The sequence below is a fragment of the Cenococcum geophilum genome (assembly GCF_001692895.1).
Source record: "Cenococcum geophilum 1.58 unplaced genomic scaffold K441scaffold_67, whole genome shotgun sequence".
In the NCBI taxonomy this organism is placed as follows: Eukaryota; Fungi; Ascomycota; class Dothideomycetes; order Gloniales; family Gloniaceae; genus Cenococcum; species Cenococcum geophilum.
The window spans coordinates 796,443-868,531 of NW_027137625.1; the positions used below are offsets into that span (position 1 = coordinate 796,443).

At 38.8% G+C, this 72,089-nt stretch overlaps 7 protein-coding genes across 7 annotated transcripts; 3 read left to right on the forward strand and 4 right to left on the reverse strand.

Annotated features, from left to right (window-relative positions):
* Nucleotides 1-1,984: 1,984 nt before the first annotated feature.
* K441DRAFT_311543 (uncharacterized protein) lies at nucleotides 1,985-3,603 on the reverse strand. Its single transcript, XM_067641103.1, has one exon. The coding sequence runs from the start codon at nucleotides 3,253-3,255 to the stop codon at nucleotides 2,116-2,118; it is 1,140 nt and encodes a 379-aa protein (XP_067497999.1). The 5' UTR covers nucleotides 3,256-3,603; the 3' UTR covers nucleotides 1,985-2,115.
* Nucleotides 3,604-9,123: 5,520 nt separating this feature from the next.
* K441DRAFT_311604 (Pro-kumamolisin) lies at nucleotides 9,124-11,265 on the reverse strand. The gene is made up of 2 exons (XM_067641104.1): nucleotides 10,022-11,265; nucleotides 9,124-9,931 (listed from the first exon to the last, which is right to left on the reverse strand). Exons 1-2 carry the CDS (start codon nucleotides 11,178-11,180, stop codon nucleotides 9,330-9,332), a joined length of 1,761 nt encoding a protein of 586 aa, XP_067498000.1. The 5' UTR covers nucleotides 11,181-11,265; the 3' UTR covers nucleotides 9,124-9,329.
* Nucleotides 11,266-14,414: 3,149 nt separating this feature from the next.
* Nucleotides 14,415-15,784, reverse strand: K441DRAFT_311623 (uncharacterized protein). Its single transcript, XM_067641105.1, has 2 exons — nucleotides 15,165-15,784; nucleotides 14,415-15,095 (listed from the first exon to the last, which is right to left on the reverse strand). Exons 1-2 carry the CDS (start codon nucleotides 15,667-15,669, stop codon nucleotides 14,554-14,556), a joined length of 1,047 nt encoding a protein of 348 aa, XP_067498001.1. The 5' UTR covers nucleotides 15,670-15,784; the 3' UTR covers nucleotides 14,415-14,553.
* Nucleotides 15,785-16,093: 309 nt separating this feature from the next.
* Nucleotides 16,094-17,588, forward strand: K441DRAFT_708822 (uncharacterized protein; the record flags this gene model as incomplete). Its single annotated transcript, XM_067653807.1, has 3 exons — nucleotides 16,094-16,193; nucleotides 16,420-16,733; nucleotides 16,783-17,588. 3 exons carry the CDS (start codon nucleotides 16,094-16,096, stop codon nucleotides 17,155-17,157), a joined length of 789 nt encoding a protein of 262 aa, XP_067498002.1. The 3' UTR covers nucleotides 17,158-17,588.
* Nucleotides 17,589-18,692: 1,104 nt separating this feature from the next.
* On the forward strand, nucleotides 18,693-21,580 carry K441DRAFT_588563 (uncharacterized protein; the record flags this gene model as incomplete). The annotated part of the gene is made up of 6 exons (XM_067644718.1): nucleotides 18,693-18,817; nucleotides 18,886-19,300; nucleotides 19,351-19,573; nucleotides 19,624-19,655; nucleotides 19,709-21,289; nucleotides 21,353-21,580. 6 exons carry the CDS (start codon nucleotides 18,693-18,695, stop codon nucleotides 21,578-21,580), a joined length of 2,604 nt encoding a protein of 867 aa, XP_067498003.1.
* Nucleotides 21,581-22,498: 918 nt separating this feature from the next.
* Nucleotides 22,499-23,223, forward strand: K441DRAFT_588314 (uncharacterized protein; the record flags this gene model as incomplete). The annotated part of the gene is made up of 2 exons (XM_067644709.1): nucleotides 22,499-22,855; nucleotides 23,041-23,223. 2 exons carry the CDS (start codon nucleotides 22,499-22,501, stop codon nucleotides 23,221-23,223), a joined length of 540 nt encoding a protein of 179 aa, XP_067498004.1.
* A 20,414-nt stretch (nucleotides 23,224-43,637) lies between these two features.
* Nucleotides 43,638-44,521, reverse strand: K441DRAFT_669114 (uncharacterized protein). Its single transcript, XM_067650101.1, has one exon. The coding sequence runs from the start codon at nucleotides 44,510-44,512 to the stop codon at nucleotides 43,811-43,813; it is 702 nt and encodes a 233-aa protein (XP_067498005.1). The 5' UTR covers nucleotides 44,513-44,521; the 3' UTR covers nucleotides 43,638-43,810.
* Between the last annotated feature and the right edge of the window lie 27,568 nt (nucleotides 44,522-72,089).

Below are 72,089 nucleotides of genomic sequence, written 5' to 3' on the forward strand. Positions count from 1 at the left end.
GTCCTATAGTCCTATAGTCCTATATATATAAATCCCTTAGGGCAGCTTAATATGTACTAGTAACTACGTCCTAGTAGTTTATAAATCCCTAAGCTAGGGTTTTATAGTTTCTTAGTAAAATACTAAGTTATAAGTAACTACTAGGGAATGAGAAAACGGTAGAAAAGAAAACGAATCCTAACGCCTATCCCTGTCCATTTGTAATTTATTTCTATCCTTTTGCTTACTAATATCTCTCTACTAGGATCCTAGTGTTCTAGAGAAGTGTCTGGGAAGATACGCTTGATCAACCTTGTCCCTTTCGATCAAGCTACCTCTACTCCAAGCCTGATCTGCACTCCAATCATCTGAGTCTTACTCATCTCGTTCGTGCTCTGATAGGTGCAAATATTGCGATTCATGACGTTTGGATATATAGAAAATGCGGTGCTGGGAGAGGGAATTAACAAGTCTAAGTGATCAAGGACAGGAGCGGAAGAGCACGATGGCGTCTTCGTCAGGCCGAGATTCTGTATATCATTGCCTCACTTCTAGACGAGACTCTAAGAAAACGTGCTTTTCGCTTCTGGATAGCTTTCATCACAATGGCATCAGGCCGACATCAGCATGCAAGTACATGCGTAATCGACCTGACGCATGCCCACTTTAAAATTTCAGAGTCAGCCTAAATTCTCATTCCTAGTGGAGTGGCCTTGCTATTTAGTCTCCACCGGCTCCATGGTTGATCCATCACAATGCGTTAACTCTCTTCTAACTTCACGAAACATTTACAGCCAATGACGTGCTAGCCCAGCGATATAACCGACAGAGCCAATCATGATAACAACTGAAAGCAGCTCAGGTCCATCTAGCCAAGACCCCGCTTCGGCTACTTTCTCAAAGGCGGATTGCTGGGTCTGGCTTGGCGAGCAAAAAGGGCAGGGTCACTCAAGGGCTCCTGCGAAACCCCAAGTTGCATAAGTAGGGGCGGAGTAATGTTATTGAATAGGATTGAGTTGATTGTCTGAACATCCAAGGAATCATTCTGTTGCTGAGATTGTGAGCTTGAAGGCAGTTGACATAGACCATAATGGCGTTTGAGGGAGGCTCAGAAAGCGACTGACAGACGTGTTAAACTTGCCAACGGTGATAACTGGTAAAGCAAAGTCTAGATTGCTCGAAGCAGCCATCGAAACAGGATTCGAAATGCTAATACGCTCATGCAAAGACCGACCGCAGAAGCACATTTAACGACAGAACTTGAGGACATGCCAGTAACCGCCTGTCACCAAGAAGGGATGTGCAGTGACATGACAGGGGATGCAATTGACTATAATACAGACGGCCTCCCTCGCACAGAACGCACAGTACAAGAAGACGCATCAGCAATCCATCTGTCCCCACTCGGGCAAAGTGTAAAACTCCTCGCTGAATGTCCAGCAGCCCGCGCTAGAAGGAAGAAATGAGCTCCGCGGTATCACCCTCTGAACAACAACATGAAACTCCATTCCCATCCTCCATCCGAACCAGCGCAATGCAGAAAAAAGTTGAGGACGGGATATCAGTCTGTGTATAAAAGAAAGTATGGTATGGTAACGAGTGAATATGATCCGGACCTTATCCTAAGTCCAAAGATTCCACAGTTTCCATTTTAGTTCCGGTGACGGAGCGCCTTCTAGTGTTTCACCTACCCTCCTAATCCACCCCAAGGGAGTCGGTGATGTGTGTGTATGCCCTGAGACAGGAAAGGAGATTCGTAACGTCAGCCAAGCGAGTGGTGGTCGCAAAAGATAAGAGAATAGAGGTGGACATAGATGGAGAGATGAATAGAGGATGATTTCACCAACATCCAATGCTGCCCGTCGAAACTCCATGAAGGTATCCCAGTCCGACCCAAAAAAGATTTGTATACCTCCCAACCAGATCGCTGATAGCAATGTGCAAATGTCAGTCTGTTGTAAAAATCAAAACATCAAAGTAACAAGGGTGAACTATGTCCAAAAAAAAAACCAAAAACCAGTATGTCGCTTGCTATCGTAACTCATGAGGAGAAAAGAAGCCCAAGTCGGGATTAAAGAGACACCACTTCGAAAGGTCAAAAATTGTTTGACACGCCGTTCCGCAAGCAGCACGCGCTCATCCATCATCATCCGCATCATCCTCATCATCATCCTCGCTGTCTTCACTTGTACTAGGCCTCTGGACTGGGAGCACGGTGGTCTTAGGCTTCTTTGTCGAAGGAGTTCCTTTCGCTTGGGTCATAGCGGGAGCTTTCCTCTTGGACCCGGAGCTCGCTTGAGCCTGGGTGGCTTTGGCAGGAGTATGGGCGTTTTCCTTATCACCGCCATCGTCGGCATCCCCACCGGTAGCCTTGGCAGCAGCGTCCATGNCTGCAACTTCATCAGCAGTCAAGAAGCGTCCACCAGGGCCGCGCGGTCGCCTCATCGCGTGATTATGTCGGGATTCGTGCAGATATGGCTTTCGTCCTTTCGAGGTGAGGCGAAGCGCGTCCTCGAGTTTCTGACGCGCCATGCGTCTCTTCAGAATCCGATGAAACTGCTTCGCGTTGACGTACAACGGAGACTCTTCCGCCGCCCCGGCCGCGAGCTCAGGTGACTGTTGATGCTGCTGAACGGGAGGCGCCTGTTGAGGCATCTGAGGAGGTACGGAGGGTCTTGCGGCGGCGTGGTTCATGACCGGCTGAGGGTGCTGCATCGCAGGGCTGCTGATCTGGCTCATCCGCCTCTGCGTCATGGCTTGCCCCGTAGGCATCTGACCTTGAGATGCGAGAGCTGCTGCGCTCATCGCCCCAGATACCGATGTTGGGGATCGTGGTGCCACGCGTCCATCGGTCTTGATCTGCTGTCCGGCCATCCTGGGAGATGCTCGCGGATCCTGTGTGAGTTGACCTTGCAGAGCTTGGTCGTAATAACCCGGACCCGCAGCAGCAGCTGTAGCCATCGCCGCCGCTTGTGTCGGTGATATTCCGTACTGCTGATGCATTCCTGGAGGAACTCCATAGGCCTGCGGATAAGCCATTTGCTGGTGGACCTGATGCTGCTGCGGGTTCGGAGCGCCGGGTTGTGAGTATTGATGTCCTTGGGACGGGAGTATCGGTGATGTTTGTTGATAGGATGGATGCATCTGAGCTTGTTGATTTGGCGATGTTATCGAAGGGTTGCCTGGGCCGGCGTTTTGCGGAGCCCCGCCGTAGCTCTGCAAATGGGCGGGCGCATGCCCGTGATGAGGTTGCTGGTACTGGGCGTATTCCGTCATGTTTGCGATCCCCTCGAGGTAGAAGGTACCTGGGGTACAGAGGCGGGCTTGATGTACGCGATGCTTGAGCGTCGCCTCCAATCCTACCCTGGAAACGCCACTATAGGGCACAGACCTTGACTGCTATCTCGGTATATGGGGCAAGCCACCGGAAATGACAGGTCGACGAGTCACGGCGAAGGGTCTGGCTTCGTACAGGCGATTGGGGAAGCGTTGTATAGGAGAGAAATCGCGAACGGGACGGTTTGTGGATACTGGGAAGCGCGACGTGAATCGCAGAGTCGTAGCTAGTGGCGGAAAACTGCAGCCTGAAGGGAAGGTAAGATCAGCAATGGCCCAATGGCTGTCTCGGGTCGAAACTCTGGGGAACCAATACGAACCTTGGAGCGTACGAGCTGGAAAAAAAATCTCGCGTGAAAGTCGATACGGTGATGCTCGTAGGCCTGCTCGGTTCTTCGGCGGATTATGAAGCTTCCTTCGATGTTCCTTCTTTGTTTGCTGGCCGGGTGTCAAATGTCGGGCCTCCCGGGATATCAGGGACTTTGCTGGGCTGAGCTTGGTGGTCACGTCACGGCAACCTGATGCTTGATGCGTTGTCAATGGCCACGCTGATGAGGCGGAATCGATAGATGCGCACGGAGACAGCCTCAGCGCGGTCGTCTGAGGCGCTAGGTGGTCCCGATGCTATTGGGCGCGTCGTCGACGTGAGGCGGTGCGCTGGTGCTTAAGCAGTTATGACAGGATCGGTACAAAAGTGGCCGGTGATGAGGCCCGCACCGTGTGGGGTATGGGACCGTTGCAGAAGTTTGCCAGTAAGAGGGTTGAAATTGGATACGATCTGGGGGGAAGACGGTGGTTTGTTAGCTTGGTCCGCGCAAAGTCGAAGCAATTGGAGGATGTCGAGGGTGGGCATGTGCTGGCGGGGAGGTCGATTGGAGATGATGCGTTGGCAATGCAGGTTCATGCACGCCCAACAAGAACCTTACCGTCTTAATCAGAGCGATGCGCATCCACGTCGCAATGGCGACTTCGTTATTTCTGTGCCGTCGCAAGGTGACGTTGGATGTTTCTATTCTGTCCTTCCGGCTGATCAATCTATCCGCGGCTGGCTGGGGGAAGGCTCGGAAGTGCGAAGATATAAATTGTCGCAACGCGCAGACGACGCCAGCTGACTCCAGAGCGAAGTAGCCGGGCGCTGGACAGAGTTCTGGGCCTGGAATTGGGGATGAAGCGCAACACACACACACAGGCTATGTATCGCGAGAGGGTCCGGCGAGGTACCGTGCTGCTTTCGGGAGCTGGCTGGGGCAATGTTAGAGATGACAACCCTTTTCGGGCTCTGGGGAGGACGCTTGGCTGCGCCGTGCGGTCGGCGCCGTCCTCTTAACAGCTGCCAAACCGTGCTATGGGCGTTGAGTGGACGAGAATGAATTCCAGCAGGAACTTACCGAGTTTAGGACCGCAGACGATGTCAGTCACGAGATTTTATGGAGGTGAGGGTTCTTTGGGTTTTCGTTCGCTGGTGGGCGATTGTCTTACCCGTGCGGCCAACAGGAGGAGAGGCGAGGGGCGTTTTGGGTTGAGGGAGCGAGGGTTGCTGCTTGTCCGGGGCCTGACGTGCATCCACGAGCCTCTATCGTCGTGCAGGAACTCGTGATGGCGGGCTGATAGGTAGCCGTTGGTGGTGCGCGGGTGATTGGTGTTCGAAGAGAAGCTGCGCGGAAGACGAGTGGTTGGATTGGGTCTGGGAGCGAGGCGACTAGGGATTTTATTCGATGGTCGGCGGCTGGGCTGGAAAGCAAAGGCCCCCAAGACACGCTGGACGGCCCTATGGCGTGGCCGTGCCTGGGGCAAGTATTTCAGGGAACACGGGAGCAATAGCAACGCAATCTCTTTCGTTCGCAGCAACAAAGCAGGAGTTGTAGTTGTAGCAGCAGCAGCAGGCAGGCGGCAGCAGTTGCAGCAGTTGCAGTAGTTGCAGCAGTTGCAGCAGTGGCCGGCGGCAGGGAAGAGGGCGAAGTGCTGGTCAGTCGAGGGAGAAGATGCGCTGCAGGGTGCCCGGTCGGGACCTGCAAACTGAGGGGCGCAGTACTCTGCTGGCGGGTGTTGGCGGTGAGAATCGACACGTCAGGCCTCCTAACACGAGCTCCTGAGCTGCTCGACGCTTTTGCGCAAGAACAAAACGGGCTGGCCCGGCGGGAAAGCAAAAGAATAATCAGGACACTGCAAGCCCAGTTCTCAGGGCCAGTACAGAGCCAGCTGGAGCCGCCTTTTTCAAAAATTTCAGCGGCCTGAGCAATCACAGAAATGCAGTCGCTTCTTTTCGCGCCGGGGACCAACTGTGGGCCAACTTTGAAGCAGTCACTTCTCGCCATTTCTGCCCTACGCAATTTCTGCGCGGCCATTGGGCGATTAATGGAAATTGACTCGGCCCTCAGCCCATGGTGTGCATGCATTCGCTCGCCTGCCTGCCTGCTGCTGGGGGTGGCAGGGAGGCTGGTCCTGCGCGGGGGAAGACAGCGAGAAAGTGAGAGCGTCGCTCCACGCTAGGCGGTTTTCGCCCTCTTTCCCCCCCTCCCGCCCGGTGCACGCCCGTTACCTTGCAAGGTTTTACTTCGCGGCTTGTTCAACGGGCTCTGCGGGCTCTGATGGCTTCTCACGGGCTCTGGACAGGCATCATCGGACGAGACTTGCCCGGTTGGGGGCCGCCAAAGCGGCCGGAGATTTAGAATTTGTAACCAAGAACAACTAGGAACAACTCAGAACAAGTCCCACGCCCCGCCCAGACCGTTCCCATCAGCCCGTCACACAGTCACGCTGCGGGAAATGGACACCACGAGGTACAGTACAGACCAGTGCACCCAGTTGCAGGCCCGGCGCTGCAGTTCGCTCGCTGCCCAAGTGGCCAGAGCGGCGAGGAACTTTCCATCATTTTTTGCGGCGCCCTATGACAAACGAGAGCTGCTGGCGCGCGGCATCATTGGCTGACGGAGTCGTCGCGGCTTCGTTTCAGGACCAGTCCCAACGTCAGCGTGTCGCCCTGGTGCTTGTCGATCATGCATCGCCCGTCTTCCAACCTGAAAAAAGTCAAAGCTCGCGATCTTGCTTATGCAAAGAATCTTCGCGCCGTCGAGCGGAGAGGATGTGTGAGGCGTTTATCCGAGCTTGGTCGCAGATCATAGCAGCACGGCAGCAGTGAAGGGAAAGGCAAGTGAGCCCCTGTGAAAAGGCTTTTGCGGGGCTGAGTCGACTCCCCTTGGTCTCAAGTTCATGGGGGTGCTTTTCTGATATCGCACCGAAAAAGGGCCATAATTCCAGCGGCGCAAAAGGGCTTTATTCCCAGCCGTATTTCCTAGATTCCCTATTTCGCTACTTCCCAGATTCCCAGGTTCCCCAACCATAATTACTCCCCCGGCCGTTAGCCATGACCGTTAGTCGTCCGCCGCCCGAGATGATGATTATAAAAACACCATGCCTCTTTTGTCAGATGCTAAGGCCATAAACTTTCGATCCGCAGCTGCGGTTCCGCCGTGCATTCGCTCGTTGCACGGCGTCTGTAGCATGATGTGTGCTTTTCGGTCTTGTTCTCCCAATCGGTCCATCCCCGGACGCCCCAAAAGCAAAGAACGAGGTGGAAATGATAGCACAGACCGCACGAAACTGCACCGTCGCCATCGTCATGGCCATGGCCAAGAGTAGAAGCCCAGAGCCGCCTCGTCCGGAACTAAGCGTGACTTCACCTTCTGTCTTTGCACCCGGTGGTCGATCGCACCCGCGGGCTCTAATGACTCCAATGACTCCATGCGGTTGAGGCTGAAATAGGTTGACACCTGATCAGAAACTTTTCGAGCCTTGGGCTGTTGGACATGGGACGCCGTACCGGCACCGCATCGCACGACATTTTGCTTTATCGGAGCTCGTATTATCATCTCGGTTGCGGCCTTCTGACTTGCACCCCGACTTCAACTGTCGTGGCCGGGTTTCGTCATCTCATCTCATCAAAAAGTCTGATATTATGATATTACCCGAAACGCGCAGGCAGACCAAGGTCCTAAGTACCGACAGGACCGGCCCTGCGAACTTGGAAACAGGCAGAGGGTGCATGGGGGTGGCTTTGAAGCGGTTCAAAAAGTATGGATGATCCGCCGGACTCGCCGAAGCCCTGGCCAGCCTCCAAGGACTCCCCTATCGCCACGGCGTCCGGGGCGTGGTCTCGATTCAATGTTTTGCAGCGTAACCGGAATTCCCAAATACCTCTTTTCGCAGCAGGTGGCTGGTTGCTTGCATCACATGACTGGATCTACCACGATCACAAACCATCCTAACCACCCTTACCACCCTTACCACCTCTACCACCTTCTCCCCGAGAACCGGAGGCCGTAGCCACAACGGCTGAATCGGGACGGGACAGCCCTATATCGCTGCTTGACCTATCGTCTTACCAATCAAAAGCAGTTAATCAAAACAAGGTTACATCTCCCGCTGACCTGCAGCACGCTGGCCGCATTCCGCTGCTCTCCCCGGATGCACCGTCATCATCGTCCGCGGACCGCTGCTGCACCGGGTACAGGGAAAGTGATCAAAGCAAGCCGCTTACTCGCATCTCGCAAATTATACTTTTTATTTTATTTTTATTGGTAAGTCAAAATGCTTGTTTTTAATTTTTAATTTTTTTCGCCTTTTCCCTCCTTCTCGCTCGCGTTTAATCGCTTTTGCGGCTTAGCCTGGACCCCGCCCCACTGGGGTTCTCCACATTTGCTTTTTGCGGCCACTCTCGCTTTCTCTCTCTCGATACGGAGGCTAACTGACTAACCAACCAACCAACCAACCAACCAACCAACTCCCAGCCGCCCGTGCTCTCTAAAAGTCCTGGATTGTCAAAGGCGTCAGGCCCGTCACAACTCTAAAAAACCCATCGTGGCTCTTTCTTAATGCTGATCTCTATATACGGCACATCGCGCATCCGGGCAAAGCCGACAACCCGCAGCGCGCCGTACCGAGGGTAGTTATTTTAAATAGTAGCAGCTCCCAGCTCCCCCGCCCAGCACATGAAGGCAGCCGTTCCCGGCACGTGAGGTAGCACGTCAAAGGTAGCAGTTTTACTTTTCGCGCCGGCTCGGCGCGCCGGTTCAATGATAAGGATCGCCAGGCCAAATGCACGGGCGAGGCAGCCTGGGCAATCGTCGACTGCCTAATCTAGCATGTATGGTGTGAGAAGCAAAAGCGGATATGAGAAAGGTCTGGGGTCCGGGGTGGGGCGCGGGGAAATTCTCGAGGCTAAATTGCGCGTCCCCCAGTGAGCGTGAGGGTGTTTCTGCACCAAGGCAAGGCAAAGGCAAGGCAAGGCGAGGCATGCAAGAAAAAAAAACCAGGCATGGCTTGCCCCGGTTGTTGCATCAGGCAATTCGCGTGTCCGCCCGTTGTCGCCTAATTTCCCTTCTCTTCTTCTTCTTTCTCTCTCTCTAGCGTGTGTGCGCCGCGAGATGGATTGGGCGCTGGGAGATGGGAAAGGTTTAATTGAACGGCGATGTAGATCGCTTCTGTTGCGCCGGGACGCGCTGCCCGGACTCTGCTGCGATGCGTCGTTCACGTGGCCGCCAGCCCTCGTGATAAGCAGCGCCCCGGTTTCAGTTGCGCCGGACGGCTTACATGTTGCCCGCATTGGGGATCTTCACCGGTAAGTCAAAGTGATGCTAGGTGTGATGGCTATGTTTAAAATTATTTCGATGCTGCTGTGGAACGGTGATGAAGCTTGGATCACCATTTGGAAGTCGGCGATGGAGCTGGAATGAATTCCGCTGTGCTACTCCGCTCTGTGCCTCCGCTACTCCAGATGCCTACCAAGATGATACCCCAAGCTCTGAAGCAATGCAAACCTCAGATCCTCTCCATCTCTACTCCACCAACCGCACCCAAAAACAGCTCTAGGTAATTAGGTAATTAGGTAATCTCTGATCCAGTCATGAACACCCATCTAAATCCCCAATTCCCAAAGGAAAAAAAAAGACGCCAGCGAATGCACCCACCCAAACCCCTAATGCCCCCTCTATCTCTCAACCCCCCCTCAAACCCACCTACAAGTCCTTAAACACCTCCATCATCTTCCCAAAATCCGGCGTCCCCAGCCCCGTCACCGGATCCCACCCTTCCACCGCCTCAAACCCATCCGTCCCGCAACCCGGATTGCTCCCCTCGACGACATCCCTCACGAACTTGCCAGCATACTTGTAAACCGCGGGGTTCAAGAACCCCAAACTGGGCTTCCCGGCCGCAAGCCGCGCCTCGTTGACCATGACGACCATGGCAGCGAACACGGGCGTCGACGCGCTCGTCCCGTAAATCGAGGTCGCCACCCCGCCCATCACGACCTGGTAGTTGGCGCCGTTGACGCTGAGGTCCGGCACCGCGCGCGCCTTGCCCGTGTCGTTGAACCGGTCCGCGCCGTACGGCGGCGGGGAGTTGCTGAACCACGAGGACACGGCCGCCTGCTGGTAGCTGGGGAGCGCGAAGAGGTTGCTGAAGCCGCCGCCGGAGCGGATGGTTTGGTAGATGGCGACTTCGGGCTGGTCGCCCGCGGCGAGGGCGGCCGTGAGGTTGGTGGTGGAGCGGTCGATTTGGGTCGCGCCGATGGCAGTTACGTAGGGGCATGTGGCGGGGAAGTCGGGTTGGAATTGCCCTGGGGGGGTTGTTAGCTTTGGGGGTGCTTGGGTTGGGTGTTTGTTTTAGTTGCTTGGGAAGGGTGGGGATGGGATAGGGAGTGGCATACCATCGTCGGTGCAGTTGTCGGTGTTGCCGGCGACGCCGTGGTCAGCGGTCGAAAAGAGGACGGACACGCCCTGCAGCCCGAGCTTCATGTACTCGTTGCACATCATCTCCGCGTAGGCTGCGCTGATGTCGTTCTCGTTTTGTCCCCACGACGTCGAGACGACCTTGGTTTTGATGAAATCGGCATCTGACGCGTCGTTGTTCGTCGCGCCCACTTGGTACAGCGTCACCTTCTGCGGGTACACGAGGTCCATGCCGAACTGCAAGTCCAAGTTCGACTCGATGTTGTTGTCGAAGTCGGTCGGGTTGTCGACGTCGATGCTGCCACTGTTGATTGACTTGAAGATTGGGCGCTGGCCAACGGCTGCGGGGGTATAGTTGGCGAAGAAAGCGTCGAGGTCAGCTTCATTGTAGGTGTTGGGGCTGTACTCGACAATGCCGAAGCTGTTATCGGGGGAGGGCTTGGAGGTTGCCTTTGGGATGTTGTAGAGAGCGCGTAAACAGTCAGGCGTGATCCGATCAACGCAGCCCTGCATATCATTGCTTCCATTGCTGGTGGGCGTACTTGCGGCATCACTCTCCCCGTTCGGTACGTGGTTTGGCACGTCACGCTTCTTCATATGCGGCTTGACGTCGAAGTGCAAGGTAGGGGTAATGATGTTGATGTGCTCGGTGATATGGGCAGGGACGCTGTACTCCTCGCATGCGACATAGCCCTTACCGGATTCGCTGTGTTCGTAGACGTAGTACTCGGTCTTGAGCAGGCGCTCGATTTCCGCAACCGAAGCCTCAAACTCGAGAGTGTGAAGGGCACCCGAGGTTCTAATGTTGACGAAACCATGCTCGGACAGCCACTGCAGGACTGCCTTGCTGCTCTCGTCGCTAGGAGCAAAGGTCTTGGTGATCTCTTTAACCGACCAATGCTTGCCGTACTTGGAGGAGGCCGGATTTGATACCTCGTCCAGATACTCATGTGCACGCTCAAGGTTCCGTTGTTTCAAGCTAACACGCACAGGGAGGACAGCCCGGGCATCCATCTTGGCCCTCTTGGCCCATTTTGCGGGCAGGCGGTCACGCTTCTCACGAACGACATGTTTGTAAGTAGGAAAGGCTGAAGTAGTAGCAATGAATGCAACGAACGCAGGTAGCAAAAAATGCATATTGGAGACTACGAAAGAAAGAAACAAGTCGAGGAAGCAGGAGAGGAGAGATGTCTGGATGAGTGGTCTTGTAATGAGACATACGAGAAGAATTGGAAAGACTCTTTATACTGTCTTCACGGAATCCACCAAGGCTATACATTTCGGTCATTCTGAAATTCCATTCGGCTCTACAGGTCTGAGCCCGTTAGCCCCAGCGTTGTTTCATGCTCCTTCGACGGCGTGCATGGAGGCCGTCTTCTAAGCTGGTAAGCGGCACCTCGCCTTATTCCGCTGCGCCGCTCTCTATGCCGGGAAATCCTCCTCGGTTGCGGAGTTGATGCAAACATCTGGTGCCCGGGTGGAGTTACTAGCCACTGATTTGATAAGATGGTTTGCGACTCAGTCGAGTAAGAACTACGTGCACAGCCTTTGCGGGTTGAAGGAACGCACTCACAGGTGAGCACCATGGCCGATTTTGCAGCGAGTCTCACTTAAAAGAGATAATTATTACTTTTATGAGTGCATCAAATAGAGAATTTAAAGTGGTAATTAGAGAAACTCGCCAGAAGAGCAGAGAATATCGAAAAAAGCCTCACGTATCTGTACTTTGGTTGTTCGATATGCTACATTTCCTCTCGAAAGATCGAAGCGGAGCGGAGGAGAAGTAAGCTTTGCTAGCGGAGAGGTACAGACTGGGAGAAAGTAACCCGACGCGAAGGAAGAGGGCGTAGCTAAGCATGGATGTTATGCCTCTGTCGCTTAGTGGCACAGTTCAAGGGGGTTGTGACGGCAAAGCGGTTGGACTTCTGACAACCTGAAAAAACTCCGGTCCTATTAGTCTGAACATTGTGGCTATTGTTAGATACTGATCTGCGCCTCTGAACCACTCACATCGCTCCAATTACTCTCACTATCTTCAGCACCAAGCAGTTCGCTGATCGCCACACCCTTTTGGGGGCCCAAGACCACGCAAGCTTTACTGAAGGGCCCAAGACCACGCAAGCTTTACGGAAGGCCCCACTTGCCAAAGGTAACCCCACACGAGAGAGGGGTACCGGATACTAAAACCAACATCTATCCCACTCTGGTCGAAGTATTAGAGAACGCATAGTAATGCGCCTCCACCATTTTCTAAATCTCGTCCCGTAATTCTAGCTCTCTCTTCCCAGTTTCCCCAAGAAAGGTGTTTCTCCGAGAAAGTGGAGGCACCCGGTCTTACACCCGATTTATTCGGAACCCCATCGTGAATGGACAACTACGTAATGAACCCTCAACCATACGACCGATTTTAGAGTTGTTGAAAACCGATTCGAAGACGCATGTGGTGGCAGCCATGATACAGCCAGAAGGTCATCTAATATGACGTACGCCTTAATTACGAATTATGTCAGGCGGATAGATTACATGTGTTTTACCACTCACCGTCTTCGTTAATGCCCTCCAAAATACGATCTACAAAGACGTTTGCCTTCTCCACTGCAGATTCAGCGAATCGAGAAAGGTAAAGGTCGAAGGACGTTCCATCAGCCCTTCCCCCCATAACTCTAAGAGCAAGACGGCTAGCAGGGTCACCATCCCGTGTTTGTGTTGCGTAGACGTGGACATGCCTTTGCCCAACTTCTGAGAACTCGGGGTAAAGCGTTAAATAATAGTCGCCAAAGTTAATATCCTTTGGGAATTCAAGCTGCATGTAACAGAAATCAAGAACGTAGAGCCCTTGATGATGTGTCTGTGTTGGGGCTCGGACCTGTAGCCTTCATATTTGTGCTGTGTCCCGCGTGTACTTTGAGCCTTTCCTGACTTCCAACGATACTGCGTTCCCGCGGCCTTGGCGTTTGTTCGGCGGGACCTGGGAAGAACGGTCTATGTTCCCCCTGTAATAATGTTAAGATGCAAGTGCCCTGTTTGCGATTCGTGTCCTATTCTGTGATGAGGAATATGAAGCTCTGACAAAGGCTCGAAGGCAGCTGCCAAGGCTCCGGAGATAATTCTTTTGCTACGAGTTGGAAGAACGACGTATTTGGTAGGTTGGACGGTATTAGGATTAAGAAAGGCAGATTAAAGGCATGGTTGATTAATTCATGATTAAATTAATCTATATTATCTGCGAAGTTTTCTAATTCTGGTGTTCCGCACGGACCACCTGCCGTAGGACATGGGATATCGCTATCGGCTAGCTTCTCTAACAACTCCGTTTCAGCGACTTCATAATGGGCGCTATTGTTAGCCAGGATATCGGCCACCACTTCCAAAATATATATAAAATCCGCATTTCTGACTCCCAGCAATCTCAACAACCAGTAATTATTTTTACTTTTAGTTGATAATGGCAAATTTCTAAGTATTATAGATACTCTATACTAAATTATAGGTACTTGGTAATAAGGGAAGGTATTAAACTAAAGGTTTCGGTCTTCAAAGGTATGCTAAATCTTTATCTATATATAACTGGGAATTAGAACAGCCTATAAGTTAAATATAAGAATTTTATAGATCTAAAGTATAAAATTTTTTAAAGCTTAAATTAATTTATAAATTGACTGTTAAAATTACTAGGAGTTAGAAATGCTGATTTTACATATATTTTGGAGGTAGGCTAGTAAGTGAGGTGGGCCGGTGAGTGCTAAAACACGTTATATAGAACCTAATCCTATCCGGCGGGTTTCTAATAAGGGCACACACACCTCAGGGGCCATTTTAATAGGTCCTTGTAAAGACGTGTGGGTTTTGGATAAGCGGCCGAAGTACTTCGTGGCTACCTAAAGGAACTTGTGTAGTTCTCCCATGTGTCTGAAGCCGTTCGCGAAATCACATCTGGGAAACTGAATTGAGCGTACGGCTTAGTGACGCATATGATGTGAACAACGTCGACCTAAAAGTAGTAGCCGCTGTCCGCACCCCATTCGTAAACTGCCGCACCAGTAGTGTATGTCCAACCCTTATTCGCAAGGGACAGAAGAAAGTTTAGTGGCACGTAACTTAAGCGTCAAAGGACTTCCTATCGGCTTTTTACTTCGGAATAGGGCTTTGGGAATGCGTGCATGCTTGTTAGTTAGAAGGCTAATGAATTTGTTTTGCTGGGATACCGATGAGTATTTTCAAATAATGATATAGTGAACTAGACACTCTTACAAAAGTGTCTTGCAAGGAGTTTTAGTCGAGAATTCAACAAGAACTGAAAGAAGGAGGGACTATGTACAAAGTTGATTAATGCCAGGTGTCCGGGTGCTGGTCCGTGTGAAGGGAAGATGTGTTGATCATCTGGGGTGACCAGATTTATGCAAGGGTATCAAATAGGTTCACCGGAAGTATGCGATAGAACAAACCTTTAATGCAGAAAAAACAAGGAAACAAGCTACCCAGTTCTACTACTTTCGCTGTCGTTGGCTCTTCAACCGGTTTTCTCTTCGGGCTTGTCTTCATTCTGCTGGGAGCTGACCATATTGCTCCATACACCCAGAGACATGTCTGGGCCTGCATGGGGACGGGACAATCTAGCGGCGGAGGTGCGGCTTCTTGGATCTTCATACGCAGTCCAGCTCATGGCATGCGGCGCATCATCTGTGTTCAAATTGGTCTTTGGGGCAGTCGCTGCTCCTTTACTATGTTGAGTGATAGGATTGTCTCCCGCGGACACCTTGGCAGACTGTTCTGCGGATTCCGAGTTTGAGTTGTCGTCGAGTGGCGCAGTGTCGGGCGAAGGATCCTTCGAAGTCGAAAGTTCTGGGATACGGCCAAGAGGATTCGGCAACGAGCCCATCATCTCTAGGGTTGGCCGTATCGGGGTACCGTCAAGATGCGGTACGGGATCCTCTTCGACATTGCTGAATCGTGCCTTCTCCTCGTCATGCAAACCCACCGCTGTCGCTTCGGAATCAGCTACTGATGCCCGAATTTGCGCTGATGGACTGTGATTGGCTGATTGCGACTGATCTGTGTTGCGGTTAGCGGCGGAGCTATGAATGCAACGCATGAAGATATGCAGGTGCTTGTGTGGCGTACCTTTAAGTTTTCCAATGGCTTCGGCTCCACCATGCGCAGAAATGTCTTCCTCGTGGGGCAAGTAACTAGGCGCTGAGACTGTCGCTGCACGTCTCTGCTTCTCCCGACCTCTCCGGCGAAGGAAAAATAGCAGAAGGCATACTAGTACCACAGCCGCAGAGCCGCCCACTACTCCTCCAGCAATCGCCGCTTTAGATACTGGCTCTGACGTCGTGCCCGAGGCCGGTAGAACTGTTGATGAAGGAGACGATGAAGATGTGGCTGGGGCTTGCTTGACAAGGGAGGTCGAGGCTGTAGATTCAGACCTGGGAGGTGAAACTGATACTCCGCTCGAAAGAGTAGTTGCTGCCGCAGCGTTCACAGAAGAGGGTCCGGACGAAGACGATGCTGAAGATGCGTGCAGTACGGATTGGGCTGGCGTTGACGATGTCTCGGGAAAGACAGTTGATTGTAGAAAAGAGGTAACGAAGCCTGGTACTAGACTTAGATCTATTGCCAAAAGCATTCATGAAAATCATCAACATGAGAGTGCCGTAGACCCGATATTTGAGGCTCGAGGAAAGAGTCGCCACGATATCATTGGAGACTACGACTGCTATGAATGAGAATCCGCAGCGGATACGTACTTGATGTCGCCGAGTTGTCTGGGCATGCAGGCAAGTCACACGGGTCTACTGAACAGCATCCTCTGAAGCCGTTTGTAGAACAAACATACAACTGAGTTCCGGTGTCGCAAGACTGCTGCCGAAGGACATGTGATATGCCCATGTTTCTTTTTGATGAACCGAATCAGGGATGCGCTATGGCATATTGAAACAGTTGCGGTATGGGAATGCGAGCAAGCCTGGGGATTTTATTTTAATAGGTTCACTCAAAGATAAACGTGGCCGTGTTTGTGGGCGGAGTCCTGCAGACCGTATTCGCCTTGCATGCGGCACAGCACGATAGTGCCGCATCGAGGCACAGATCGGCGAAGAACAAATCGCTGTGGCGACTTGTGGCTGCATGACTTCTGCCTGGCTTGGACTGGTGGGTTTTTCTTGGTATTGAGTGATTCGCTTCTTCAGCGCCTGAGCCTGTCTCGGAAGATCATGTCGGGAGCTTCTCATGTGGCCTACGTCATAGATTTTTGGCACAAACGCGTTCTAGCGTCTAGGCAACGCGTGAAGAGTAGAATTGCTTCTCAGCCATGCATCAAGTTTCACATCTTCAACTCAGCAGATATGTCGAACAAACGAACACTTGACGGCTCCAGCAACTGAAGCAAAAGTCATTAACGATCAACCTGACCTTGATCTATTGTGTTTCCAGCCGTATATTCCGAAGGACGCCCAAAATGGCCTTTTCAAGCTCCCCGGACGCGAACTATTCTTCTACCGCGTGCAGTATATGATCAAGTGTGGATCCGCCGAAACACAAATCAGTACTCCTCGATATACCACTGTGTTTGGTGTGAATGAGGCTTCCTACTTTGAAGTAGACGGATACCTTTTGGACAGTAAAACGAAACAATCTATCCCAAAAGATCGACACACATGCAGGCCACGACCACTACCACAGTGCCTCGACGTCTTACGCCAGTGGTGATGACAGTATACCCTATCACAGCGACGATGAGCAATTTCTTGGATCGAGCTCAGCAATCACGTCCTTTTCCCTTGGAGGGAAAAGAGATTTCGTCTTGAAGCGCAAACCGGTGCCTTCGTCGACGTCTGAGCCTGTAATACCAGAAACAAAGCCCCTCGAACTGCCATTGGCGTCTGGCGACATGATACTGACGTGGGTACCACTTAGGCCAATTGGCTGCACAGCGTCCCTAAGCGGAAAGGTGGGGGGCGGGGCAGGTCGTATTAACATAACACTGAGGAAGGCTCTCGTCAGGGGAGGAATGGAAAACTATTACCAACATAACGTCGGCTCAGGAGGCGTCTTTCGATGGGATGATAAGAAGCAGGAGATGGTGTCGTGGGAGGCCGTGAAGGGAGCTGCTTAACCCCGTTGTCTGGACACCGCAAAGTTAGATGACTTGACCGGGGTTAGTTGCTGCCATGGCCAGGTTAACCATCTACGCCTGGAGGACTTGTCTATGAATACAACACCTCCGAGTTACGGTAGGATGATAGAGTAGATTCTAAGAGATTGTAGGAGGATTATAGGGCCTGTAGCAGAAGTCTCGAGTCTTGGAAGCTACGAGGCTGTAAGGTAATGGTTTTTGGAACCTTTTCTCTCCCAGCCCTTAGTTAGACCAAGCGACGGTGGAATTTCACGAGGCATCGATGCATATGTATTTTATAGGTCTGGTGGCTTGGGTAACAAAGAAGTATCAGTTGAAACAAAGAGAATCTTCATAAGCTGTCGATAGGCTATGCGGGAGTAAAGCCGGACCAAGTTGTCGTGAGGGTGACGGATGAAGTGTGGCCCAATCAAGCCAGAGCATACTTGAGCGTTTAGTGTATGCTCGCAACCGGGCACCTTTGCAGTCGCAGAGTCGGATTAATACCTTCTCTAAGCAGAGCGAGATGCAGGTATGAGTCAGAGAAGCTAGAAGGGCTGGTTAGTAGGGCTGAAATAGGGAGATTGCTAAGTAATACTCAGATGACGAGGGGAGCCTTGGCACTGCTCAGACGATTTCCGTCGATGGAGCGGAGTTAAAGAAGGGCTTTGCCGTTCAACACCCTTCGAGAGAACGAAGGCTCCTTCGTCCTCCAGCCCCACTCCTGTCGCCCACTGAGTAGACTGTCAGCTGTCTGCACACGCCTGCCACCGAGTGTGACGCTTGATACTCAATCGCTCCGAGCGCCTTCCTACTTATCGCTACTAGATAAGTCCATCACAGAAGGCATCGTCGTCGAGACAGGATTCGCACCAGGTACCTGATCTTATAACTTACTGTGCTTGCCACCAGCTAATTCGCTTCGTCTTCAGTTGATTGAAATCTTCCTCGCGTCGCTTGCGCCGGTGTTCATCCTTTCATACCACTCGAATTAGTATTTGGAAAGACAAGCTCAGCCATCCGTCAAACCTGCCAAAGTCCATGCGCTGAAATATTACTAACAAAAGTGTTGGTTGCTTGACCTCTGGCTTGCGCATAACCTTGATCTTAGCTCCGACACGGAGTTGCGAAATTCGGAAAAAATATTTCGAGGACTTTCTGAAAAATTCGAACGTTGCAGAGGAAGACGAACCATATCAGGACGCAGACGATCTGAGGCCCTGCGCTCTATCAAGGGAGTTTCCGTCTTAAAGATCTGGCCAGTTCTCTTGGCGCTGGAGATACGGGCCTTCTCCGATTGATTTAAGACCGCCGTGTCAGCGCTGCCAGCTAACACGAACAACTACAACAACCCCTCTTTAGGCCTCATAGCGGGTCCATACACATTCCCTAAGCCGGATTCGTCGGCCTTTTCCCACTCCGATTCAACATCCGGATCACCTGCCTCCGCTTATATCCTCTTGTCCCCTTTACGGACTTTGCGATCGTAAAGTCCGGTCCCTCTGCTGCAGATACTAGTCATACCATATCCCACAATGACGCCAACACCCCCTTCTACCACGTCTTCCAGTGCCGGGCAGTCGCCTCCGGATACTCAGTTCCGCGTTGTGCGGAAAAGAAACCGGGTCCCGTTATCATGCGGACCATGTAGGCACCGAAAGTATGCACATATGATCCCCTAGCTAAAACGAGGGTCGCGAAATGCAATTATCTAATGTAAATTTCCAGGCTGAAATGTAATCGAGGTCATCCATGTGACAATTGCACTAAGAGAGGCGACACGGGCTCATGTACGTATGCCACACCGGGTAGTCGCAAGAAGAGCTCTTCCAGCACTGGCTCCAACAATTCGCCTGATGATATGCAAAATCGCATTGACCGTCTAGAAGGACTTGTTCTTTCCTTGATGACCAATGGCGCACAAAGCGCAGGACCAACAGCCGCCGCCGCCGCAATCGCGGGGAGCATGAGTGGCAGTTCTGCTGATCATCCTCACGACCTTAACGGAACCGAGTCGATTAAAGAGGAGGAAGATGAAGATAGCGAGGTTGAACAGGTTGCAAAGTCTATTGGTGTCATGAAGGTTGATAACAATAGGGCTATATTTGCATCTGAAGCCCATTGGTATGCTATTTTAGGCGAGGTGTGCACAACAAGCTTCTATCTCGTATTCGACACTGACACCTTGCGCAGATATCTGAAGTAAAAAACTACTTTCACGATCATAAAAAGCAGTATGAAGAGCAGCTGCGTAAATATAAAGCGACGCACACCGATGAATACAGCCCGGGTACTGCATTTCTCTTTGGAGCTCAGAAACCTACGACTCATGCGGAGATCCTTTCATCATTCCCGCAGAAATCTACTGCTGATATACTCGTTTCTCGCTATTTTAATACGTGTGACCCTGGACTTCGTGAGTTATCCCGAGACCATTGGTAAAATCACAGGATTAACACATCATAGATATCATTCACGGCCCTACATTTCAGAAGCAGGTAAGTTTGACCTAAAATTATATATATGAATCAAAATACTAATTTCTTTTCAGTATGACCAGCATTGGCAAGATCCCAGTGAATCACCAGTCATATGGCTTGGCATGGTCTTCGCAATGATGTGTACTGCTTTGCAATCTTATAGTAGAGCTGGAGACGAACCGCCTGAGTATCGTGGGGAGTCCTGGGATAAGTCGAGCGAGTACCGAAGGTTGACGGCTCAATGTCTCGTTATGGCAGATATCACTCAGCCTATAACATACATGCTGGAAACCCTAATTCTACACGTATACGCCGATTATGCTCGAAGTAGAGATGCAGAGATTGGCGTTCTCATCAGTATCGGTATTATTGTGCGACTCGCAATGCGAATGGGCTATCATCGTGACCCAGCACCATACGCAGGAATTACCACTTTCCAAGGCGAGCTGCGTCGCCGAGTTTGGTCAGTGGTTCGATTCTCGGACGTTTTATTCTCAGCACAAGCAGGGCTACCTCCTACAATTCATGCTCGCGATACTAATACTGAGATTCCACGGAATGTGTACGATGATGAGATATATGAAGACATGAAAACACTTCCACAGTCGAGGCCCAATACGGAGGCTACGCCTGTATCTTATCTAATCAGCAAAACTCAGCTCGTCAATACATTAGGCGATGTTGTGGAGTTGGCGCAATCATTCACGTGTTCGTCGTACGAAGACGTGATGAAGCTAGATCAGCGATTACGAGAGCGGCAAGCCACAATGGCACCCCATCTTAAACTTAAATCCATGGAAGAATCTGCGAGAGACCCATCGTCATTGATCATGCAGCGATTTACTCTGGATCTTTTGTATCTGAAGAGCTTGTGCGTCCTTCACCGGAAGTTCCTTGCGGCGTCTCGGGAGAACTCGCGGTTAGCATACTCTCGGAGAACTTGCATCGATGCATCAATGACTATGCTCCAGCACCAAGCCACACTTCACAATGAGTGTCGACAAGGAGGGCGACTACGGAGTGTAAAGTGGTTCATATCATCGCTTACAACAGTGGATTTCCTCCTCGCTGCAATGATTGTTTCCTTGGATCTTTATCACACAGCCGAGTCCGAGCGATCTGGACGGTCTCCTCCTGGCGATATGTATGTGTGGTCGCATGACCGGAGAGATGAAATGATGGCAGCCATCGAAAGAGCTGTTGGGATCTGGGAGGGCCTACGGGATCACTCCATGGAGGCTTACAAGGCGCACGGGACGCTTAGCGTAATGCTCACCCAATTGAAACAACATCAAGCTATACGACAGGCACAGCAAACATTCGCTGTCGCGGCTGCTACTTTCCCAAGCAACGGGGTAATGGAGGATTCGGATGTAGCACCGGAGCATTCGGCTGCGATGACATTGGGTATGCTCAGCACAGGAGCACTAACACCCAACCCGGCGAGCTTATTTGATACCCGGCCTTATCCAAGTTCCATGGGAAACATTCTCAACGATGTTCCACAGCAGCAATCGTCGGGTTTGACACCGCAGTATTCCGGTGGAGTAGCGAGTGGTCCTGAAAATGCCCCAAGCCCATTCTCGTCTTTATTCGGTCCAAGCGTAGGATTCCAGAATATGGACTTACCGGCAACAAACAGTATTGACTGGGTTAGTGCATTAAATGTTCCTGCTTCTTCATTCAGGAGCTTCTTTGCTGACAATTCATGTTAGGATGCTTGGGATTCATATATCCAGGGTCCAAATATGGACTCGACAACCCAAATGTGGTCAATGGACGTTCCAAATATGCCAACACCGATGCCTATGGCGACTGATCCACCAAGTGGCCTAGGGACGCACCAGGGCCAGCAGCAGCAAGGGGCTCAGAATAATGCTTTCTCGGGCAACGGCGGGGTTTTTATGGGTGTAAGCACGCCTCCGCGCGGCACGCTAATGTGATGATGGATGATAACGGCGGCCTGTCCATTTAGGAGCCCTTCAAATACACTATGATGTAAAGTGGGATTTGGCTGTGTTTTGCGATACCAAAAAAGGTGATAGGGCCGGGTTTTGTATGGTTATGGTTTGGAGCTCGGAGGAATGATACGCCTCGTGACGGAAGAATCGATTTCAGTGATGACAAGGCTTTATGTCGGGATGAAGGCACTCGCTGGTGAGAATGACGGTGATGCGGGGATGCTGAGTTAGTTTGACTTAGCAAAGGCTATATTATTTAAAGGTCTGTGTTTGGGAGTGGGATATGTATGTAGACATGGCTCTATCGAATCTCGGGACGTTTGCCCTTGCAACCTCGAAGCTCCACAAACGCCCATACGTCACATGGTCCGGGCGCATTCTGGCTTGCACTGCCCCGCCAATCTGGGCGACACCACACCAATGTACCTAGCCGCGGAGAGAGCAGAAAAGATGAAGCTGTCCTCTCTCAACACCAGGCGCCAATGCTCGCTTCTATCAAGCACTGATCTTAGGGTAAGGCAACGACACGGCCTGCTTCAGCTGCAAATATTGCACTCAGCTCGCGCTGCAGCCTCGTTCTTATCCATCGCCAAAAAGCTCCCCCGTCTTACTGGCTCTCAGCCCCGCCGACTGAACATACCCGTCTTCCAGGTAACCCCCAGCTGAAAGAGTGGAGTATCCAGACTTCTCGCCTCCTTTTTTTTTTTTACTGCTGGGACTATTTGAAGTACGGCGCCTTTTCCAATCCTTCAAACCCTACGTCGACCACCAAGCTTATCCGAGGCTGCGACGTATACTGTGCCTCCCTACTCACCCTTCTAGGCCTATTCAGCATAAAACTACTCCAGCTCTTCCCTAGACTTTCCAGCATACAGCGCACTTGCAAGCATAGTACCCAGCATGGCTGACACGAACCCCGCCGCCCCGACCCCCATTAACACCAGCACCAGCTCCACAACCACCACCAACACCGATATCTCACACCCGATCTCCCCCGTCGCGGTTACGCACACAACCAACTTCCCACACCACACATCACCATCGGTGGCGTCTAAGAAGCCGTTCATCGAGACGTCGACGCCGTCGATCAATGCACAGCCCGTGGAGCTGGAGGGCACGCCGACGAGCCCGGAGACGCTGGGCCGGCGCAGCACGGACGGCCGCAAGAGCGAGGAGCGCATGTTCAGCCCGGACATGGACGACGAGGTCATGGAGGAGTTGAGCGGGGTCACGGGCGAGGGGACGAGGGAGCGGGAGGTATTTCCCCCAATTTCCTAATTCCTTGGTTGGGCATAGAGTTCGTTGGGGGGGCCGGGTAGGGGGGCTAGGGAGCTTGGGACTGGGCGTGCCTCCTTGGCTGTAGCCCCTAGCCGCTTTGTCTGGAGGTTCTTGGTGCGGTTTGGTGCGACGATGTGCTGATTGTATGTGTGTGGGCTTTGCAGAAACGCGCCGCGATGCTCGCCTCCCGCAGCCGCGACCCTGCCGTGCTCGTTGATATCCCGCAGGACCCCAATGCGGATGAAGTCGCGGCTGCGAATACGATAGCGGGCCAGGTCACTCCCGCGCTACCGTCGGGAGAGATGGATGGCGTGGTGGAGTCGGTGGAGGGGAAAGATAAAGCCTGAGGTGGGAGAAATGTGCAGTTCGATGAATGGGATATATGGCTTCCGTAGTGGACGTGCTATAGTTCTCTGTGAGATCTCGATACTAGCACGATGACGTGCGGAAGCTACGGATTGAGAAGGTTGGTGTAGTGGAGGGATTGGAATGCCTGCTGGCATGGTTTTGGTGGGGACATGTATGTTTTGAGGAAGCCTTGGGATGGGTTTAGTCCAGTATCAAAACTTGTTCTCTTGCTTTCACGTCTATTGGAACATTACCGTTTTCTTGGTTCAGCCGCTTCGCAACGTGGTTATTCATCCCCAACAAAGCTCTCCTACCCGCCTCCAACCTTTCTCATATCCTCCGTTTGTCTACAGTCTCAATTGTAGAAACCCCCGTCGCCGAGCCTAGTCCGTCCAGTTACACCTCGACTAGATATCCAAATACGGTGTCAAGCCGCCGAGCCTAACTAGATATCTCTAAAGTGACAGGTTAAACCCCTAAAAGAGAGGCTGTGTAACGTGTCTCGCTCCACGTCGCCATACGGCCAAAAAGGCAGAGACAGGCAGGCACAAACAGGTAGGCACAGGCAGGGAGGTAGAACGTTACGCAGTTAAAATCGTTTCTAGGGTTTTATAACTACTATAGGAGGTTTATTACGTTGTAGTTAAAATATATTAAGCTATTTACTTAATTAATAAAGAAAGAAGAACTATAGATATAGGGCAATAAATAAAAGAAGCTATTTAAAGAACTTAAGGAGTTATTTACCTAGGATCTAATCCTAAAGATCTACGGGCCGAAATTAGAGACGGTAGTAGAAAGGGATATATTAGACTTTATACTAGGAGTATACTTACTATAAAAGTACCAGGGTATATCGTACCTAGTAGTATATTATAGTTAAAAGATAATGTTGGTAGGGGGGGGTACGTGGACATCCACAGGAGCTTCTTGAGATCACGTGATTGCTTTCGTCTGTTGTATATATTCTCATCCTTCGTGACTGCTCCACCTTATAGAGTCCTTACACCACCATATACCTGCATTCCCGTGTAATAGGTTATGAGCCCTTTTTCGCAGCTTTAAGATTTAGCTTTATCACAGCTATTAACTCCATTGCTGCACTAGATACGTTAGATCGATTAATTAGATGCGCACAATTAACGCGGCTGAATGCGTACGTATAATATTAACAATCGACCCCTAACACCAGATTTGTTAAATTCGGCCGCGACAAAGTCGACCTTTTTAATACTACGACGTTAGATCTTAACACTAGATTATTAGCTACTTGGGTTCTTTAACTACTAGAGGTTAGGAGGAAAGACTATACCTAGGGGAAGGATAATACTTAGGGGTTAAAGACTAGCGGAGGGATTCTATACGAAAGCTTAATTAATCGGCCAGCTCCTATATAATAGACCTATAGCCGAACACTAGAACTACTACCGATATACTAGACGTCGCTACTATAATAGCGGCTTAGTAAAACGGAAGGTTCCGATTTTATAAGATATTGGGGACTTTCTTGTATGGAAGTTAGAAGTTATAGTATATCTAGACCTTTAAGAGCTTCTATTAGATTAAGAAGTTATCTTTATAAATATATGCCTAATATAAGATATCAAAGAGAAGCTACCTAAAGGGGAAATATTAAGTACTTAGGAGCTTATGGTTAAGATTAAGGTACTGCATAAAAGGACTTTAAGCATTAAGATATCGATACTAGATGCACCTAGAGGACCCACTAAGGGGGGTGCCGCTTAATATACTTCCTTACCAGATACGCCTATATTAGCACTAGTTATAACGACTATAACGCTACTAGAGTTATTAAATACAGCGCAGCTAGTAGCCCGTGCAAAGAAGACAACCTATTAAAGATATAAGAGATAACTCAAATTAGGAAATAAGCTTTATAAGTATTTAAGAGAGAGCTGTAGATATACCCAGTAGTAACGAGAGACTTAACTAAATACGACGGCTTTATCTAGAGCGTTATTAGAAGCACTACGTGCGACACAATCGATGGCTATATCCAAAGCCTTACCATATTAAAAGATGTCACTGTCGCTTAACGAGATCCAATTTGATCTATAAGAGAATCTATGGGCAAACGACTACGGCAGCAACGACGCACCAGCTTTAAATTGAAGCACTAGATCAATCGATCGATTCGACGACGCGAGCACACGATTGAGCTTTGAGATTTGAGCTTCCTGTATCACCAATTTGATTTTCTTATTCCCTACTATTTGTATACTATACCACGGCCTTGCTTAGAAGGACGATATACCCACTAGCGCTTGTTTTTGATAGGGCTTGGAGAGCTCCTGTGTCTGGGGGGGTGTGTTNGNNNNGGGGGGGGGTACGTGGACATCCACAGGAGCTTCCTGAGATCACGTGATTGCTTTCGTCTGTTGTATATATTCTTACCCTTCGTGACTGCTCCACCTTATGGAGTCCTCACACCACTATACACCTGCATTCCCGTGTGACAGATAATACTGTGGTGGCGTGATTTGGCCCCCTGGATTTAACATCTAGATTGGGCATAGCTTTGGGAGAGCTTAGGCCTTCTATAGTAATATATATCGGTCTAGAGCCCTAGAGTCTGTAACAACTTATATAGAACCGAGAGACCGACAGTTTTCCTTCTTACTGATTGCTTTTCTACTGGCTGATTACGACTGACCGACTGACTGACCACACCGTGACTTCGTGTCTGAGAGAGGTCGTACCCTCTCACAACACTACTGGAACTAAACTATATTATCTATAATAAGGAGATTTTAGGTATAGTTATAGTACTTAAGGAATAAAGAGTATTCTTATAAGATATAGAGAAACTATTTATAGTTAAAATAGATTATAAAAACCTAACAGGGTTTCTAATAACAAAAGAACTTAATTATAGATAAGTTAGGTAGGTAGAGATGCTTATAAAATACTATTTTAAAATTTAGTATACTAAGGGTACTGAAAATATAAGACTAGACACGCTTAGTAGAAAGGCTAAATTATAAAATAATAAAAAACTATTAAAAGCAATACTATAGAAAGATAAAAATAGGAAAATTAGGTATAACTACTTAAAAATTATAGTAACTTCAGATAAGGAACTATAATAGGCCTATGAGATACTAGAAAGCTTTTAGTTATAAAGAATTTTAAGAGTATAGCTAAAAGACCTAAATATAGAATACTATAAGAATAAGAAAGCAACCTATATTTTAAGAAGTATAGTAAAAAAAATCATTAAAGAATTCTATAAGAAGATAATATATATTACGGACTTTATATTAGCAGTAGTACAACTACTAAAAAGAGACATAAATAAGTTAGTTAAAATAGTATGAAAGGCACTAGAACCGATCGAGCTATAAGATAAAGGATAGCCGAGTTATATGGCCCGTTACGTTATAAGTTTAGAATATAGAAATGTAGGAATATAGAAACGTAGGACGTAACTATATACTAATATACTAATGTATTTAGTATATTTCTTAGGCGTAGTATTATATATTTAAAGGACGACAGTCCCTACCTAAATAGTTTTCTTCTTTATAGTAAATCTTAAAATATAATTAAAGTTAATCTATTAGGTAACCTGCTCTACTATTTATATTTATATTATTAACTTCTTATTTACCTATATACCTAGTCTATTAATAAGTCTACCATAGTATCTCCTATAAGACTTTATTATATATTTACTACCTAGTTATAGTATTAATAAAGTTAAATAATATACTATCTAAAATAGTACCTATAATAACGCTAGGGTTAAGCTTAAGAACCTATAATAATATAAGTATAGGAGAGCTAGGAGACTTATAAATAGTTATAATAGATAGACTTAGGGAAGTAATATATCGTATTAATACTAAGTAGGGTTTAAAAGGAAGCTTAATAACTTTAGTATAACTAAGATTAAGATACTATCTATTAAACAATTCTTAGAAAAAAAGTTAAAGCTAAAAGGGTTTCTTATATAAATAAGACCTAAGATATAATGTAAAGGGGCTAAGTTGCCTATATTATTGGACCAAGTTGCGTATATAGGATTATTTTTATTAGGTTAGGCGTTAAAATAGTTTAAACCCTACCTAATAAAGGTATAAGTAAATGGAGTAGCCAGAACTAATAACTTAGAAGTATAGTATATATTCTTGTTATAGGAAAGGTTTATAAATAGACTTATATAAATATACGGAGGTTTAGAATTAGTAGTAACCATTAAGAGAAAATTATCTAAACTTATATAGAGATCGTTAGTAATAGACTATATAACGTAATTCTAGATATTAGTAGTATAGACTAAATAGAATAAAGGAGCATTAATGGTATAATACTAAAGAGGATTAAAACTAAGGATTAAATATAATAACTATAAGGGAGTTAATTAAGCAATTAAGATTAATAATATACTTTAGTGGTCTAAGAGAGGCGGTAAAAGTATAGTTAAACTAGTATGGACAAATTAAGCGTTATAGTAGGTATTAAAACTATAGTATAGCGTAAAGCTAATAGATCTAAGTAGTACTAAAGAGTTAAAATAATAAAATAGAAAACTATGAAAACCTAAAGGTTAAGAATTAAATAATTAAAGGACTAAGGAGTAGAGGCTAAACTAGGGATCTTAATAGCAGAAGACGTTTAGGCGGACTTTATAGTAAGAAAAGTAGTTTAAAGATAAAGCTTATATAAACTATAAAAAATAAGATTATTTTACTAGAGACTATAGAGGTAGTTGGAGTAACTATATAATAAAGGGAACTAGGCTAGTAGACGATATATATATATAGAGGGATAATAATATACTATAAGAAATAAAAGAATATTTAATTAGAAGCCTTGCGTTTTATTATAATAATATATACTAAGTTTATAAAGATGCTAAGTATAGCGTAAGCTATTAGCTATAAGAGCCTAAGTTAAGAGGACTTTAAGGTATATAAGAGTTAGATAAAAAATAGGATTAGCTCTATAAACTAGATAAAGGCCCTAAGGGCATATTTAGCTAAAGGTTGGCGGAAAAAGTTTTCGTATATTAGTTTTACTAAAGGGTAATAGCATCTAAGGATTACGATAATTAGACTATTAGTAGCGATAATAAGAAAATAAAGGCGGCTTACTAGGAGTACGTAAACCTTAAAAATGTAATAATAGAGGTAAAGGCTGGGACGGCTTTGGAAACTGGGACGGTAATAAGAAATAAAACTCCATTAGATATAATTTTTATTACTTTATAAGACGTAAAAGAAGTAAGATAAATGTTACGGACGCTTTAAGTACAATATTACAACTACTTGGAGAAGAGTTGGAAGAAGCTAGTTGGTTAATTAGAGCACAGTCTAGGATAGATCCCGTAGAACCATATAACAAGAAATAGTAAGTAAGATTACATAATATAATCTATATAATCTATATAATCTATAACAGAGTAGATAAAGTAGATAGAGCAGACAAAGTAACGGCTTTCTTAGGAGTACAGTTATGTATTTAAGGACCCGCAGTCCCTACCTAGATAGTTCCTTCCTTATAGTAATTCTTAGAATACAATTAGAGTTAATCTATTAGGCAACCACTCTACCCGTTATTATTACGTTATTAACTTCCTATATTACCTATATACCTAGCCTATTAATAAGTCTACCGTAGTTCTTACTACAAGGCTCCGTTACACAATTACTACCTAGTTATAGTATTAGAAGCCAAACAATATGCCACTAAAAGCAGCCACAATAATGCCATTAACGGCAGCAACGACCTTAGGGTTAGGTAACGATACTAGTATAGCAGATACTAACTTATAACTAGTTATAGTCGGATAGTTATAGGTAATAGTTAATTAGTTAATAGATAATAATAAGGCACTTAAAAATAGGGTTAATAGAATAGGAGTAGATAAGGTTAAGTTACCTTTAATTAAATAATTCTTAGGAGAGAGATTAAAGCTTAAAGGATTCCTTACGCAAATGTACTTTAAAGTTATACAGGAAGAAGTAAAGCTAGTAATACCTATAGATTAAGTAGCGTACGCAGGATTATTCCTAATGGGAAGGGCGTTTAAATAGTTTAAACCCTACCTTACGGAGATATAAGACAATAGTATAACGACCACTAATTAGAAAGTACGATATATATTTATAAGCTAAACTAGATTTGTGAGACAATTAATATAAATATTTAGGGACCTAGAAGCAACAACTATAGTAAAAAAAAAGCTTTAGAACCTAATATAGCGAACCTTAGCAATTAAGTATATAACGTAGTTTTAGACATTAGCTACGTAAGTTAAATGGAATAATAAGGCGCTTATAGTATAGTATAAACAGGGACTTAAGGTAAAAGTCTAGGACGTAATTATTCTAATAGAAGATACGGACACCCTTAGGGATTTAATAGATTAAGTAATTAAGATTAATAATAGGATCTTCTAAAGGGAATAGGCTAAGAAAGGCTAGGATAGAGTTTTATAGTTATATAAGGCGTAGAGCACGTAATAACTAAAGCTAAATTTAAAACTATGTATAGCGTAGAGCTAATAGACCTAAGTAGTACTAAAGAAACCTATAAGAGATAGGGAAAATAACTATAGAAACCTAAAAGCTAAGGATTAAGTAATTATAGGGCTAAGGAGCATAGGCTAAACTAAGGATCTTAATAGCAGAAGACGTTTAAGTGGACTCTATAGTAAAAGTAATAGTTTAAAAACGGAGCTTATATAAATTATAGAAAATAGGGTTATTTTGCTAGAGACTATAAAAGTTGTTAGAGTTACTATATAGTAAAGGGAACTAGACTAATAGTATATAATATATATATATAGAGGGATGATAGTATACTATAAGAAATAAAAGAATATTTAATTAGAAGTTTTGCGTTTTATTATAATAANATATACCAAATTTATAAAGACGCTAAGTATAGCGTAAGCTATTGGCCATAAGAGCTAGAGTTAAGAGGACTTAAAGGAACTAAAGAGTTAGATAAAGAATAAAATTAACTCTATAAGCTAGATTAAGATATTATAGTAATATACAGATAAAGATTAGTAATAATAATAATAGAGTTGGAGTACTTATTAATTAATAGCGATAAGGGAAAGAAAGGAACTAACTAGGAGTATCTAAACTTTAATAATGTAATAAAAGTAGAGACCGAAACCACTACAGAGCAAGGTTTAGTAATAGGTATTATAATACCGTTAGATATAATATCTATTACTTTATAAGATAGAAGGAGTAATATTTAAAGGTAATTAAGTAAGCAGATAACTGCTAGTGCTATCTTACTACTTAATAAAGGTAAAAGGCTAAAGGCTTAAGATTTTTAAGATAAGATAAGATATAACTAAGATTCTTAAGATAAGATAAGGCATACTTAGGGACTTATAATAGATAATAACCGATAAAGTAGAGCAGTAGCTTAGTTTAGTAATATATAAATAAGCTTAGGATGAAGTTTCCTAAAGGCATAAGATTCTTAAAGTAAGATAAGTAAGATTTAAGACTCTTAAGATAAGATAAGAATACTAATAAAGCCTAGTTAGACTAAGGCTAAAGTATAGCTTAAGAAAGAAGTAAGCTTAGGATTAAAGAATTTAAGGGACTAAGAATTTAAAGTATAAATAAGGACACCTATAAGTAAGAAGTAAAAGGCTTTATTATAGATTAGAGAATCTATAATATAAATAGTAGTTAAATTAGGAGATAAATATATAAATCTAAAAAACTTACTAGTAGAATATAGTGTTCGGACTAAAGATTAAAAAGTTAATACTATAATTAAGAAGTAAAAGAACTTTAAGGATCTAATTACAAGACGCAAATAATAAGAAACTATAGATAAATTTAGAGCAAGAATCCTTATATAGTAAGAATAGAAACTAGACATAAAATCTAGTATACTAGGTTATATATAAGACAGAGTACTAGTATAAAGAATTATTAATAGGCTAAAAATAGGCACGCTAAGAGTTAAGTGGCTTACTAAACTAGAAAACGAAGAGGATTTAGGGATTCTAACTAGGTTTAAAGAATGGCATATAAAGGGCTGTTACGACGTAATAATAAGAAGATACTTTCTTATGGATAGGCCGTATATACTCTAATAGCTGTACTAAAAGTAGTATAGGCAAAGACATAATAATAAGTGGGAAGATTTCTATATATGGTTAGATAAGAGAATTATCTAAAACTACCCGATTACGGAAAAAGTAATAAATTATATTAAGGGAGCCTTAATTATAACGTTAAAAGATCTAAAGTAATAATTAGAGGACTAGAGAAGTAAAAGATATATCTTAATACCTATAAATAAAGTTATAACGTTTAGATTAATATAATAGAGGTTTAAACTTAAAAATAAAGATAAGTTAAGAGTTAACCTAAAGTACCTAGCGCACTACACGCTATTATAGATTGTATATATAGATAATATATATAAAATGCACAAAAATCCAAAAGAAAAGAACTGGAAATACCCTATAAGGATATATTAGGCGCCAGATAAGCAATAATATAGAAATGTTAAGTATATATACGGCTAGCATTTAGTAGAAGTTTAGGAGTTAGAAGACTTAATACTTTAACTAAAAAGATTCCTTACAGAAGAATACTTAGACGGATAATAGTAATAGGAATATCTAGAGAATATATGTCTATAGTATATTAAGAATAAAAAGTAAATAAAGTATTAGCTAAAGAATAAGTTAAGTATATAAGGATCTAGTAGCTAATAATTAGGAAAAGTAAAGGCCTATAGAACTAGAGGGAGCTAGTAGTAGAGCCTTAGACCCTTAAAGGAATTTAAAGATAATATCTAAATCTACGAGTTAAATAGCAAGATTAATAATTTAAAGCATTAATAGATAGTAAAGTAATAAGGAACTATATCTTACTAATAGCAGTAGAATAAATAGGGCTACTATATAAATAGAAAAAGCACCTATATTTACTAGTTATAATCTTAGGAGATTTAATAGCCTATAAAGGAGGTATTATTAATCTTAAAACAGAACCTATTTAGATAACTATTAAAGGGAAATAGATTAAAAAGTCTTTTAATATATTACTATTAGGGAATAATAAGGCAATATTAGGAATGCCTTAGCTATAGAAATATAATCTAAAGATTAATTAGGTTATAGGTTAGGTTAATATTAGGGATACTTAATGCTATAAGATATAATAATAAGCTAAAATAGTATAGTACTAAGTAGGGGCGACCTATAAAGAAATAGATAAAGGATTAAGTTATATACTAAAGAAATACTATAAGTACGGTAAGAAACTATGGTTACTAAAAAGTAAGAAGCTATTAAAGTATATAGTATAGGACTATAAAATAGAATTAGAACTAGAAATAAGTTTAAGGTTCTTTTTAATCTATAAGCTTACTAAAGAAGGAAGAAGAGTATTAAAAGAGTTTATCTAGGAAAACTTATAAAAAGGATATATTAGACCATTGTAGTTATTAGCGGGATATCTAGTACTATTTATACTAAAGAAAAACGGGAAACTTAGGCTATATATTAACTATAAACAGTTAAATAGTATTACTAAAAAGGATAGGTATTCTTTACCCTTAATTAGCAAAATCTAAGATAGGATTAGTAATATGTAAATCTTTATAAAGATAGATCTAAGATAGACGTACTATTAGATTAAAATTAAGGAAGGCAATAAATAGAAGGCAGCCTTTAGGTTAAAGGAAGGACTATATAAACAATTAGTAATACAGTTTAGGCTTATAAATATACTAGTAACGTTTTAGAAACGTATTAATAATATATTAAGAAAGTACTTAGATAAATTTGTTATAGTATATCTTAATAATATTATTATCTACTTAATAAGTAAGAAAGAGTATAGGGAATATATTAAATAGGTTTTAAAGAGACTATAAGAAGAATAGATGCTAATAGCAATTAAGAAATATAAGTTCTTTACTAGAAAAATAAATTTTGTTAAATTTATTATTAAACTAGGCTAACTTAGTATAGATCTAAAGAAGATTAAGGCTATAGTAAATTAGTAAGAACTAGAGAACGTTATATAGTTAAGGTTATTTTTAGGGTTTTACAATTACTGTAAAAGGTTTATAGCTTAATAGTTAAAGGATATTAAGCTATTTATAAGGTTAATAAAGAAAAAAGAACCTTGGGTATAGGGAGAAAAGTAAAGGAAACTATTTAAGGAGGTTAAGGAGTTGTTTACTTAAGACCTAATCCTTAAAATCTACTAACTAAAACTAGAGATAGTAGTTAAAATGGATACATTAGACTTTATACTAGGGGTATACTTTTTATAAAAATATAAAGATGGATAGCACCTAGTAGCATATTATAGTTAAAAAACAACACTACTAAAACTAAACTATAATATCTATAATAAGGAGTTATTAGGTATAGTTATAGTACTTTAAAAATAGAGAGCATTCTTATAAGGTATAGAAAAGCTATTTATAGTTAAAATAGATTATAAAAACCTAATAGGGTTCCTAATAATAAAAGAACTTAACTAAAGGTAGGTTAAATAGGTAGAGATGCTTATAGAATACTATTTTAAAATTTAGTATACTAAGGGTATAGACAATATACAAGTAAATACTCTAAGTAGAAAAGCTAAACTATAAAATAATAAAAAGCTATTAGGGGCTTTACTATAAAAGAATATAGACGGATTAATTAGGTATAATTACCCAAAAATTATAGTAATAAGAGAAATTAGTTAGACCTATAAATTACTAGAGAGTAACTAGTTATAAAAAATTTAAGATATATAAGTAGAGAATCTAAACTTAGAGTAGTATAAAAACTAAAAAGTAATGTATATGCTAAGAAATATTATAAGAAAGTTTATTAAGTTATTTTATAAGGGACTAACTTAAGAATATAATAGAGCTACGGGCTTAGTGTTAAGACTCTAAGAGGAGTATATTATTAATAAAATCTAGGGACTAGTAAAATAAGTTACTAAGAAATATCTAAATTACTAAAGAAATAAACTAGCAAGATATAAGCTCTATAGAGGGCTATAACTTATTAAAATACTAGAGAGACTATAGGAGGTTATATTATAGAACTTTATTGTAAAGTTACTAAAATTAAGAGATCCTATTACCGGATAAGAATATAATATAATCTTAGTAATAGTAAATAAGCTAATAAAGTAGGGATACTTTATAGTATATATAGAAAAAATCTTAGCGGAAGATATTACTAGAATTTATAAAAAAGAAGTATTTGTAAAATATAGAGCACTAAGTAAGATTATATTAGATAGAGATTTAAGATTTATAGTAGTATTTTAGAAGGTATTCTTAGTAGAATAAGGAGTTTAAGTAGTAACTTCTATTGTATATTATCTGCAGACAGACGGTTAAATGGAAAGATTAAATTAGATACTAGAATAGTATTTAAGATACTATATTAATTATATATAGAATAATTAGGTATTATTATTATTAGTTATATAGTTTGCATATAATGCGATACCTTAAGAAGGAATAGGAATATTATTATTTAAGGCGAATTACGGATATAAGCTAAGAATATCGTTATCGCTATATTAAGTAAAAAGAATAAGTAGTATAGCTAAGTAAAGAATAGAGATACTAATAAATCTTTATATAAACCTTACGGAAATAGTAAAAGTGGTATAGTAAAGAATAAAAAAGTACTACGACGCTAAGAGATCTGAGGGACTAGATCTTAAAGGGGGGGATAAAGTATAGCCACTATACAAAAATTTTAAGAGTTAATAACTAAGTAAAAAGTTAAACTACGTTAGACTAGGACCTTTTAAAATTAAGAAAAGGATTTTACTAGTTATATTTAAGTTAAACCTACCAGCTAAGATAAAGATCTACCCTATATAGTATATCGCGATGCTAGAGCTAGTATATAGAAATATTAAGCCACTAGTTTACGAAGCAGATCCGTATAGAGGGCAAAAAGAGGATAAATAGTAAGTTTTAAAGATCATTAACGTATTTCATGGGCGAGCTAGTTAAACGGGCGAGCTGGTTAGTTTGCTAAGACCACGCATCAAAATATTTGACACTATAATGTCTCCACCTACGAATTTACAATCGACTTCTAAAGAAGCTTAAATACAGCTTGCTATCCAGGCTCTCGATATAAAGCAGATTTACGGCGTTTAACGCCCTACACGCACTTTTAACGTCCCCCTCTCGAGCCTACAGACGCGACGCGCCGGAACTACCCCACGACGCGATACTAAGCCAAATTTAATAAAGCTTACAGTAACTAAAGAGGAGGCGATAAAACGGTATATACTTAAGCTAGATTTAAGAGGATTTGCCCCTCCGCTTAATGCTATTTAAGAGATAGCTAATAAACTATTAGCTAAGCGGTGGATGGACCTAGTGGGCATAAACTGGCCACATAGCTTTATTAAGCGTACCCTAGGGCTTAAAATAAGATATAGTTGGAAGCTAGACTACTAGCGTTATAAACAGGAAGAACTAATAATTATATAAGCCTAGTTTAACCTTATACGTAATATAAAAGCTAAGTACGGTATCTAGGACGAAGACTTATACAACTTTAACGAATCTGGCTTCTAGATGGGTATAATAACCTAGTAAAAAGTTATTATAGGCTCTAAAAGACGGCATTAACCAAAGGCTATATAACCAGGCAATTATAAGTAGGTTACGGTAATTTAGGGTATTAGCGCGTTGGGCTACGTACTTCCACCCTTTATTATCTATAAAGGTAAAAACTACCTCTCTGTATAGTACCAGGAAGCCAATATACCATTTTAATAGGCATTTAGGGTCTCTAATAACGGCTAGACAACAAATAAGCTTAGTTTTAAGTAGTTAAAGCACTTTAATAGGCATACAAAGGAGCGTACTGTTAGCGCGTATTGTCTGCTAATTATTAATGGCCACAAGAGCCATAACTCGCTGCAATTTACTAAATATTACGAGGAGAATAAGATAATTACTTTATATATGCCAGCACATTTATCGCATATCCTGCAGCCACTAGATATGGGTTATTTCTTACCTTTAAAGATAGCGTACGGGCGCTAAGTTAAGAAGCTAATGCGCAACCGGATTAACTATATTACTAAAACAGAGTTCTTACTAGCCTTTTAGGACGCGTTTAACGCCTTTATTACTAAGAGTAATATCTAAGGAAGCTTTTAAGGCGCTAGCCTAGTTCCTTTTAACCCGGATAAGGTAATATCGAAGCTTAACATTTAATTGCGTACGCCTACACCACCCACTACTAAAGACACCCTATGGCAGTTAAAAACCCCTAGTAACTACCTTGAATTTGGGTCGTAAATAGAGCTAATTAGCAATAAGTTAGGTAGCTTACCATCTTCGTTAAAGAAAGGGTTTAATTAGCTTGTTAAGGGCACCCTTTTAATGGCTTATTAGATGGTGTTATAGCGCAATCAAATTACTAAGCTTAAAGCAGCTAATAAGGCCGTAATCTAACGGAAATAGCGTAAAAGAAAGCGTATCCAGTAAGGAGGAGTCCTTACCTATAAGGCTGGATTGTAGCTAGTTGCTAAGAACTCTCCTACTACTGCCTCTAGTAGTAAGAAGAGTCGGGGTAAGGCTGGGGTAGATGGAGTCGAGCCAACTTAAAGGCGCTGTAGGAACTGCGGTGGGACTGGGCATAACGTTTGAACGTGCCAAAATATTAAAGAATCTACTGTAGAATCTAGTAGCAATAAGGAATCAGAGGTAGATTATAGTAAGGTGGAATAGTTTGTTATATAGTTCGTTATATTTGGTGTGGTCTTGGCAAACTAACTAGCTCGCCTGTTTAACTAGCTCGCCCGTAAAATACGTTAGTTATAAAAACGTTAATAATAAAATATAGTATAAAGTAAAGTAAATAGGCTATAATAAGACTACCTAAGAGCTATTAGAAAATTTAAAGAACGCTATAGAAAAGGTATAGGAGTATTAAAAGAGAAAATGTTAGGCAGCATTAATAAAGAAGAATCGCTAAAAAATAAACCACCTAAGGGGGATATAGGAAGAACAATTGCTAAGCTATTTAGAGTTGTTTCCTTCTCTATTAGAAGAGAATCCGTTCTTTTATTACTAAGTTTCTATAAACCTTATTCTATAAGTTTTTACTCCTTAAAATGTACCTTTTTATAAACCTTCTTAAGACGGATTAACTAAGTAGACGTAGCTAGACGAGAATCTAAAGCACGCTATTAAGTATTAGCGGCCTCTTTCTTAGCGTTATAAGAACGATAAAGCTTAGTAAGGGTAATTAAGAGCTTATTATTAAGCTTTGCAGCAATAGATTAAATATAAAACCCTATAATAAATTACTTAGGGAACTTAGCGACTATTAAGAGTAATAAAACGCGCACACTTAGCGTTAAAAATAGAGCGAATATTATAAGACGATCGGACGTTTACTTTAGTGCACTCTAAATAAGAAGAGGGTTGCTAGGACGAGGGACTTGCTAGTATAATATAAACTAACCCCTCTTTCGTATAACAAGAATATAGAGATAGCATTATTTTACTAAGAGATAATATTATAGCAACAGTACAAGACCGACGGGCTATAGATAAAGAAGAAGAAGTTTTAGGTATAATAAGTAATAATATTAACTAAATTAATTAGATGGATATTACACCTCTAGTAAATAACTTAGAGATATTAGGAATCTTTAAGGACAAAGATAAAGAGGAGGGAGATAGTATTATAGACGCTTTAAGTACAATATTATAACTACTTAAAGAAAAGTCGGAAGAAGCTAGTTAGTTAATTAGAGCACGGTCTAGAATAGATCCCGTGGAACTATATAACGAGAAATAGTAAGCGAGATTATATAATGTAATCTATATAATCTGTATAATTTGTGTAATCTGCGATAAAGTAAATAGAGTAAACAGAGTAAATAGAGCGGCGGCTTTCTTAGGAGTATAGTTATATATTTAAGGACCCGTAGTCCCTACCTAGATAGTTCCTTCCTTGTAGTAATTCTTAGAATACAATTAGAGTTAATCTGTTAGGCAACCACTCCACTAGTTGTTATTATATTGTTGACTTCCTGCATTACCTACACACCTAGCCCATTAACGAGTCTACCGTAGTTCTTACTATAAGACTTCGTTACAATAAAGAACTACTTTAGCACTTAATAATGGTAAAAGGCTATTGGTCTAAGATTCTTAAAAAGAGATAAAGAAGATAACTTAAGATTTTAAGGAATAGATAAAAGTATAAGCTAGTTATCTATAAGGATAGATTAAGGTAAAGGCTAATATATAGGACAAGCCTAATAAGCGGACTACTAGGGGTAAATAAAGTGTTTAGCTAAAGGGTTAAAACATTAATACTATAATTAAGAAAAATCTATTCCTAACTAACTATAGCTAGCATCTATAAATAGGTTTCAAACTATTTAGTAATATCCCTTACCCCGCTTACTAAGCCTTACAAATTATAAAAGTAAATAAATTTATAGAAAAGATAGAGGAACTATAGTAATTCCTTACGAATAAGATAATATAGGCCTAGTTTATCTATAAAGCCATAGTAAATAAAAACCAAATCCTAGCACTAGCCTATTAAATTAGTAACTTTATTAAGCTAGATATAAGAAATCTAAATATAAAATAACCTACTAAGAAACTTAATCAAAAGAGCGCTGGCCCTTATAATGTTGAAAAGGTTATTTTCTCTTACGCCTACTAACTAAAGCTCCCTAATACAGTTAAAATCCCCCCGTATTCTATATATCAGTTCTTTATCTTACTACCCCTATATTAGATACCCTATCTAAATAGATATAGGACCCTCCCCTATTAGTTAAAGTAGATAGTAAAAACAAGTACTTTATTAAAAAAATTGATAATATTAAGTATAATAAACAGAAATACTAATATATATATTTTATAAAATAGAAGGGCTTTATTAAGCCCTTATAGGAACCTATAACTCTATAGGACTTATATAAGCCGTAAAAGACTTTTATAAACTTTATCCAGAACTACTATAACCCTATCTTAAAGAAGCTAAAGTTTAAATAGAGGGTACTATTACGGGATACCCCTGTAACACCTTATATATTTTTACCTATTTCTACTAACCTAGTAACTAAGGACCGATTATAACATAGCAATTTAATAGCAATTTACGGCGATTTAACGGCAATCTGCTATATTCTACTAAGTCTACTAAATCCTACTAAGTTCTGCTAGGACCGCTACCTAAATCCTATTCCGCCCTATGCACCTATTAACTAAGCAATTAAATTAACAATATATATCCTTTCCCCCTATTTCCTTACCTTCTTTCCTTATATAACGTCTTGGCTTTATTATACAGTTTATATACATAGCTTAATAATATCTATTTCGCTACATATTATCGTCGCTTATACTCACTCTATAATACTAGGTTATAGTAAAAATATCTTAATAAAACACTTAATAGATAAAACCTAATACTTTAACTAAATTCTACTAAATTCTACTAGCTTAATTGACTTCTGCTAAGTTCTGCTAAATTAATTAAATTCTACTAAAGTTGGTTAAAGACTGCGTGCGTATGTATTGACCGCTAAGGCCCCTATTACGGCACTGTTATAGACCCTAGTTAGGGGCTCGGCCGAGCCTTAGCGCCATGTATATAGACGTGTCCTTTCCTCGACCTTCTCCTAGTCCTTGTCTTAGAATTCTAGTTTACTAGCTACTAATAGATTTTATTCTATTAACTAAGCCTTTACAGCTCCTAGCTATTTAATTATAAGATTCTTACGTTATTCCTTTCTCTTCTTTATATAACGTCTTATTCTCTGCAAAAGCTATATTTAGATAAAATTTATACTATTCCTTTAAATCTACCTCCGAAGTCTCTTCGTGCCCTTATATTATATATACCAAATAAGGTGGATTAAATACTGCAGGTAATTAAATAGTAGGGACGATATTTTATAAAGGATTTAATGGTTAAATAAAGGACAATAATATTAAAGCTTTCTAATTAACTATATTACTAAATATTCTATATACAGGCTTCTTAGCCACGTCGCTGCTATTTACCGCAATATTTAAAGCGTTAATAAGGCGCCCCTGCCGCCGAGCAATCGCACTGACCAAGGGCTTTAACGCTAAGTCATATACGGTATAGAGCCTCTAGATTGGCTGAGGAGGTATATACAGCGTCTCTTCAATTCCGGTGGTTAGTGCTTACAATTAAGCCACCAACTAACCCGAATTCAGTGCTTCCGTCTTGGCAGCTGAATATTAAAAAGAGACTGTCGAACAACCTCACCTAACAGTCAATTTGAAGCTTTCCGACGCCTCTGCTAGCCGCATCGTGATCAGGTGTATTGATAAGCTCCACGCGGTAAGGGACCTGACTTAGGAAGTCTCTACTAATTAATAATACGTCTTCTAGTTTCCTACCCCTCTTCTAAGCCGCCGACGCGTTATTTATAACAATCCTTAACTTCCTTAAGCCTCTATTACGACCTTTGCCTTATTCTTCTGTTCTAGCGCTTAAATAACCTTTTTAGTGGTAATAAAATTTAAAAATGACTTGCTTTCGTCCTAGGTAACTTTATAGAAGTTAGAAATAGGCCCTCAGATATATTAATTACGCTATTAAGACGGATATTAATAGCGGTGGTCATAGATAAGGTTTCCAAGTTTAGATAAATATTAGGTCTTAGCGCGATTGTAAGGGACTTTAGATAGCTCTATAAATTTAAGTATAAAGATATTTATCTGCACCTAGTATAAGCTAATACTATCCTTACTACTTTTTATACTAAATTTGTATATTCCTATAATAAGTTCTAACTAAAATCTTTTAGATTCTATCCTTAAAGGTATCTACTATACCTTCTCCTAGGTACGATACTTCCTATATAGAAGGAACTCTAGAACCTACTTTACCTAATCCTTTTAGAGCTCTACCGCGCCTTCCTAGCTTTAGAAGCTTTTTTGGCTTCTTTAGTAATACAACTATACTAAATACTCCCTCTAATCGCTCTACTACATCTAGTCCTACTCTAACGCTTACTACCCCAAACCGTTGCATTTGTTAAGCAATTACTCGTATTAATTAACGGGAAAGACGTAAGAAATAGGAATGGGAGAAGCAAGCTATAGAATGTGTTTAACGTTGCTAACGGCTTAAAGAAAGTAACGCTCGAGTGCTTATTTCTTACTCCCTAGGATACACGATTAAAGGCCTCTATTACTACCTCTAAGAACCTATCTCTTGCATTACTGCATTAGTTAAGCAACTATATTCTACTATTTACCGCATTATTAATAAAGCGCATACCCTAACGCGTGGAGGCTACTGTAACGCTCTTATATACAGCTTGTTAATTTAACGTCGTCTAGTTAATTTCCTAAAGTTAAATACCTAGGCGCGTCATCTTACCTACTTAGAGCTTTCCTTTTATATAGGAGTACCTTATTCTAATTTTATAGTTATTTAATATTTTAAGAAAGAAGGCTTCTAACGATATGTCGCCTAAGCTAAACCCTAGCTTACTGTAGCTTACTACTGCGCCCGATTAGCGTTTATATTGGCCTACCGTCACTTCTAAGTTAAGGGTTGGTGGAGAGTTATATAGATAGATAAGGCAGCTATGTACTACGGTGGCTATTAGCGACTCTATATCATTAGAAGACTTAGTAAACAATTTCTTCTTACCTACCTCCATTCTAAATTCAGCAATATACCTTATACAATAGTATAGGCTGCATTCTATAGTACAAAAAAGGGCCCTCTACTATTTTAGAATAAGAAAAAATAGAGTAATATTACCGCTTAAGGCCAGTGCTTTTATCCATATTCAGTATCGATTAACGATTATTGAATATTGAATATTGACGGTCAATATGCAATATCAATACGATATGTTCAATACTGAAAGTTATTGAATATTGACAATTTTTGGGGTTGGGGTGGTAAAAAATTATATAGATGCCTCGGTAGATGACTCTGGCCCCTAAGCGATACGTGCGTATTTTAAATTTATTAGGTAAACCCATACAAAATTAAAATGCACGAACATCGAACGTTGGTTTACAGAATATTGCATACCATATCGTTAGTTTTTACGCGCCCTACATACACCCAATCTTTAACTACCTTATCTTTAACCAACGCCATGCCCTTTTTATCTACTAATATAACAGACGACGATAATATATCTACCTCTGCTATTTCGAAGCTTAATTCGGATCAGTTTACTTACTCTAGCGATGGCGACGCGTTGAGCAACTCTGCACTAAGTACACTAGGCGAGTTGGTTGCTCAGTAATATTACGGCTGGGAGAGGGCTTGTGGCAACGAGCGTAATAGAAGAAGCTTTTGACGTCTTGGCAAATTAAGAAGGAGAGCCTAAGAAGCTACTGCCAACTACACCAAGCCAAGGATCGTGAAGTTGACGATAGTGGTGAGAGTAGGGGTGAGAGGGCAGCTGTATTTTGGAGCTCTATTAAGGCCTAGAGCAGTACGGAGCTTGACTACAACTATATTACTATACCGAGACTTTATATAAGTAATTTGGATTCAATATTCAGTAAAATTTCAATATAAAATTTGGTTTCAATATCAATTTCAATACAGTCTTATATTGATATTGAATATTGATAAAAGGCCTGCTTAAGGCTTTCTAAATTATATCTATCTAAAGCTTAAAGAGTTCTATAACTTCTATAACATTAAGTACGCTATATATTTCCCTAATTATAAATTTGGAACTACTTTGACAATTATATAAATAGATAACGCTCCCTGCTATAAAGCTTATATCACTATTACCCAATTTTAAAAAGATGATATTAAGTTACTTAAGTAGCCAGCAAATAGCCCAGATCTTAACCTAATTAAGGGTGTTTAGGATTAGATAAAGGCTTAAATAGCTTAATAAAAGCCTCGCCTAACCTTAAAGGAAGCAATATAGGCAGCAATTTAATCTGCATGGGAGAACTTAGAGGCTTACTACTTTGAGAACCTAGTTACTTCTATACCTACACGCCTATAGGCAGTAATTAAAGCAGAAGGAGGACCTACCAAGTGGTAGAGGACAGTAGAAAGCTTAGAGGGTTAGGGGCTTAGAGGAAACATTTAGACACTTGTTTAATTGCTAAGCGTTAATTTTAACACTTATTTGGCTACTGTAACTTTAGAAATATTCGTATATAGGTAATCTACCACACAATCATTAATTTTAAAAAGCTTTATATATTTTTAATATTAAGGTGTTATAAAGCTCGCTGCCAAGACAGGGAACCTCATACTAATCTGTATGAGGGTCTCCGCCCGAGAGGCGTCACTAGTAAGGCGCTAACCACCGGATGCGCCAGGACGCTGTACGAAAAGTGCATAAATTCTTGCCACACGAAGGGGTAAGTCACAGAAGAACGTCCTATACGGCTCGGGCAAAGTTTGTTTGCATTGGAGAGGGTGCAGGTAGGTAGGTGCGCTAGATGCGCCTCGATTGGCCATACTTGTAATCTAGCAGCATAGAGTCAAGGGGAATATAGGTGGGGACATTTGGGATCTTTAAGCAAGCTTATACAAGAAGCGACAAACAAAAAAAAGAATGTTTATAAACCGTCAAGCCACCTATCCACATAACCTCCAGGAGCATAATCTTCCATCTTTTTCAACAAGCTTTTATATTTTCGACCAATCCTAATGCCTTCCTCAAGTGATTTTGGTACATCCGGACAATCCTCTATGTTCGCATAGAACGTTGCCCCAAACCGTTCCAACACAGCGCATCGGTCGTCCATTGTGCACGTCATAATAATCTTTGCCCAGTCATGCGGCTGCTCTTCTTGGTCACTAGGTAATCTTTTCCTGTTGTCTGCTGTCTTTAGAACCCAAACTCCACCTACAGATGGATATCCGGTGTAGACGTTGGGTGGAAAATGATGTCCGTATGGTATTTCAGTCATCTTCTCCTGATGCTTTGAGTAAAATTCCCAGTCTGGCCACCACTGTGCGCCCAGACGGAGCATCTGGAACGCGAATGCATCTTCTTCGTGAGGATCCGTGGAGCGCTTGGCTTCGTCTAAACGTGAGAGGCCGAGCCATGCTAGCTCTATGCCAGTGAAGTATCCAAGGATGATACCTCCTAAAGAGGGATATGCGAGGGTTTTGCAGTCTCGAGTCTCGAATTTGGTTCGTGGAGCACCTTCTAGAAAAGCAGCGGGTTCTAGGCGTCGGCTTGGAGTGTGCATTTCCTCTTTAGATTCAATGCTGTAAGTCGATGTGCTGGGCTTACGGCCAAAGAAAGACCACATCGCGGACTATGTGCACTGTGATTGCCAAAAAAAAGAACGCTAAGCGTATTTTTTATCTCGTTCCCAGACCTTCATCCGAGGTTTAACCTCGCACTAACCCGTTTTGGGCCAACCTTTGTCAGAAGGTCCAGTATATGATCCGGATTTTATATAAGCGCGCGCGGGTTAATTTAGCATATATACTCTATCTTTAAGCCAGATTATAGTAATACCAATAACCTCTAAAGCTATTCTTAATAGCTAGAATAACTAAATCAAGCTTTACGAAGAAGATTATTTTATTTAATTGAATTTACTATTATATCGTCGCGCGTAACGCTCTCCTATAAAAGTCCCCTACCATAAACGTTAATTACGGCGGCAGTTCTCCTATAGCTAAGGCATTAAAAATAACGATCTAAGATTAGAAGATAGTTGAAATTTATATATATTTATATCTAATTATTTGTAACGGGACTAGCCCAGTTACAGTAGGAATGTCTCGGTGAAACACTCGACAGATGAATTCCGACGCTTTGACCAAATTCTGCCAGATCAATCGAATTCTACCGAAGTCCGTCGAAGACCGCGTGCGCACGTGCGCACGCATCGACCACTAAGCCCCTGACTATTTAATTATATGATTCTCTTGTTATTCCCTTCTCTTCTTTACGCAACGTCTTGTTCTTAGCGAGAACTATATACCCTTAGATTTAGATAGAATTTATATCGTTCCTTCGAATCTTCCCCGAAGTCTCTCCGCGCCCTTACATTATTATAATACGTTAAGGATATATTAATGAAAATAATAAACTAGAATAAATAAGGCGAGCTAAAACCTTAAACAAGATTTATAAACTTAAGTAGGAAGGAATAAGGCTAATATAAATACTATAAAATAATAGGTATATTACGGAGTAAGTATAACCGATAATAATATATAACGAAGTAGGTATTATTAAGCTATATATATAAACTACGTAATAAAGTTAAAACATTGCATAAGGAAAGAAAGTAGAAAATATAAGAAAGGGGTATATATTATTTACTTAATTACTAGGTTAATAGGTATTGTATTATATATAGAGTAAAATAGGATTTAGGTAGCGGTTCTAGTAGAATTTGGCAGAAGTTGCGGATAATATAAACATTACGGATATTACGGTAAAAATAGATAGATAGGTAGTATATATAAAGTGTTATAAGGTTGCCCTATAATAGTACCCCCTCTTTTAAATTCAAAGCTCCTATAAAACAGGGTTATAGTAGTTCTAAATAGGATGTATAAAAGTCTTTTAAGGCTTATATAAGTCTTATAGAATTAATTGGTTTCTATAAGGGCTTAGTATAACCTCTATATTTAGTAAGATATATATATAAGCGATTCCGTTTATTATACTTAATATTATTAATTCTTTTAATAAAGTACTACTCCTTACTATCTGCTTAACTAGTAGAAGAAGGTCTTAAATCTATCTAGGTAGGGTATCCGTTATTAGGATAGTAGAGTAGAGGACTAATATATAGTATATAGGGTAGATTTTAACTATATTAGAAAGCTTTAGTTAGTAGGCGTAAGGGGAGATAACCTTTTTAATTTTATCCCTTGCACTAATAGGGTCCTATAAAATGTGGCCCGTATACGCAGTTAAGAACATTAACTTTCTTACGCGTTGTATAGTAAATAGATAACTTTATTAATTAAATACACCACCAAAATGGTGCGCAACTGTATATCTAACGATATAGATCTTATGCAGCCTACTTAATATATTGTTCCCAAAAATCGAGTTATAAAAAAGCTACCGCCAGAGCCCGAAGCACTACCTCCTTTTAATTCTCTTCCTATATATAACGAAAACGAATATAGCGAGCTAAATCTTCCAGATAATATCAATAATAAGAATCATTGGCAGCTGTTTAAGCTATTTTAGACGGACAAATTAATTAACCAGCTTATAGAGCATATAAATAAGAACGCAAAGCTCCATCCACCTCCTAAGGATAAGGACTTCCCCTATAAGTAAAAGCCTATATCGCGGCAGGAGCTGTATATATATTTAGCAGTGCTAATTTATATAGGCCTACACACAGAAAGCTCCATTAAGGACTATTAGTATAAGAACTTTAGCTATAGAACGATGCATACCCTTTAAAACTATATTTTAGTAAATCGATGGCAGCAACTTAATCGCTACTTCTACTGCACTAAGCTAAGGTCTAAAGACAATAAAGCCTTCTAGAATATATTTAAGAGAATTAAGGAACTTAGTAAGGAACTTCGCCTTGCCTTAATTAAGTACTATAAGCCTAGAATCCACCTTACCGTTAATAAGATAATTAAACGCTTTACCGGTCGCGATTTTAAGATTATAAATATACTAACAAAGCCTATACTAGAGGGTTTTAGGATATAGCTATTAGGCAACCGAGGCTATATTATTAATTAGATGTTTTATATAAAAGGTAATAATAAAGGGCCAGTAGATCTAGATAAGTTTTAGACAAAGGAAGGCTTTTTAAAGACACAAGCAGTAGTAATGGATTTTTTAACTTAGGAAGATCTGGAGACGGACTAGCGTCTCTATTAGCTAAATATACATACCGTCTAGCTAGATAACCTCTTTACCTCTATTAAACTACTTTAGCGACTTTAGAAGCTTAGAATTAGGGGTATAAGAACGGTATAAACAACTAAAATAAAGCGTAAGAAACTAGATAAGGTAAAAAAGGGGCAGGGAAAGACACTGGAGGAGCCGAAAGGTTAATTACCGATTAGGCAAATTAACCGACAGCTTATTAAGCTTAAATTAATATACTAGAGCTAGATTAAATGGGGCATATTATATAAAAGGCTTTCTAAAGACGGAACAGTTATAGAGTTTACCTAAAAGGACGCTAATATAGTCTTATTTATAAGTACTATTAGTAACGGTTTATACTTAAATTTAACTTTAAGGCTTTGCGGTTAATAACGTTATATATTATAGGTTTGAACTTTATTAAATATAAGCAATAATAACCTACTACTACCTCTAGTGGCGCCTAATAGACTCGTAAAGTATTTAAAGATATAGCTAGGAAGTGGTTACTAATACCAGAGTTTATTAATATATACAATCGCTTTATAAAAGGCGTTAATACTACCAACCAAATAAGATCCTATTACACCTCACTTAGGATCTACCGCCGCACCTAAAAGCCTTTCTTCTACTTCCTCCTTAATATAACTATTACCAACGCCTATAAATTATCCTCTATATATACCCGCGGCTAGGTGCACCGCGCTAGCTATAAAGCTTTCCATAAAGCTCTTATTAACTCTCTACTTAAACACTCTGCCTCTTAAGCTCGAGCCGATTATACGTAGGTCTTTATAGAGGATATATAGTAGTACCTAGTAATATATTATAGATATAAAGCAGTTAAGATTAATCAGAAGCAGAAGGCTTGCTCTATATACTTAGCGGTAAAAAGGAAAAGCTATATAAAGAAGCTTTTAAATAGAAAGCCTCTATACAAACTTTTAGTAAATATAATAAAAAGATCGCGTGATAGTAAGGACTTTAAGAGACCTTAAAGGGCGCCAAGAACGACGTACGGGTGTAGACTCTATTAAATACCACTATGTAAAAACGGCCCGTATTAGCAGGAGCACGTAGATTAACTTAACTCTAAAGAATAAGTCTCTATATACAATATACACCAATATTTTAATATATTTGTAACTTTATTTAAGAGTTCTAGTAATGCGGCAGAACGACTTACCGCCCTTATGTAATTGGTGCGCACGGGCCACAATTTATAGGACATTATTATTAGTGTAAGGGATAGGGGCTAGCTTTCTTCTAGTCAAGTTTCTTAATAGGTTAGTTTATATTTAGATTTCTTATATTTAACTAAATAAATTGCTAACTTAATAGGCTAGTACTAGAGTTTAATTATTATTTACTACTGCTTTATAGATAGATTAAGCCTATATTATCTTATTAGTAAAGAACTGCTATAGTTTCTCTATCTTCTTTATTAATTTATCTACTTTTATTATTTATAGAGTATAATTAATAGAGTAAGGGGTATTATTTAGAGGGTTAAAACCTATTTAAGGATACTAATTGCAGTTAGCTAAGAATAGAGAGAATCTTATAGTTTCTAAAACGGACTTACTTATATTAAACTTAATAAATATAAACTAGTTAATCTAGTTGTCCTATAGGGATAATATATTTATATATCTAAATATACTATTCTATTATAGTATTTACATATTCCGTTTAATAATCTATTTATAGATTATATATAGTAGATGATAACACTATTACGGATTCCGGCCTGACGGCCCTTAGCGAGCCTTGGCACCACACAGTATATAAAGTACTAGTCCCTTCGCACCTCTTTGCACCTTTATGCAATATCCTATCGTATACTATAGTCAATACTACGACGTTTACAAAGCCTTCTAACCTCGTCCCGTGACAAACACTTTAATATAAAGTTAGGTAGTTAATTCTTTTTAGATATAAAGATAAACTAGCAGCCTTTAATTATTAGAGATAATTATTTTAGAGAGCCTATAGAGTTCCTATATATAATCTAGAAATAATTAGGCAATAGTAGGTATTGATATATTTAGGTAGGGGATTAAGTGTCTTATTTTAAATAGTCGATCTATAACTATTATAATATTCTTATAGTCTTTATTTATAAGGGGTTTAATAATAAAGTTAACTAAAGTATTCTTCTATCTTTAGTCTAGGGCAGGTAGTAGCTTTAAAGGACTATTATATATCTTATATAAAGCTTTTACTTGTTAGTAAGTATAGCAACTAGCTAAATACCCACGTATTATTTCGTATACATTTCGCTAGTAATACTCTTTTAGAGCTATCGAAATCGGACTCTATGCCTATACGTGGTAACTTAGCCTACGAACTTGTTAGTCTTTAGGAGAGCTAATATAAAGACGTCGCACAGCGTACGGTTAGAAGATAGTGGTCGTGAAGATATTTAGGCAGTAGTAAAAAGTTTTTATTATAAGGGCGCGAAGAGACTTTAGGGAAGATTTAAAGGAATAATATAAATTCTATCTAAATCTAAGGGTATATAGCTCTCGCTAAGAACAAGACGTTGCGTAAAGAAGAGAAAGAAATAATAAGAGAATTATATAATTAAATAGTTAGAGGCTTAGTGGTCAATATGTGTGTATATACGCACGCGGTCTTTAACAGACTTTAGTAAAATTTAATTAATTTAGTAGAATTTGGTTAAAGCGTTAAGATTTATCTATTAAGTATTTTACCGAGATATTCCTACTATAACTAGGCTAGTCCCGTTATAGTATCCCCCATTTTGGCTAAAGGTCTAAATAATTTAATTTTAGTTAAGACTTATAACTTATTACGTGTTATATTTTCGCGTTAGGTAGCGGTATAGAGTTTTACCAATTTTATCGTTAAATAGTCTAATTAGGATTTTCTATTCCCGGGATAGAAAATTGCTATTAGCTTAGTTAAGGCGGTAAGTAGAACTAATATCTTTATAGTAGGTCTTAGCAAGGCAGATCTAACTAATTAGATAACTTTAACCAGCAGTTAAAGTTCCTTAATATTTTATATATTATATAATTATATTATAAACGTTATAACGTATTTTAAGTTCTTTTAATTTTAAGCTTCCTACTATTATATTAAGTAGTAGTTATTTACCTTTATATTATATCTATTTAGCTAAAGTAGGCCGTAAAGGATAGTCTTTATAAAATTCTTTTACTAGGGAAGGCGCGTTAGTCTTAATCTGGTTATAGGTTTCCTAAGTTTATATTTTATATTCTTCCTACTTAATAAGGAGTTTAAATTATTTAAATTATATTTTCTATTATATATCGTTAATTAAGTTAATAAAGTAAGAACTGTTACCGTTATTGGTGATTATAGGAGGTAGCGGCGGCACTTTACGAGTTATAGATTTACCCTTTAAAGGTTATAGTAAGTTTATATAAAACGTTAGATATATTTTTATCTTAGTTAATAGTTTAAGCTTATAAGCGTATAGGCTTAATTTCTTCTTAATTTAGTATAGGCTTATAAACTTCTAATTAAGTTTCTTTAAGGGTTATTAAGTCTTTAGGTTTTATATATTTAGGTAAACTATATTACCTTCCTTAAAGTCCCACGCGGAAGCTCGTCCTTTATTTATATGCTATTCCTATACTATTTAAGTATATGCTAATTTACTTTATAATAGTTCCGTTAACTAATTTATTTAATTAGCGAAGTTATATACATTAATTAGTTAAATCCTCTTAATTATAAGTCCTATTATATTAATTTTAGGTTATAGTTTAAATCTAAGTTAAGGGTTTTATCCGTAGATTGCATAAAACGGCGTTATACCTATTAATTTATTTCTTATATTATTTGCAATAAACTTAGCTAAAGGTAGCTACTTTTTCTAGTTGTCTTATAGGTAGAAGTAGTATATTTATAGGTATTATTCTATAATTATGTTCGCAATTTTAGTTTAACTGTCTATCTTAGGATAGAATATAGTTAAGAGTTATATTTATATACTTAATTATTTATATAGGGCTTACTAGAAGTCTAAAATAAACTAGCTTTCGCGGTCAGATATTATTAAATTAAAAAGTCTATGTAGCTTAAAAACGTATTTAATAAAATATTCGGCTACTAATATTATATTAATTAAGTCTATAGGAATTATATATCGCATTTTTATAAGATAGTTAATAACTACTATAATATTTATAAACCTTTTACTATTAAGCAGGTTAACTATAAAGTTAATTAAGATATCTTGCCATCTTTATATTAGAATTGGTAATGGTTAAAGTACTTCTTACTTCTTTATATAAGAGGTCTTCCTACGTACGTATATTCTATATACTTAAATATATTTTTATATATAGTTGTATATTATAGGTGTTATGGAGTAAGTATAAGCGATAATAATATATAGCAAGGTAGATATTATAAAGCTATATATATAAACTATATAAGGAAGTCAAGACGTTACGTAAGAAAAGAGGGTAGGAAAATGGGAAGAAAGGGTATATATTGTTAACTTAGTTGCTTAATTAACACGTATATAGGGCAGAATAGGGTTTAGGTCGTAGTCCTAGTAAAACTTAATAGAATTTAGTAGAACTTGGCAGAATATAGCAGAATGCCGTAGATTGCCGTTAGATTGCTATTAGATTGCTGTTAAATTGCCATTTCGCGGTTAGTCTCTAATTGCTAAGTTAGTAGAAATAGGTAGACGTGTATAAGGTGTTACGGGGGTATCCCATAACAGTACCCCGCCTTTAAACTCGAGCTTCTGCGAGATGGGGCTATAGTAGTTCTGGGTGGAGTTTGTAAAAGTCTTCTACGGCTTATATAAGTCCTATAGAGTTAATGGGTTCCTATAAGGACTTAGTAAAGCCTCTCTATTTTATAAGATATATATATTAGCATTTCCGTTTATTATACTTAATATTATTAATTCTTTTAATAAAGTACTCGTTCTTACTATTTACTTTAACTAGTAGGGGAGGGTCTTATATCTATCCGGGTAGGACGTCTAATGCGGAAGTAGTAGGGTAGAGGACTAATATATAGAATATAGGGTGGATTTTAACCGTATTAGGGAGCTTTAGTTAATAGGCGTAGGAGGAAATAACCTTCTTAACCTTATAAGGGCCAGCGTTCTTCTAATTAAACTTCTTAGCAGGTCGTTTTATATTTAAATTCTTTATATCTAGCTAAATAAAGTTACTAATTTAGTAAGCTAGTACTAGGGTTTATTTCTTATTCGCTGCGGCTTTATAGATAGATTAAGCCTATATTATTTCATTAGTAAGAAACTGTTATAGTTTTTCTATCTTCTTTATAAATTTATTTACTACCTATTTATAAATACTAGCTGTAGTTAGCTAGGAACGAGGAGACCTTTATAGTTTCTAAGACGGAATTATTTATAGTAAACTTGGTAAATATAAGCCAGTTAATCTAGTTATCTTATAAGTACAATATATATATCTAAATATACTATTCCATTATAGTATTTACACGTTTTGTTTAACCATCCGTTTCTAGGTAGTATACTATAGACAGCAGTGCTTTAATATAGAGTCGGGTAGTTAGTTCTTTCTAAAATATAGAGATAAACTAGCTGCCTCTATTGGAGATAATCGTTTTGGGGAGTCCGTGGAGTTTCTATATATAGTTTAGGAATAGTTAAGTAACGGCAGGTATTAACATATTGGGGCAGGCAATTAAGTATCTCATTTTAGACAGTTGGTCTATAACTACCATAATATTTATATAGCCTTTACTTATAGGGAGATTAATAATAAAGTTAATTAAGATATCCATCTATCTTCGGTCTAGAATAGGTAGTGGCTTTAAAAGGCCATTATACGTCTTATGCAAAGCTTTAGCTCGTTAGCAGATATGGCAGCTAGAGATATACCTTTATATTACATTATATATATTTAGCCAGTAGTACTCCCGTTAGAGTAGCTCTAGAGTTTTTCCTTAGCCTAGGTGGCCGGCTACTAGTAGGTTATATACGTGTTTAAGAAGCTTAAGCTTAAGTTTATTGTAATTAGGGATAACTAGACGGTTCTAGCAATATAAGCGGTTTCCGTAAGCTTTATATTTACTTAGAGAGATCTTCTTAAAGCGTCTAACGCCATCGTGAATTAGCTTAATTATCTCTTAGATAAACTCGTTATTTAGGTATTTATTAACTATAATCTATTTAATTAATTAATTAGTTATTTTAAGGACGTATACCGTAAGGGCTTTAGTAGGAGGGTTAAATAGTTTAGGACGAAGTAGGGTCTGGTTTCGGTAAGAGCGCGCTTCTTTTAATACTGGCGCGTCTTATAAACATTAGGTTAGAGCATTAGGCTTCTAACCTTAAACGCCTAGGCGGTATATAATTAAGAATTAAAAACAGGATAGATATTCTAACTAGCGGGCCTAATAATAGCTTAGTTATAAAGTACTATAGATTCTTATGGTCGCTAAGGACCTTAATTAAAAATCCGGCGCCTTCCAGTTTGGGTCACCATTATTTAAAATATCTAATAATAGCCAGTAACTCCATATCGTAGATCTTATAATTATACTCGGCTAGACTTAGTTATTTTAAGTAGTATACTATAGGGTGTAATACTTTATCTTCGTTATATTAAGACAGAATGCCTCTAGTGATATAGTTAGATAAGTCAGCTTCTATAATACTTATTCGGTTTAGGTTAAAGTGCTAAAATACGGGCGCGGTAGTAAATATAACCTTTAGATAAGTAAAGGCCTTCTTATATTCCTTATTAAAGATAAAGGCTTTATCCTTTTAGGTTAAAGCTATAAGGGGTAAAACTAGGGCGGAGAAGTTATTAATAAACCGTTAGTAGAAATTGGCAAATCCTATAAAAGCTCTTACATCCTTAACGTTCTTAGGTTCTTGCCAGTTTATAATTACTTTGACTTTCTTTAGGTCTATTTATATACCGATTATAGAAATAAGAAGCCTAAGGTATAGGACTTCTATTTTATAAAATTTGAATTTATCTATATCCAATTATAGACTAGCTCCTTATAGAGCTTATAGGATAAGGTTAACGTATTTCTGATATTTAGTTAGGTTATTACTATATATTAGGATATTGTTAATATAAGCAGTATAGAAGATATCTAGGTAAGAACGTAGGGTATTATTTACGTAATATTAAAACGAGCTTAGAGCATTTGCGAGGCCAAATAGCGTTATTAAGTATTTAAATAATCTATACCAAGTACAAAATGCAGTAAGCTATTTATCTCCTTTTGCTATACGGAGGCGGTTAAATGTAGAGATAATATTAAGCTTTGTATAGTAGCGCGCCTTACTTAGTTAATTTAGTATCTCCTATATTAACGGGATTAGATATTAGTTCTTAACGGTAATAGCGTTAAGAGCTTGGTAGTTTATATAGAAGCGTAGACTACCGCTAGGTTTCTTAATAAATATTACTAGTACGGCTATAGGCGACAAGCTTACTCTAATAAATCCTTTACTTAGGTTCTCGTCTAAATACTTTTATAGCACTTAGAGTTCGTTTTATGATATTTCGTATAAGGGTCTAAATCCGGGCTGCTTTCCTTCTTTAAGTATAATTAATTTATTGTCGTATAGTTGGTGCTCTAGTAGCTTATCGGCTTCTTTTTATAAAAAATACATCTAGACGGTAATAACACTCTACTAGTACCTTCGTGGTAGGGTTAGTATACTTTTTTAGTGCTAAGGCCTTCTTAATATCAGCTATAGTGATAGCGAAGATTGTATATTTAGGTTTCTTAGCAAGTTATACTAATGGAATAGCTCTAATTATACGGATATCTAGGGTGCTAAGCTTGCTTAGATCGCCCATAGTTTCTTATTTGGGTTTAGGTTTAGTATTAGGTATGGAGTTAGTATTAGATTTAGGTTTAGGTTCTTTAAGTATTCTTTTTATTATAGGGGACTAGTCCTTCTAGTAGTTTCGTGTACTAAGCTTAAGCTTTTACTTAGTTTAGGATGGTGCGGTGCTTAGTAATAACTTATAGAATTTAGTGGAATTTTCGGATCCTTAGTAGATGTCGGTAGAATTCTCGTGTTAGTAAAATCTAGTGGATTCCTTAGGCGCGGAGTAGATATTAGTAGAAATCTTAAGCTAGTGGATCTTAGTGGATTTCCTAAATTTTAGTTTAGGGTTAGAGTAGTAAGTTATAAGGCACTTCTGCTTATAATAGGAGGCGGTAAATAGAAGTTTAAGGTTGTCCTAATTAATAGTTACCTTATATAGCTTTATCTAGGGTTATTTAAGGATTACTAGGTAACCTAGTGTAGTAATAAAAAGCCTAATTAGTTCTTTGTGGTTTAGGTATTAGAGTCTTAGGTATACTATATAGATAATTTAGCCTAAGACTATATGTTTACCATTAAATCCAAATATATTAATATGCCGGTTAAGGGGGATTAAGGTAAAACTATTATCTTACGTAAAGATCTTGTTAATAAATCCTATACCACTAGCTCCTATATTAATTAGGACTTAAGTATTAGCCCATTAATCGTTCTACTAAAGATAATAGTTAATAGTTATACTACAATTTTAAGAGTTAGAGTTTGTGATATTTAAAGTATTTAATGAGACCCTAAGGCAGAGCTGTCCTAGAGAGCGACTTAACTCCAAAACGTGCCTTTTAGTAGCGAGCGAGAAGGGGTTCCTATAGGACGTCGGTTATAGCTTCGCCCTTATAAATAGTGCTTACTAAATATAGGGCTGGAACTAGGTAAAGATTGGGGATAGTAACCGGTAAATTAATACGGTAAACGGCTGCTAGTGTTAGCCGTTTACAAGTTGTTTTGGGACGTAGGTAAGGGGACGAGATAGTATTTTAAGATATAGTCCTTACTTCCGCACTTAAAGCAGAGGCCTAGCTTAATACGTCTTTCTTATTTAGGGGACCTTAGTAGGGCGTACTTTAGGGTTCTAGTATTAATATCTATAGCATTAGGGTACTTAGGCTAAGATAATAACTTAGTGGATATTCGCGGGGCTGTTGTATTGTATTAAGAAGCGTGTTTTAGCATTAGGCGTAGTATATTATTATACCGTTTATTAACAACGTTTATATAGGCATTAAGGGCTCCTAGTAGGTCTACGCCTATTAGGGAGGTTTTTAGTTTAGGGCTTAGAGATTTAATGAGGCTATTAATTAGTGCGGAGTTGTTCTAGCCTATTTCCCTTACGTAACGGTTAAATTTGGAGAAGTATACTAGGAAACTTTTCGTTCCTTAAGCTATATAGTTTATTTTTCTTTAAGCAGTAGCTTAGTAGTTTAGGTTACTGTATAAGGCTTTAAGAAGTACAACTAGGCTTTATACTAAGTTTAGCTAAAGAGATTTAATAAAGTTAGCTACCTCTTCTTCTAGTCAACTTAGGGCGTAATAGAGTTGGTTAGCTTTGGTTAGGTAACAGTTAGCGTTATTAATTAGCTTATTTTTAAGCTAGCTTAGGAATAATTAAAGTTTTCGTTGTTTATTAGTAAATACTAGGGGATCTAGCAGTTGTTCGGATTGTTTTGGCATAGTAGTTAGTTTAAGGTAGATAACTACTATGGGTTTAGGACTCTTGTTCCGCGTATTTATCTCTAAAAATAGTGTTTGGTCTTAGGACCCTAGCGTAGGTATCTTAAGGGTGCAGATTTCTTCTTAGAGGTCCTTAATTAATTATTGGTATTAAGCTTCTTATTTAGCTTATCGTTAATTTAAAGTAGCTTGGTTCTGTGTAAGGGCGTTTATAAAAGACTTCTATATCTCTACTAATTGTTCTTAGAGTGCGGATATAATACTAGCGGCCGTTATAGAAGCTTTGGGTTTGTTCTATATATTAATAGTAGTTAACGCAATATAGTGTCACAAAGTAAGTATAAGCGATAATAATATATAACAAGGTAGATATTATTAAGCTATATACATAAACTATATAAGAAAGCCAAGACGTTGTGTAAGGAAAGAGGGTAGGAAAATTCGAAGAAAGGGCATATATTATTAACTTAGTTGCTTAGTTAATATATATAGGGCAGAATAGGGTTTAGGTTATAGTCCTAGCAGAACTTAACAGAATTTGGTAAAACTTAGTAGAATATAGTAGAATGCCGTAGATTGCCGTTAGATTGCTATTAGATTGCCATTAGATTACTATTTCGCGGTTAGTCTCTAATTACTAAGTTGGTGGAAATAGGTAAACGTATGTAAGGTATTATGGGGGTGTCTTATAACAATAGGCTAGTAATATACATATTAGATAATTTCATAGGTCTTTATATAGCTAGGGTGCCCTACTATAGGGGAATTGTATATAAATTCGAGTATCTTAAATCGTAAGGGTTTAGAATTTAGGACTACTATCTTCTATTAATAGTATAACTAATTATTACAGATTTCGCATTTAGTAAGTATAATATCCTTATATTGCCGTTTCCCTATTTAAATCGCTTTTATTATATCTGCTATCTAAAGGTTATTCTTATATTTATGCTCTATTAATTTATTAATTTCTATATCCTACTTATTAATTTCCAATTTATCCCTATTAAGCTCCGCGTTTAGAAATATAGGGCGTAGTTTCTTAAAGTGTTTAAGGGGCAGTAGAATTCGTAATTAATTTATAATCTATTCGTTAGAGGCGTTTATAGATAAGTTCTATAATTATTATATTAATAAGTTAGGCTTCTAATTAAGTTTGCTAGGTTAGTACGTAATCTTAAAGTTAAATTATAAGAGGTATTTAGCCTAACGAATTTAGCGCTATATTAATTGCTTTATAGTTATAAAGTACTATAGGTTTTTATAGTCTGTTAATACGCGTATTAGGAATAATAATTCTTTAAGTTCTAAACGCCATTATTTAAAGCATTTAATAATTATAAGTAGTTCCTTATTATATATCTTATAGTTTAATTTAATAGGGGTAAGTTTCCGGAAGAGAAAGGCTACTAGGCATAGCTCGCCGTTCTTATTATATTATAATAATACTCCTCCTAGTATATAATTAGATAAGTTTGTTTTAATAATATATTTAAGGTTTAGATTAAAGTAGGTAAGAATTAAAGCAATTATAAAATAATATTTTAGGTTATTAAAAGCTTATTTATATTTAGTAGTCTATTTAAATCTTATATTCTTCCTTATTAAGTTTACTAATAGCTAAATAATTTTTAAAAAGTAATTAATAAATTAATAGTAGAAATTTACAAATCCTAGAAATCCTTAAATATTTTATACACTACTAGGACTTTTCTAGTTTATAATTATAGCAATTTTCTTAGGGTCTATTTTAATTCCGTTGCAGGATATAATTAGGCCTAAGTACATAACTTCGGACGTATAAAACTTATATTTCTTAATATCGCATTATAAGCCCGCGTCTTATAGGCGTTTAAGGACTATTTAGATATACTTTTAATACTTAAAAAGCGAAGATAAATAGATTAAGATATTATTAATATATATAGTAATAAATATATTAAGGAATTCGCGAAGCGTATTATTAACGTATTACTAAAATATACTAGGACCGTTCTTTATACCAAATAGCATTACTAGGTATTTAAAAAGTCCCTATTATATATAGAAAGCTATATACTTTTTATCTCCTTTATAAACATAGATTTAATTAATAGGTAGCAACTATATTAAGCTTTATAAAGTATTATACTTTTACTAAGTAGTTAAGCGTTTCTTAAAGTAAAGGAATCGGATATTGGTTTTAAATTATAATTATATTTAAGGTTTAATAATTAATATAGAACCTTAAGCCTCCTTTAGGTTTCTTAACAATAGTATAAATAAGGCGAATAGTAATTAACTAGGGCGAATAAATCCTTTCTCTAGGTGCTCTTTAAGGTATTATTANATTANNAGCAGCTCTTCTNNNNATATACCGTATAANGGGCCNAANTTTNGCGTTATACTAGGTTTAAGTTCTATCTTAAAATCGTACTCGTCTTAATATAGGGGTAGTTAGTTTATAAATCGTTTCTTAAACGTATTAATTAGATTATAATATTCTTTAGGTATAAGAGGTTAGGGGTTAATATATTGCTTTAGTTCCAATACCTTTTTAATATCTTTTAGTGTTATAGTAAAGATCTTATAGTCTTGTTTTTTTACTAATAAATAAAAGGGTATGGCTTATACTATATAAATTTTAAGGGGTTTTAATATATTATCTTCGCATTCTTTACCATAATTAATAGTTATAACTTTATTATATTAGTTTAAGGTTCGTAATAAGGGTAATTTATATTATATTATATTTAAATAGTTATATACATATTTATAGGGTAAGTAGTATTTTAAATAATAACTTTAGCAGTAGGTTATATAGAATTTTAGTATTTTTTTTAACCTAGCTAATTAAAGAGTTATATTGTTTTAGCTATCCGTATCTAAGTATTATCTTATAATACTTTAAGGGTATTATAAATAAGGAAATGTATTTAAGGTATTTGCCTATCCGTATCTTTATAAGAGTATAGTACGTTAGTTCGCTATATATTAAAGGCTTACTATTAAAGCCTTAGGGCTTATTAAGTTTCTTTAAATTTAAGTATTAAGTTTTCGCGTAGTTCGTATTAATAAAGCCTATACTAGTAGCTCCGCTATTTATAAGAATTTATACTTCCTTTTATTTTTTAAGTATTTAAATTTCGCCGAGTATATTAAGGGAGTTATATTATATATTAGCGCTAGAAGAGCCTAGATACTTATACTCTTCCACTTGTTATTTTAAGGCGCAACTTAGCCCTAAGACGATTCGTTTTCTAAATTAACTAAAGGTAAGACGCTTTATGGCAACTAAGTATAATTTATAAAATAAGTACAATTTAAAGACCAAGAGGAACTACATTGGATCTTTTTAAAAGGGTAAGTTTAGCAATTTCTTTAAATATATCCCTTTTTACTATATTTAAAGCATTCTCTATTTACAGCTTATATTTTTTATTTATTGGTTTCTAAGGGTATATAGGATTAAGTAGTATTAAGGTCTATGGGGTTATATATGGAGCCTTTTAATTTTAGAGACGGATCGCGCTTTAGAGTATATACTAGGTTCGTAGAGTTTTAAACATAAGATATAGCTAGCTTTAGGGAATAAGTCTATTTATTATATTAAAGGTCCTTATTAATTTATTAATACATTATAGCAAATTTAGGTAAGTTTTTTTAGCAGTTCTCTGCCTATTAATTATACTTTAATTTTATCTAAAATAGCGTAATGGAGAGCAGTAACTCTAGTAGCTTTATTCTAATCTAGTTTACTAATAAGGCCTAAAAATTCTAAAAAAAAGCTGGTAAAGTCTTAGTTCCGTTATTATAGGTTTTTAAGTTTAGTAATAGCTATATATTCGCGGCTGGCATTATTATACATTTATTTTAATAGAGAGATAAAAATTTTAAAATTAATAAAGGTGCCGTTACGGAAGAATGTGTCTATAGTTTATATAGTATCTTTACTTAAATAAGACATTTTATAGCTAATCTTGCTAGCTTTAGTAGGGTATTAGTTATAGTTTATTAAAAGTTTAAGATAGAGCTTAGTTATAAAGGGACGTAGGTTATTTTAATTTCTATTAAATATTAGAGGGTTAGGGAGCTTTTTAGATTTTATAATAGGTATTAGGTTTGTTATAGGTATAGGTTAAGCTGCCGTTACTAGTTTAGGGTTTATATTTAATATGTCGGGTTTATATATAGTTATTTTAATTTTAATTATAGGTATTATTATTAGGGTCTCTAATATAAGTGCTTTAAGGTTACGGAGTTCTTTATAGATTGCTCCTATTAATTACTAGTATTAAGCTTCTAATATCGCTCGCTATTAGGCTAAAGCATCTATAAAGGATTGTTGTATTATAGTTAACTATTCCCTAACTAGGGCTATAATACTTATAGTTAACGTAGAGGGTTTAAGTTCGTTTGCTATTTTAATAGTAGTTGTTTTAATATAACGTAATATAAGGGTGCGAAGAGACTTTAGGGAAGATTTAAAGGAATAATATAAATTCTATCTAAATCTAAGGGTATATAGCTCTCGCTAAGAACAAGACATTGCGTAAAGAAGAGAAAGGAATAATAAGAGAATTATATAATTAAATAGTTAGGGGCTTAGTAGTTACTGCGTGCGTATATGCGCACGCGGTCTTCGACGGACTTTAGTAGAATTCGGTCAAAGCGTTGGAATTTATCTATTAAGTATTTCACTAAGACATTCCTACTATAACTAGGCTAGTCCCGTTATATTATACAGGATAGTAAGATCTTAAAAACCACTACTATTAGTACCCTTTTATAGTATATAGCTACTATACTGCTATTCTAAGCCTACCTATATAATCCTTAGGGATATAATATTACGGCATTAGCAGAACTTGGTAGAACTTTACAGCCCTCTATATTGGCAAGTTACCACAGATTGCTATATATTGCGGTCACGTGACGCAAAGACCTTATAGAATATTAAGCGGTGCTACTCTTCCTCTCCTTTCTTTTCTCTAGCTTTAGATTCTCGTTTATAGATAATCCAATTATAAAGGCTTACGCGTCTCCCTTACTATACTTATGTCTTAATTAACTAAGTCGCTAATATTATCTAAAGCTTATCTACCCTTTCTTCCTAAAAAGGAACTTAAATATATCGAAGGATAAGGACTAGAATAAGAACTAAAAAATATAAAAAGAATACGAATTTTAAGAATAGGATAAGCACAGACTAGAACCCCTAAAGAGTTTATCCAAAATTATCTAATACCCCTACTACTATGTTAAGAAACACAGCAGCTAGTAAAGTAGCTATAGGACCTTTAAATACATTAGATAATAAAACAGTTAATATCTTAAACACCTAGGTAGAGCTAGTAGTAGCTAATACTAAGATTAAATAATTACGAGAGCTGCTTAAAGCTAAAGATACCCTTACTTCCGCATTTAGTAACGAATTATTAAATACCTAAAGACTTACTACGGTCCTTAAGGCCCTATCTTAGTGCCTTAGCGGACCTATTAAGCTCTATATAGCACTATTACGATCCGTGAAGGTTGTGGACCCCCTATTACTTATAGATGGAATAGACCCTATATTAATAACTAGAAGCTCCAACTACGGGATAAGCTTAAAGTTAATACTAACTACTTTCCTACCTCTTGGGCCTAAATGGCCTATATCTTTAGCCGAATTAGTAGGGACGCCTAAATGTACCTATGCCTAAAATATACCGAGGACTTAGTAAACCCTTTTACCTCTAAAGAAGAAATAATTAACTATTTATCTTTTATTTATAAGGACCCCTTTAAGGTATAAAACGCCCGCCTTAATTATAAAGGCCTAAATATAAAAATAACAGTGACCTTTTTAGCCTTTTAGACCTACTTTTTATACTTAGCAGGCCAGGCCCAAATTCCCTAGAAAGATTTAATACTAGACCTATTTAATAAGCTTACCCTAGGCCTATAGCGGGCTATACTACTAGTTTTTACTACTATATAGACGCTAAAGGAACTTATGGATTATTGCTTAGCTATTAGCTAAGGCCTCTATTAAATTAAGGCACGTACTAAATAGTATAAAGCTAAAAACCCTCTAAATTAGACTATAAGCAATATAAGAACAGCCTATAGTGCCCTAGCACGATTAGTAACTCCCATAGTACTAGCTATATAGCCTACTACTAATTTAGCAGCTAGCCGTGCAGCTAGTTCTACCGTAGGTCTGGCAAATACTTAGCCTATATATAGTAGCCCCTATATATAGGCTCTTAGTAATTAAGGCGCCTACTTTTTATATAGCTAGAAGGGCTATATTATAAAAGACTGCCTAATAAATATAAAAAGGGATAAAGTTCTATTAATCTAGAAGGATAGTATAAAGTTAGAAAAAAGAAACCTTAAAAAAAGACTTCTCTCTAGGGTTAAAAGGGATTAATATATTATATATTAATCTAGGTTATCTAATTAGCGGAGGAAGCTGCACTATCCCTTATACTTTATTCTGTAATAGATATTAAGTTTTAACCTCCGCTTTAGCTAACTTTAAAATAAATACTTAGTGCGTTATAAAGCTAGCTAACTTTTTAAATGCACCCCTTAAAGAACTCCCTAAGCTACTTCCTATTTATAGGTATAACGGACAAATAGTGCCACCTATTATAACTATTATACGGATTTACCCTTATGTTAATAGATAAAGGTAATATAATATCCCCTTCCTTATTACGGACCTTAGAAGCTATAATATAATCTTAAGAAGAAAATAGCTAGCCTATTTAGGCTTATAGCTTAATATATAGAGTAGACGGCTTATCTAGCCTAAAATACTACCCCTAACCCCTTCTTTTATAAAAGAAATTAGCATTATAATAGAAAACCTTATATAACCCTAGATTAATACTATTTACTAAGCTAATGCTATATATAGGGACCAGGCCTTTAAGAAAGATATATAGCTTAACCTATAATAGATCCGTATACTACACCGTCCCTAAACTACCTATATTACGCTACCTGCATCAAAAACTTAAGAAGTTAGTAGTAACCTAAAAAAGCCCCCTATAGAGAGCTTAGGCCCTATATAGCTATAAAAAAAGTAAGGGATATTAGACGTTATACTAAACTAATAAATTAGAAGGATAACTTATGGAAAATAGAATAGGAGCTAAAAAAGATTATAAACCCTAAACTATAAAATACGGTCTAGTAAATAGCTATAAGGAAACCTACGAACCTCCTACTAGTTAATATCTACTATATTAACGCCGTAGAATTCTACCGGAACTTAGTTTAGTCTAATACTATTGCTTTTATAACTAGCTTATATAAAATTAACTAAATACTTAAGGAAAAGAAAAGCGAATTTAGTAAATAGGAAGGCGAGCTTATAGAAAAGGGGCTAGTGGAATAGAAACTACCCTATTAATACTAGAAGTTTAAGAATATATTCTTTAAAGCAGCGTTTAATAGACTTCCGCCTTACTAACTATACGACTATAAGATTAAGATTAAGCTAGATAAGGAAAATGCCCTTAGCTTTAGCTCTCTTTATTAGTAGTCTACTGCTAAATTATAGGCTATAAAGTGGTACTTTATTAATAACCTAAATAAGGGTTTTATTAAGCCTAGCTAAGCCCCTTTTAACTTACCTATTCTCTTTACTAAAAAGCTAAATAGAGGACTCCGTTTCTATATTAATTACTATAAGTTAAATAATATAACCTATAAGAACCGCTATTTACTACCCCTACTTAATAAGAAACTAGCCTAAATAAGTAAAGCTAAGGTCTTTATAAAGCTTAATATCCGCTAAGCTATTTACTAAATTAGAATAAACCCTAGCTTAAAGAATTTTACTATATTTTAAACCCGTTACAGAACGTATAAATATAAGGTATTACCTTTTAGGCTAACTAATAGACTAGCTATATACTAGCGGTATATAAACAATATACTTTTTAACTACCTTAACGACTTCTATACGGCCTACCTAAATAATATTATAATCTACTTTAAGAATAAGCTAAAATATAAGGAGTATATCTATAAAGTCCTTTAATGGCTTCGTAAGGCTAGCCTTTAGGCTAATATTAAAAAGTTAGAGTTTAGTGTTAAATATATAAAGTATCTAGGGTTTATTATTAGTATAAATGAAATTAAAACCAACTTAGAGAAAACGGTTATAATTACCTAGTAGGCACCCCTATAGACTATAAGGGGGGTATAATTAATTTTAGGTTTTTATAGCTTTTACTAACGCTTTATTAAAGACTATAGTAAGATTACTAGGCCTTTTAACCGCCTTACCTAAAAGGACTAGCCCTTTTATTTTAATACTGTATATAAGCAGGCTTTTAATAAGCTTAAAAAATGACTAGTCTCCGCTCCCTTACTTACCCACTTTAATCTAAAACGGCCCTTAATACTAAAAACTAACGCCTTAGATAGTGTTATAGCTAGTATTTATTCCTAAAAGCAAATAGATAGAAAATAGCACTCTATTACTTACTATTTAAAGACTATAGTAGATGCTAAGCTAAACTACCTAGTTTATAATAAAGAAATACTAGCTATTATCTCTAGCTTCTAGCACTAGCGAGTATAATTAAAAGGGACACCTAAGCTTATCTGGGTAGTTTCTAATTATAAGGCCTTAGAATATTTTATAAGCGCGCTAGGCGGATATTCTATCTTAGTTTAACTTCCTAATTATATATAGGCTAAACGTTACTAACTATGCAGATATATTTATAAAACGTAAATAGAACCTAGATAAATAGGTAGCTATAAAGATCTTATTATAGAGCTAGACGCTACTATAACTAGAGTACCTTAACCCTTAAATATAGGCAGAACTAAGTATAGAATCTTTAAAAGCTAAAATATACCCTATTAACTTTTCGGAACTTAACCTTATTAATAAACTATTATAGGTAAACTATACAGCCTCTTCTCTACAGGAGTACCGTAAAAAGGTAAAGGATACTACTAGCCTATAGTCCCTTAAAAATAGACTACTTAAGTATTAGGTACGGCTAGTGGTGGTAAAGGAATAGAATTTATAGATTTAACTTATTACTAAAGTATATACCTAGGTCTTGTCACAGGACTCACCCATTCTTACATCTTTACGCGCTTTAGCGTTCTTAACCCGTGCTTATATTCGTCTCAAGACACCTATATACGTACCCCTATAACCCCTATTTATACCCATACCTAGTATATAAAGACTCTTTTTCTTTATCCAAATGTCTTTATATTAACCACGTATAGTTACGCGTACGTAGCCTTCTTTAATTACTACCCCGTTTAGTATATTGTTTTCCAGCTCGTACCTACTTCCGTAACAGGTCTCTATAGCCTATTCTAGAAAAAACAAAACCTATAAGATTATTAGTAACCATTACTACTAGCCTAAAATAGTTATAAATATTAACCGTTATGTACAGAACTGTAATAGTTGCTATAGGTTTATAATTCTATAAGATAAAACCCTAAGTGTTAGGTAATGACAGGGACGAACGTATATATATTAGTTACCGAGCCTATTAAACTATTCGGTTTAACACTGTACCTTTTTAGCCAGTTGAGTTTGTTTAGCTTAGTGGGCGATTGCCACAGAGTGTTAAACCAAATGCGGAGTTCTTCGTGGCTGAGTTTTGGACGCGTCTGGTTGCGAGTGCGATTCTAGTTGTATATAGAAAATAATTTTGTTTAGTATTGGCCGATCGCGACCCGAGTTACGCCTAGTCCACGTGCAATATCCGATTAAGGGTTACAGCCTATATAGGGTTCCGACCGTAGCTGCTAGAGGTCGCTAATATATATAAGACGCCTATGGCACGCGCGCGCCCCTAAGGGAGGCGTTATTAGGCAGGGGTTCTGACAGGGGCAGCGTATACGTACGTTAGCGCCCGCGGTCGTGCGCTCCTAAGAAGGGATACATTATTAGGTGATAATAGGGATAAATATATATATATTAGTTACCGAGCCTATTAAACCATTTGGTTTAACACTGTACCTTTTTAGCCAGTTACGTTCGTTTAGCTCGGTGGGCGATTATTACACTAGGATTATTAAAACCCTTTTTAATATTAAAACGCCCTTAGTAGTATATCTTTATAGACTTTTATAAACTACCTCTAGACCGTAACGGATACAATATAGTTATAATTTTAGTTAACCGCTTTAGTAAGGGCCTATTCTTAATTCCCTATTATAAGAATATTAATGCTAAAGAGGCGGCCTAACTGTATATCCACTATATCTACTAAATTTATAAACTACTAGATACTATCGTCTCCAATTATAGGCTATAGTTTATATTAGCCTTCTGGAATAAGTTTATCTAAATTTTAGGTATTAAGCTAAAGCTTTTTATAGTATATTACCCCTAAATAGATAGTTAGATAGAGATTATATTATAGAATAAGGGTAGTAGCTATAGAGCGTATATATTTAAGGAGTTTATAAAACGTTGCGCAATTAATCGTAAGGGTTAAGGGCGTAAGGAGGTGATATACCTACGCGTAGCTAATATAAGCTGTACGTAAGGTATATATAAGAGCACGGGGTTCTCCTATAGAGGCCCCTATAGTGGGGTTTTATAACACTACCCCCCCTCCTATAGAGGTGGAGCTTTGGCGACGCTGTGGTTACTATATATATATAGAAGGGACACTTAAGGTATAGAAAAGAAGAAAGGGGGGTATTACTAAAGGTTTGAAATAACGTTATATAATAAGGCTTGGCATCTAAAATTCTAACTAATTAGATAACTTTAACCGCTGGTTAAAGTTCCTAAATATCTTAATGATATTTTAGTTATATAATTGCACTTTACTATAATCTAACGGCAATTTGCCCTTACGTAGTAATTTATAACGGTTTAACTCTATAAGGGCTCCTATAGAGGATTAGGTATAAAATCTCTACTTAGGCCTAGTTTTTATAGGTTCGCGTAGTAAAAGTTGCTATAGTTAAACCCCCTTATAACGATATGGGGTATATAACGATATCTTCTATATTACGATCTACACCCTTAATTAAACCTTTTTTTGGTGTAATATTACGATATTCTGGCTTTTGGTAATATCGTTAAGGTGTCTCACCAATATCGGTATAAGCAGATTTTGATTCGTTGGATTTGACGCTTGCTTACCGCATGTTTAGCTATTAATACCCACCGCACAACGATTTAAATCTATCAAAATAACCCTTAGATCTTACTCTCTATACTTAATTCTACCTTATTTATTATAACGAGACATTAAAATCCTGAAAGGCAACGCCGTTATGGATTTTCTGACCTTAAACGCTAAAAAATACGCGCCCACTACCTATTGCAAAACTAGCTTGCTTAATGGGCTACCAACTTCTTCCGTCGTAGAATTAATTAATCCTTAATATCGGAAATACTTAGTAATAAGTTTAAGCACCTTAATATAGCTAAATTGCCACGCGGGTAAGGCAGGCGAGAGCGTAAGAGGGACGCTGAACAGCCTCTTTTAGAGGAAGCTCTCTTTAAGTAGCACTAACACCTACAGAACTCTCGAATTCCTATTTCTGGCGAGCTTATACGTGCCGCTGCCTCTTAGTTATGGCAACGGATACCTACATTAGCTAAGACAACGGAGCCAAAGTGGTTGATTAGCTGGTTGGAAGGCTTTAAATCTCGCAACAATATTCGCAAGAGAAAGCAGCACGGTAAGGCTGCCTCGGTTAATATGGAGGGGGTAAAGGATCGCATAATAGAGCTTCAAGCAATTATCGCACCTTATTCACTAAAGGATGTCTATAATATGGATGAGACAGGGCTATTTTAGAAGGCTATACTAGATACTACATTGGCTACCAAGGCTTAATTAGAAATAAAAATGCAGAAGGCACGAATCTCTCTAGGTAATTGCTTAAATGTAAATAGCTCTGACAAGCTTCCTCTTCTTATAATTAGCTCAGCACTATGGCTACGTTTCTTCGCGGCTAATAAAGTTAATATGGCCTTATTAGATATTATCTAGAGGTATAATAAGAAGGCCTGGATAACAACGGTTATTATGCTTAATTGGCTTACCTGGTTTGATAAAAGGATATTTAGTAGGAAGGTACTCCTCTTAATTGACGGCTTTAGCGCCTATAAAGCAGCTGTTTAAACAATCCTTAAGAACGGCTCTTTTAAGAATACGCGCGTCGAGTTCCTTTCTCTAAATTGCACCTCCGTATACCAGCCTCTTGACCAAGGGATAATTGTAAACTTTAAGCTTTTCTACCGGAGATATTGGATGCGGTTTATGGTAGAACATTCGCTTAAAAACCAAGATCCAATTAAGCACATGTATGTCTTATAGGCAATTTAATGGATAATTGCAGCTTAGTAGGAAGTTACACCACAGACAATTAAGAACTGCTTTATCAAATCTACGTTATTTGGCTCTCGTATAGGCCCACGGCCTCGCCCTTAGGGTTATATAGATCCTCCTATTGTTAATAAGCTGTAGGAGATGGTAGAAGAACTGTAAGCAGTAGGAAGAATCCGTCCCGTAACAAATATTTGGAATTTTATTAAGCTACCGGGTGAGGAAGTAGAGGATTCAACGGAGGATCTTATTGAGTATATAGCAGAGCTCTACACAGGGCCCGATCGCGATATAGAGACAGATGAGGAAGTCGTTAAGTAACCTCAAATTAAGCTTAATGAGGCGCTTAAGGCCTTACAAAAGCTTTGTCTTTATGAGGAATAGCAAGAAAATTGTAATAGAGATATAATTACGACTCTATTGAGGCATGAGCGACGACTTTAAAATCGACGAAGTCAGAACACTAAATAGCAATCAATTACGATATATTTTAGTGTAGCCGATCGCTTAATTGCGACTTCACGGGCGTAGATATATAATATTATTACCTAATTTTGATTTTGGGTGCATTTTATATATAAATACTGAATATAACGATACCCTTGGTATTACGATACGGTCGGCTAAATAAGTCTTATCGTTATAAGGGGGGTTTACTGTAATTAAATCCTTTACATTTTTAAAGTCTTTTTTTAGTCGCTATTCTAGCTAATTTATATTAAATCCTATATATATAGCTCTATAGTAGAGCCGTCGTCCTCTGCATTTGCTAAAGTATTTAGAGTTAATAATTTGTTTAACAGTCTACTCCTTATAGTTCTCGTCTTTATTTTCGTCTCGGATTAGTACTAGTAGGGGTTTAGGCTATATCTGCCCTAGTAAGGGGTTAGGCTAATAGAGGTATAGTAGCTATAGGTAAAATATAGGCTATATTCTACGGGTGGCTAGGGTAAGTAGGAGTTTTAGCTTATATACGGCTCCCTATTAATAACTTATTTACTTAAATAGGGGCTAAGTATTACGGCACTGGCAGAACTTAGTAGAACTTAGTTGGCGGAACTTAGTAGAACTTAGTTAGCAGAACTTGGCAGAACTTGCGGTTACGTAACTAGAGGACCGTATAAAAGAACTCTACCTTTAACCGGCGCTGCTCTTCTTCTCCTTTCCTTTCTTTAGCTTTAGATCCTTATTTATAGACTACTAATTGTATAGGCTTGCGCGTCTCTCTTGCCGTACTCGTGCCTTAATTAATTAAGTCGCTAATATTACCTAAAGCTAGTCTACTTTTCTTTCTAAGAAGGAACTTAAAAATATTTACAGACTACGAATAAGAATAGAATATAGAAATAGACCTAAAGACTATTACTAAAACTCGAAGAACAAAATAGAACTAGAAGAATAGAAAAGAATAATAAGACCTATAGAATACGCACAGACTAGAACCCCTGTAGAATCCTACTAAAAGTTACCCTAATAACCGTATTACTATACTAAGAACCATAGCGGCCGGCAAAGCAGCCGTAGGACCCTTAAATACCTCCGATGGTAAAACAGCAACTAACTCGAACTTTTAGGTGGAGCTTATAGCAGCTAATGCCGAAATTAAATAACTTCGAGAGCTGCTTAAAGCTAGAGAACCCCTTATATCTAGTAAAGAGTCATTAAACACCTAGAGACTTGCTATAGTCCTTAAGGCCCTAGCCTAACGTACAGCATTAGTATTGTTGCAGTCCGTAAAGGTTGTGGACCCCCTATTACTTATAGACGGAACTAACCCTATATTTAATAATTGGAAGCATTAATTATAGGATAAGCTCGAAGTCAATACGGACCACTTCCCTACTACTTAGGCTAAAATGGCCTACGTCTTCGGCTATACTGGCGGGGATATACAGATATACCTACGTCCGCGATACGTATAGGACTTAGTAGATCCCTTCCTCTCTAGAAAAGAGATAATTGTATACCTGTCTTCTATTTATAAGGACCCCTTTAAAGTATAGAACGCCCGACTTAATTATAAAAGCCTAAATATAAAAACAACAAAGACCTTCTCGGCCTTTTAGACCCGCTTTCTATATCTAGCCGGCTAGGCTTAAACTCCCTGGGAAGATTTAATGCTAGACCTATTTAACAAGCTTACCCTAAACTTATAGCGAGCCGTACTACTAGTCTTCACTACTATATAGACGCTAAAGGAACTTATGGACTAGTGCTTAGCTATTAACTAAGGCCTCTGCCGAATTAAGATACGCGCTAAACGGTACAAAGCCAAAAACCCTTTAAATTAGACTATAAGTAATATAAAAACGGCCCGTAATGCCCTAGCACGATTAGCAACCCCTATAGCACTACCCGTATAGCCCGCCGCCAATTTAGTAGCTAGCTATACGGCTAGTCCTACTATAGGCCTAGTAAATGCTTAGTCTACGTATAGCAACCCCTATATATAGGCCCTTAGTAATTAAGGAGCTTGCTTTTCTTATAGTTAGAAAGGTTACTATATAAAGGATTGCCTGATAAACGTAAAGGCAGACGAGGTTCTGTTAAAGGAGAATAGCACGGAGTTAATAAAAGAGGAACCCTAGAGGAAGACTTCTCTATAGGGTTAAAAGGGATTAATATGTTAGATGTTAACCTAGGTCGGCTAATTAGTAGAAGAAGCTATATTATCCCTTATACTTTATTCCGCAATAGATACCAAGTTTTAACCTTTACTTTAGCTAACTCTAGAGCAAATGCCTTTACCTTAATAAACACCCAGTATACCGTAAAGCTGGCTGACTTTTTAAATGCACCTATTAAAGAACTGCTTAAACTAGTTCCTATCCGCGGGTATAATGGGCAGATAGGGCCACCTATTACAACTATCTTGCGGATTTACCTCCATGTTAATAAACGAAGGTAGTATAACGTCCCCTTCCTTATTACGGACCTAGGTAGCCATAATATAATCTTAGGGCGAAAATAGCTAGCCTATTTAGGCTTATAGCTCGACGTATAGAGTAGACGGCTTATCTAGCCCAAAACCCTATCCCTAACCCCTTTCTTTATAAAAGAAATCAGCATTATAATGGAAAACCTCGTACGGCCCTAGATTAATACTATTTACTAGGCTAATGCTATGCGTAAGGACTAGGCCTTTAAGAAAGATATATAGCTTA

Excerpts from the sequence above, each read along its gene's own strand:
- K441DRAFT_311623 (XM_067641105.1), bottom strand. The coding sequence starts at position 15,669 with ATGCTTTTGGCAATAGATCTAAGTCTAGTACCAGGCTTCGTTACCTCT. Across the intron at positions 15,096-15,164 it reads AGCCATTGGAAAACTTAAAG|ATCAGTCGCAATCAGCCAAT; the intron begins GTACGCCACACA and ends ACCGCAACACAG.
- K441DRAFT_311604 (XM_067641104.1), bottom strand. The coding sequence starts at position 11,180 with ATGCATTTTTTGCTACCTGCGTTCGTTGCATTCATTGCTACTACTTCA. Across the intron at positions 9,932-10,021 it reads CGACAACTGCACCGACGATG|GGCAATTCCAACCCGACTTC; the intron begins GTATGCCACTCC and ends CAACCCCCCCAG.
- K441DRAFT_669114 (XM_067650101.1), bottom strand. The coding sequence starts at position 44,512 with ATGTGGTCTTTCTTTGGCCGTAAGCCCAGCACATCGACTTACAGCATT.